The sequence below is a fragment of the Emydura macquarii genome, unplaced genomic scaffold (genome assembly GCF_026122565.2).
Source record: "Emydura macquarii macquarii isolate MOO-44397 ecotype Brisbane River unplaced genomic scaffold, CSIRO-AGI_Emac_v2 contig_3517, whole genome shotgun sequence".
Lineage (NCBI taxonomy): Eukaryota > Metazoa > Chordata > Testudines > Chelidae > Emydura > Emydura macquarii.
In genome coordinates this window covers 10,052,627-10,113,574 of record NW_027133654.1, presented here as the reverse complement: position 1 = coordinate 10,113,574, position 60,948 = coordinate 10,052,627, and the positions used below count along the sequence as shown (strand labels likewise).

Here is a 60,948-nt window from a genome sequence, read left to right as displayed (position 1 = left end):
TCATTAATGTATTATGTGCACGTGCACTGTGTACTGATTCTACAGCAATCTTTTACACGTGATATTTTGAAATTATATAAGAGTTTTGATTTAAGAAGCAATTTAATTCCCTTGTTTTCCTCTTTCGACCTGCTCAACTCCCACTGCAGTCAATGAAAGGACTGTAAATGACTCCAACCAGAGCTAGATCAGGTTCATTATCTGGGACTATATATCTCTGTACAGATTAATAGGGAGAAGTCAGGTGGTGTTCACCTGATCTCTAAAGGGCCTTCTAAAAGTAGTCTGTGCCTGTCTCTGTTTGTCTAGAGCTTTACTGCAAGAGAGAGGAGAATGGCAAACCATAGGAAGAAATTCATTGATCTGCTAGATAAGGCAATGGCTGCTGCTGACATGATGGACCGTGAAGATCTGCTTTTTTCTTACAAGGGGATTCTCTTCCCCACAACTATGTGCAGTCCTGAAACATTCAAGGCTCTTGAGTCCTTTGAAGCTAGGAGTGAGGATGTGATCCTAGCAGGGTACCCTAAATCAGGTGAATATAATTTGTTTGCTATGGAAATACAAGGTGTAATATAATTTTAAAGAATCAGGCTGTTAAAACAATGAAAAGATTACTTCAGTTTATGTTAAATAACCTTAATTAGGATGATATGACAATGTAAACTATTCATATGAATGAGAGAAGAAAAATAACTTATTCCTTGCCAAAGAAATGCCATTGCTATTGTCAATGTTATGGTTAAGGATTTAAATGCCCAGATCAGGAAAATCAAAGTAATGTTTTTTAAAATAAGCATAATTCACTCCTGTGGAGCACGTATACTATGTTGTAGTAATGTACATTCTGTTATATTTATATTTACACAATTTACAAATATGTAATTTTGCCTAACATTTAGCATTTGATTTCCTCATGCACAACATCCTTTAGTTTTTTTTCCATATCTTCCTATTTAAAAAATTGCAGTCTTCTGATACTTCTTTAAAAATTGATATGTTAGGATTGTGTAATCATGGAAAGTGAATCAGTGAATAATTTTACATGAATTCTTTTAATTTTTTCCCTCCATAGATTTCACTCACTCCTAGGTGGGTGATGAAACTGAACGTTATTCTCTATGAAACTTTAAAGACTGGAATTTATTGCCGCAGGAAGTCACTGAAGCAAAGAGATTATGAAGATTCAAAAAGGGATAGGACTTTTACATGGAAGACAAGAATTTCTAGTTATCCCTTCCAAAAGTTTTATCATAATTATGATATTAAATTTGATGATCCTGGTCTTAAGCCATTCTTTATTAGAGATCAGAATGAGACAACATGAGAGGCAGATTAACCTACATCTGCTCTACTGGCATTTCTTCAAAATTCTCCTGTGCTTGGGGGGAACTGTCATTAATGCAACAATAAAGATGGAGAAATCCAGCACTCAACTATCAGGCAATGCAAGGCTGAGGGTGAGAACTCACTCTATGCTCTCTTACACTTATGCGTCAAACTATGATCCATCACTTTCTATGATATAGTTTTAGAAACTGGAGTTCTGTGTACAACTTTACCTACCAGTACAATAAGTTATCGTACAGTATAGTCTTCAGACTTGGCTAGATTTTTTAAGTCCCACTCAGGTCTTTTAGAAAAGGAAACATCAGATTTTCACCAGAAAAAAAAGTAAGAGTAAAACTTCTCTTATAACTAATCGAAGACTACTGAAATAGGTATAAAAAGAGGCTTTATTCTCCAGTCTGTTGCTTTCCAAGCCTGATTTAAATACATATTGATGGTCTGAATAATTCCTATATACTTCCTCTACTGTATCAAATGTAACCAAGACTAGAAGTTAATGGAGAAAATTCAATCCTGATGTAACTTCACTGACTTGGAGTCACATCAGGGATGGATTTGATTTAAGAGGAATTTTGACAAAGTAGGGACAGGATCAGATAGAGGGTACAATTCACAGCAGAACCAGAATATTTCTTCTAGATTATGATTAATATTCCTCTGTTATCTAATGTAATAATTCTATTAATCTGAACCTCATGTATGGTAAGTGTTGGAGTGATGAGGCTGAGTGCATCTCTATCCCTTCTCTGGTCTCTCTGAGTGCAGCTGTTCAGGTGTTAGACTTCATGCCCTTACTTTCTCTGGGGTTGAATTTCACAATCTCCCTGCCCTTAGATGGGGATTGGGGTTTAACACCACATCTATGCCAACCACTTATTACCATGCAGGTCCAACTGGACATCTGCATTTCTTCCCTTCAGGAACCTGTGACCAGTGATTCAGTGATTGACTGCCTTCTTAAAATCAACATGTTTATTTGCAATGGAATAAGCATTAGAAAAAATTATTTCAAAACAACAGTTTATATGCGTATTTAGCCTCATGTTATTTTTCATGTCACTAGAAGCTAAGTTAGATAGACTTCTTTTCTCTTATAGGAAAAGAACAGACCTGAATTATGCTCTTTTGGGAAGCCCTGGAGCTCTTGCTATCAAATCTGGTCCCACTTTTTCTGTCAGACCCAGACAGTGTGGTCCCTCACATTGATTTCTGCCATCAGGGAAGATAGATTTTCTCAAATCCCTTCTCCCCCTACTCCATCCCTCCCCCAGGAGTGTGTCTCAGCCCATTTAACATATTGTTCAATTGTCTCTGTTACAGGGCTCTTGTGTGCATTAGGAAAAATCCACACCCTTGAGCAGTATAGTTAAACTGACCTATGTTCCCGTGTAGACAATGCTGGGATGATAGAAAAATTCTTCCATCTACCTAGCTACAGCCTCTTGGGGATATAGATTACCTGTGCCATTGGAAGAATCCCTTCTGTCGGTGTAGGTCATGTCTACACTTAAGCACTGCAGCGCTTGAAGTCTAGACAAACCCTCAGACTGATTTTTCCCTTCCTGGCCATCTTACGAGAATGCCCATCGCTCTGTAATTTGGCAGTTTCCAGTTTTGTGATACTGTAGAGAGTTACAAAGGGATCTCACAAAACTGGGTGAAAGGGCAACAAAATGGCAGATGAAATTCATTGTTGATAAATGCAAATCAATGAACATTGGAAAACATAATCCCACCTATACATAGAAAATGATGGGGTCTAAATTAGCTGTTACCACTCAAAAAAGAGATCTTGGAGTTATTGTGAATAGTTCTCTGAAAACATCTGCTCAATGTGCAGCATCAGTCAAAAAAGCTAACAGAACATTATGAACCATTAGGAAAGGCATGGATAATAAGACAGAAAATATCATAATACCTCTATATAAATCTAAGGTATGCCAACATTGTGAATACTGCGGGCAGATCTGTTCACCCTCTCTCAAAAAAGATATATTAGAATTGGAAAAGGTACAGAGAAGGGCATCAAAAACCATTAGGGGTATGGAACAGCTTCTTTGTATGAGTAGAGATTAAAAAGACTGGGACCTTTCAGTTTGGAAAACAGATGAATAAGGGACTATGATCGAGGTCTATAAACTCTTGACTGCTATGAAGAAAGTGAATAAGGAAATGTTATTTATACCTTCACATAACATGTTAAATTAATAGACAGCAGGTTTAAAACAAAAGTAAGGAAGTACTTCACACAATGCACAATCAACTTATGGAACTCATTGACAGGGATGTTGTGAAGGTCAAAACTATAACAGGATTCAGAAAAGAACTAGAAAATTTCATGGAGAATAGGTTCATAAATGGCTATTAGCCAGGATGGTCAGAGATGTAACCCCATGCTCTGAGTGTCATTATTGTCTCTATTGTCCCTTTGCCGGAAGCTTGGAGTGGACGACAGGGGATGGATCACTCGATGATTACCTGTCTGAAGCACCTGGCTCTGGCCACTATTGGAAGACAGGATACTGGGCTAGATGGACCACTGGTCTGACCGAGTATGACCATTGTTATGTAGTTACAGCCATTCAGCCTTAATGTTTTGCGATCACCGGACTTGTGACGGTGTGATCGTGTACTAACACTGTCTGTTCCCATTGGCCATTCCAACATACCATCTGAAAGCTTTCCTATACTCAAAATGATACAGTGTAGACATTACATACCCCAATGGGAGGGGATTCTCCCATTGGCATAGGTAATCCACATCCCTGAGAGGCAGTAGCTTGGTCAACAGAAGAATTCTTTAGTTGACATAGCGCTGTCTACATGGGGATGGAGGGTATGGATTTTTCACTCCCCTGCCTGACCTTATTTTCTACCATAAACCATGCCTCAGAAATCCTCTATGTAGGCCATATTTTGGGGTACAGATCACCATTCCCACTGAGCATCCATATTTATCACAGGAAGTCTTCCTTTATTACAAATGATTTTCATTTATTTAGCTAATTGAACTTCATTGATATTTGTTCTTCATTAATTAATACACTGGATACAAATCTTTCCATTTGCTATATATGCATTCAGCTATGAGAAATTTTTCCAAATATTTTTCATCCAATTCTGTGTATTTTTTAAGGTACCAATTGGGTTGGTCAGATCTTAAATAACTTGGTAACAACAGCTGCAGAAAATAATGAAGATGAAACAAATAGCCTGAATGATAAAGAACTAGAAGAATTTCCCTACCTTGAAGTTGGAGATCCTGAGAAATATCAGGTGAGAATTGAGGATTAGATCTTTAAAGGTATTTTGGCCCCTAACTCCCATTGATTTCATTGGGAGTTAGGCAGCTAAATATCTTTGAATATCTGGTCCTGAATGCTTACTGACATTGCTAAGACTTACTGTTTCACATATAATTGTTGACAGTGTGGTGTGTGAAATACCCTATTGCAGAGGAAGGCCTCTGGACAACTATGGTGAATACTATGGCTAGAATAAATCCTGTATGTGCCACCCAATTCAGAGGGACATGCGGCTAAATGGGGAGCCATAAAGAGTTGAAGAGGGTGCAAATTAATAACAATTACATGAGACACTTACAAAAACTCAATAATATATTAGTCCAAATGGTATAAGGAGGAGTTCCATGCAAAGTCAAATACAAAGACCATGGAATAGAATGGAAATGCAGGTGCTTGGGTCCAGATCCACAAAGATTCTTAGGTGCCTCCATCCCATTTTTAGGCTCCACAGCAACCCAAAAAACCCCTGCTTGGCTGCTACCTAACCCACTAGGTGCCTAAATTCACATCACATAAGTTTTTGCAGTAAAAGTTCCCTAGGCACCTATGTTTCTCCCTCTGGGCATGTGCCCGGCTGCCTCCCTCTAGGCATCCAGATGCCTATCTCCCCACTAAGCTCCAGTGCAATCCACAAACTGGGGAAGATAGGTGTTCCTCCACCTAACTGGTGTGCTGAGTCTGATCCAGTAGGCGTGCTCAGAGGCTGCCTAGATCTATTCAAAACAGGCAGTGGTGGGGAGAACCACCTCTCTTATACTCTTTAGCCAAGTCACACAGACAGGATGGGAGAGACCATTGGTTCAAGTCCACCCTCTACCTGATGAGGAGAAAAGAATCTGAAGAACAGAGATCTCCCCCTTCTCAGGTGAGTGCCTTGACAACTGGACTGTGAGATATTCTGATGTGGGCCTCCTTCAAGTCTCTCCTACTGAAGTTGTTCCACCTTAATGAAATAATTGACTAATTAAATATTAATGAGGTGAGTGATAGAGAGTTACTCTACAGTCCAGTGATTAGAGCACCCACATGAATGGTGGGAGATCCCTGTTCAAATCCATTCACCCCATCAGGCACAGCGGGGAGTTGAACCGTAGGGGGGTGAGTGAGGGTAAGTACTGTTCCGACAGGTTAATGATCCCTGAGAGTTAATAATGAGTCGGTTAGTAATTAACTGGATTTTATTATAAGACAACAGAAATAATATAGAATTTTAACTATTTATACACATTTAAACAAACAATTAACTACAATACACAAGCTAATACGATGGACTGTTAAACAGACAGTTAACTGCGAGTCACAGACTGATACGAAGGAATGTTAAACAGGCAGCTAGCTGCAGAACATGGGCTGATAATTAACTCCTTACCATCCAGACGAGGAAGACACACAGTATAGTAAATGCAACAACTCCAACTCAGCCGGCTAACAAACGATTCGTGCTCGGGGGGACGTGGGAGCGGGAGAGTCCGAACCAGGTGATCAGGCTGGTAGTTCGGGAAGGCTCTCAACCAGGGGCTTGGCCAAGACTCCTTTTATGGGCTTCGTGCCAGCACCAGATTGGCCGGGGGATAGGTTTCATTTCCTGGTTGATGTTAAGTTTCGTTTCCCATGGTCAGTTAAGTTTCGTTTCCCATTAATGATGTGGGAGCTGAAGGCACAGCCGATGACATAGGCATATCCTAATAAGGTCAGGTAGTGGGTTGACGGTTAGCACTGAATGGGTAGAGGGGGCGAGGGGTGGTCATGGCAGAATTGGTGCAGCGACAAGTACCTTCACCACTGAACGAATGATTAAAAGGGAGGTGTTCCTACCCCTCCCTGTTTTCTTCCCACCCCCCACCCAGTTGTTTTATGTACATCTAGGCAGCCTCTGAGCACACCTACCAGATCAAACCCTGTATGCTGTCAAGCTTTCTGGAGTGTCTGTCTCAAGAGCGTGTGTACCAGCTCAGGGCAGATTATTATGACACAGGGCACAAACCCCAAGCTGGCTGTGAATTCTATGCTTAGATTTCAGCAACCAGGTATCAAGTGGGAACTTCTTAAGCACTGTAACAGCCTTAACATGGAGTCACAGCACAGTCCACATGGGTACTCCAGTCTATCTAGCTTGCTTTTGTGAAACATGGCCCCTTACACCAAAAATCACAACAATATTCAGCAAAAACAACGAGAGTCCTGTAGCACTTTAAAGACTAACAAATTTCATTTCTGCTGGTATAAGCGTTTGTGTCCTGCAACCCACTTCGTCAGATGCAAAAAACAATATTCAGATTACTCCTGGTCTCAAAGTACCAGTCACTTACCCCAGGTCAGGTGCACCTTAAATCTCATATCAAAGATGCTTGTATCCAAACTTATAACAAACTATCTAAAGATTTATTAACTAAGTAAAGAACTGAGAGAGTTATTTACAAGGTTAAAGAAGGTAAACACACACACACACACAAAAGAATTACAGACTTTGCAAAGTCCAAAAGGTGGTAGAAGCTTCTGTAATAAGCAAGCTCTGTATGTCATTTAGAGCTAACCCAGACCAAGCACTGGGGATCTTTTCCTTATGTTTAGTAATCCTTATCCTTCCAAATGCAAGCAGCAACAAGATTCGATTTTTTCTTGTCAAGGTGCTTAATCCTTGATGAAACAGCTCTTGCATCAATACTAGGCTGATTCAGTCCATCACTGCTCTGCTGCTCACCATCTCCAGTCTGTCTATTTGTTAACATTTTCTTTCATGTACTTAATTTTTTTCTGAAATGAACTCAATGCTTGTGAAAGATAAAGTTAATTGATCCAGAAGAGAGACAGCCCTTGCAGAGCTAGTGAGAGGCTCCCTGCACTGTCTTGCCAAAATGCCTTAGTGCTGACATAGAGAACCTAGATCAAGAGGTGACAGAGTAGCTCCATCCCCAATGCCTATTCAATCCTCTGCCTTGTTGCTGAGACTGCGAACAAGACACCAGATTCTGATGGGCACTATTCCAAAGATACAGCCAAGAGGAGTCAGAGTTTGGATGCTTAGCTTGAACTTTCTGGGGTAGCCCTTTTTTTCTGCATTCCTCTCTTCTCTGTGTCCCATCTTCTTCACCCCCTTTCAACCAAACCAGAACCTCTTTCCTTCTTCTGGTTCCCAACTCCCTCTCTCTTAGTCCCAATGGATTCCTGCATCTTTCTAACTCCTCTTTTTGACCTCAAACAGGCTCCTTTAGCTCTCATCTTCCTTTTCCCTTATTCCCCCCAGTTAGATTCTGTTCCTTACTTTTAGACATGTTCCATCATGCAGGGGGAAGTGTAAAATCATATTTCACTTTATCTATTGACACTGGACAGCTCTCTTCCCAAATCTACTACACTCAGGGGTGCCTATAGATTAGAGACACTGGTCTCAGGAAAACCAGAGAACTCCTAAAATATGAAAACTGCTACCAGATCCACAAAGCTTTCCAGAGCTATTGATACAATAGAAATGGGGTATTTTTGGCATAGGATTGCAGAAAATGTTATGTTACAATAATTAAATTGCTTGTTTTCCAATTTTCTTTCAATTTGTATTAAAGCGGATGGAGAAATTATCTTCTAGAAGAGTTATATTCACTCATCTCCTTCCACAAAATCTGCCTGAGTCGATCTTCAAAAATAAAGCCAAGGTGAGTGTTAATTTAAATATCTTGAAGGCCTACATCCTTCAGGAGAATTTTCAGGCCCCTTTAGATTTCCATTATCATTTTTAAAGTCTGCATAATAAGTTCATAGTGCTCATTCTGGCCACTTTTAGGGCCTGGTCTTCTGGTACAGCATAGCCACTTCACTTCACATCACAACAAATTCTGGAGAGTAATAATAGTAAGCATCCGAGGGACCATGGATATGTACAGAGAAGTAAAAAATTGGTTGGTTTTATGGCACCCATGATGAAGAGACCCACTCAAGAGAGACAATTGCTGCCGCATTTTTCACATTTAAAGGTGATGTTCGAACTTTTGGACTTTGCCTTCTGCGAGCTCTTTTCTCTTCTGCTAAGCTGGACTGCTTCCTCTTGTAGCTTTGGAAACCTTTATTGAGCTCATGTTTCCAAAGGTTGCAGTGCTGAGTGTGATCTTCCCAGTTATCCATATCCATGCCCATTTCTTTCCGGTCTCACTTGCACACATTCTTGAAACGCAATTTTGGGCATCCTTTAGATCTTTTCCCAGATGCCAATTAGCTGTAGAGGACATCCTTTGGGATGCACCCATTATTCATTCGGCACACATTCCTAAACCAGTGGAGACACCTCTGTTTAACGAGTGTTTGCATGCTGGGCATGCTGGCCCACTTGCGCACCTCTGTGTTGGTGACTCTGTCCCTCCAGGAGATTCCAGGAATTCGACGAAGACAATGCGTGTGAAAGCTGTTGAGCCTCTTTTAATGATGAGAGTATAAGGTCCACATTTTGCTCCTGTACAAAAGTGTACTGATAGATAACACATGCATGATGAACACAGATCTTTGTGAGTTGTGAGGTGTATCCAGTCCCATGAAGATCACCCAGTGGAAGAGGGATCCTATAGTGATAGAGAAGAATTGCTAAACAATCTCCTGTGGGTGGCATCTCATTTTCTTGTCACTAGTGGGTGCTGCTTCAGTGTGGGTGGAGCTTGAGTACAACCATTTATTTTTTTCCAATCTGACCCCTGAATTTGCCCCTGTAACTTTTAATCCAGTTTATTTTAAGAACATTTATAGAGTCTTGTTTCAGACAAAGCACATGGAGATAGTGTATAATTAATTTGGGGAAAACAGGACAAACATACTTCTGAGAATTTAGCCATTAATCTTTGATGTCTAGTGAGAGATAATGAAAGAATTGCATCCTTTGCATATAAGATCAAATTGTTATTTCTGTGCTAATATACGATGGCCAAGGAATTACCGATATTATAATTCAATATAATTATTTTTCGGATACTGTATTTTTGTTATGTCTAGTGCCAGAAATATACATTTATATAACTTATATTAATATTCTAGATATTGGTGCTTGTTCGAAATCCCAAAGATGTAGCTACATCTTTTTACTATTTTAACAATGGCATGTCTACATATCCCTCTTATGAGACCTGGGATGAGTTCTTCACAGCTTTCATGACTGGAAAAAGTACTGTTCCTTTATCTACTTTTGCCAATTATTCAATGTGTAGAATAAATCTGAAAATATGGAATTTGTAACTTAGATTCATTATACTTTTTTTGTTTTAGTTTAACACAAAAATGACAGAATACATTCAGGCAATGTACTTTAAAAAGTGACATTGTGGGAACATGCATCATTTTTATAAACATCACTGAGAAGTAGGAGAAAACAGTCTCATGGGAGCTATCTAGAGTTTATAAGGAAGCCCACACTGCTGATGCTGGCTTTTTGGGCTCAAGGCTGTAGTTTTATGAATGGGGTGAACTAGAACTCTTCTCTCCCTTCACCGGTAGGTAAGGATTTTGAAATAGATACTTCCTAAGAGTGTCTGGGAATATATTTTGTTGCCTTGTAAGGGAGTGGGAGGGAAATGAAATATGTAAAGTTCACCCCGCCACACCTTCAGCAGGGGAACCCTTTCCTTCCAATTTGCAAAGTCCACAGACTTGGCTCTTGTTTCAGTCTGGCCTTCCACAGTTCAGTTTATTAAAAGGTGACATTCTATTGTTTGGAAACATGCAAATAGTAAATACATTTTTAAAATACCACAGTAAATAAAAAAAATATTGAAACTGAGGGAAACCAACCCAGCTGTATCTCTCCCCCTATTTCATAGGTAAGGGATGACAATTCATTTCCAAGTCAAGATGTTTGGGGAATAAAAGAAACACAGAGATTTCTAACTAAAACTGCTAAATTTCTGGTACATGGAACTGGACTAAACCCTCTTATGTCTTTGCTGAGCTAAGTAAACATCAAGTCCTAACAGTCTTCTTCAAGAGTGCCATGAGATTATGCTGCCTGGCAGAAGGGTCAATCTGAAGTAGAGTGACCAGATGTCCTGATTTTATAGGGACAATCCTAATATTCGGAGCTTTTACTTACATAGGCACCTATTACCCCCCCACTCCTGTCCCAATTTTTCACACATGCTCTATGGTAACTGTAGTCTAAAGTTTCAACAATTAGTCTAGGTTTTAAGAAATATACTCCATCTTCAGCCTTTATTCATGTTCATAATTATTAACTTTTATGATTCTTTGGTGTCTTCCAGTGCCTGGGGGTTCTTATTTTGACCATATTTGTGAATGGAGCAAGCATGATGATGATGAAAATGTTATGACACTAACATATGAAGAACTGAAAGAGGTGAGGTTAACACTTTTTAAGGAACACTTTATGCTCTAGGCAACATTTGTTTCTGACGAAGTGTACGGGTAACAGTTCTACAGTTTGTCTTTTGAGTGAACGCCAAAGTGCCAATGCTATACCATCTGAAATAGAGCTAGCCAAAACGTTCAGCTATTTGATTTCCAATAACATTTTTTTGTTGAGATTTCAATGAGAAAAAATTTTTTTCAGGAAAATTTTTGCTGTTTTCTGATCAGCTCTAGTATGAGCCAAAATCTTTTAAAAGCCTAATTCTCAAATAACGAATATGCATATTCTCATCTGAGTAGGTATTCAACTGTCTACATGTGTATAGATAGACAGCTATTCATTTATATTGTGACCTCCGCTATTTCGAGATTGAGTCTACCAGTTTTCCTCACCTGGGTGCAATTCACCTCTGTACAGAAGGCCAGCATAAGTTCTCTGCTTCACTTCAATTACACCAAAGCCTTCTAAACACATTACAGGAAAATATGGAGCCAGCTATTGTAAGTGGAAATGCCATGAAAATAAAATAATACATTTCATCTGAATAACATCCAATGTGTTATCTTCCTCTTTACAGAACAGGGCTTGGGGAGTGAAAAAGATAGCTGAATTCCTTGGGTTGCTCCTGACTGAGGAACAGCTTCAAGCGGTTGTAGAAGGGAGCAGCTTCCAGGCTATGAAAGCGAAATCCCAGAAAACCCATGGTGGAGTTGGCAATATTCTCTTCCGCAAAGGTGAATTCCTAAAAATTCCAAATATGCAACCACCTGTCTCCCAGCAGCTTTGGAAATCATCTCCTACTTCTTTTTGCAGACATAACTCTAATGTTTATTAACAGCGAGTACATTTTATTTTCATTTGATAATGGTATTAGAACACTCATGCCGCATATAAATTAATAATTCACCAGAAATTTCTCTTTCAAGGAGAATGTCAGAAAAATCCTTCAGCTAACTCTGGACACCTGTCTTTGGACATTTGCCTTCCTTACCAGCTACTCCTTTTGCCCCTGCCAAAGGTGACCCTCTTGAGTTTAGAGTGAGGAGAGACAGAGGGAATGGGAATTTAGTGATAAGTTACCTCCCCTATAGTTGAAGGAAAATAGGGTGAGCTGCAGAGCTTGGATGGTTCTGGGGACCCGATGTGGGTATTTTCTTTCTCTTCGTTTGAAAGCTAATCCACTTTGCCATAGGGTATGTCGAAACTGCAGTCAGAAATGTGATTGCAGCTCGGATAGGCATACCCACGCTCCCTTTAAGCTAGCATGGCTAAAAATGGCAGTGAAGATGCAGTGGCGTGAATCCCGACATGGGCTAGCAATAAGAATATGTACCCAGAGTTCTGGATGGGCCTGTACAGTATTGCAGCTTCCGGTGCATTGTCTTGGGAGGACACTGAGATTGCTGTTGTGAATACCAGTTTCACAGTCATCTGTTAATGGGAATTCAGACAAGTAATTCCTCTTTATGTCCTCAGTGCCGCTTCACAAAACAGTGCTGTGTAAAGTCCTACTAGTTATTTTATTTCCTTAAATAAGGTGCATTTTCCTTTTTATGTGCTCTACTGAATGTAGGTCAATGAAGGTCCCAGTGGACTAGCTGAAATTGAAGTGCTTTTGTATCTTCAAATGATTCAACACTTTGGGTCTTATTCTCCACTCTGTTATAGCAGTTTTACAAAGGTGTAATTCCACATATGTCAGTAGAATTACACTGAAGTACACTGAATCAGGCCTAAACAGCAAATAGTGTTTAAAAAAACAGAGCAACAAGAACACTGCAGTTAGTAAAATGTGATAAAATGCGTGAATGATTTTTAGGAAAAACTAGAAATGATAAATTCTTCATTTTCAAGGGGTTTCTACATGAATTATAGAAAATAAATTTTGCTTCTCTGTAGGCGGTGTTAACGACTGGAAGACCCTTTTTAATGAAGATCAGAACCAAGAAATGGACAAAACATTCGAAGAACGCCTAGCAAGAACCAAGCTGGGAGCAAAGATAAAGTATGAGGTGTACTGCAAAACCTGAGGACTAAAACAACATTGCTGAAGCAACAGTTTCCCACAATTCTATCAGATTACTTGTATTACATACACTAGCAAAATAGATCAATTGATCCAAAATTCTCTGAATGTTTGTAAATGATCACATTCCAGCTCTATTTAATGTGACTGCTAATTCTCATTTTAAAGTTAAGACCTTCAGCATGCTTAGACTGCATCCATTTAGTCGATGATATTGTAATTACTCATATCCAGATTAATACTACATCATTGCTCCAGTACATATCACCTGGAAGAATCCCCCCCCACGCAATACTCCCTTTCCACATCTAAAGCAATTCCAACAGTCTTTCTAAAATATTTAATAATATTTGGTATGTGGAGATACGATTTCTACCAAACATAGAGACTGATTGAACCCCAATCCATGTCAATGTAAATATTTCCATAAGAAGACACATAATAAGCCTTGATCAAATGGAAGGAGACAGAGTAGTTATGAAAATAAAAGGATAACAATATTTTCTTAAAGTTTCTCATGTTTCTGAAAATAGTCTTAGTCTGGGTCAGAGTGGATTTGGGAAATTTGCCTACAGATTTATGACCAAATTCCTTGCTGGTGTAAATAAGTGAAACTCAATCGGAGTCAGAGGAATTGTGCCTGTGGATACCCACAAAGAATTTGACTGTTAGTATCCCAAAATACATCCGTTTGATTCTCCTCTTATTTATATGGGTGTCAGTTGTCAGCAGCTCCACTGAAGTCAATGAAATTACACCAGTACAAAATTGGCATGAGTGAGAGCAGAATCAGGCCCTATACACATGTTCTTTGTGTGTCATTCTTAACTATTGCTTTTGTTATTGCTGTAGCTATAATACAATAAAAATTACAGTCTAGTATTGGCATATTTGCTATTTCACAGCTTCTGACTACTCTCCCACAGCAGGACAGCACTGGAGTCAAACCTTGGTTGCCTTCATCACATTGACTTCAGTGCATGAGTCAGACAAGCAAAAGCACCAGTGAATGTTTTCCAATAGTTATAGAAAACCACCCGGTATCAGACTTTTACATTCTGTATTAATAATGGATGTACCATGCAGACATAGATCCTGGCTTGAGGTTTTGGGGTAGCCTTTCCTGATTGGCAAGGTCACTAGTGGGATAGTGGCTCTCAGAAAAAGGTGTCTGAAGTATGCCTAATATATAATGCATTAAACAGATATGGTAACAATTGCAATAACTGAGTGAACAGGGAAACTAAAATGCCCTGTCCCCTAGGCTTTCCATGCAGTAGCCAGGGAAATGCTGATGGGCAGGGGAGGGGAAGGACACTGATGCGCTCTGTTGTACTTATTATATGAAAAAAGAGAAGACTTCAGTCTCCATTGCTATAAATTCAGCATCTTCGCTAAGCACTAAAATTCAACAGAAAATTTGTTAAGAAGAATAAAATTCCAGGCATGCTTTCCTGATGACAAGTTGAGGCAGCCATTGAAATACTGGAATATTGGAGCCAAGAACATCAACAAGTGCCAAGAGATGATACAGAGAGACAGACAGAAATTATAAAAATGGCCAGAGTGTAGTGGAATAGCGATCAACTTGAATAAATGCCTGTTGTTCCCTGAGGAAAATAATCTCAAACATATATATTCAGTGGGAGTAGATGGGAGGCAGCAATGCTGAAAGGGATTTAGGGGTGAAATTGGACAGCACACTGTATGTCAGTTTGTAATACCATATGGCTGCTATGAAATTGTCAGTACAAGTTTAGGATGCAAAGGGAAATTCATCACTTCATGTAACAAGGAGGTGATATTTCCCTTCTATATGGCTCTACTTGATTATGCCAGAAATATTGGGTTCAGTTCTGTGATCTTCATTGTTAGAAAGATATTGACGAACTAGGTACAGTTCAGAGAAGATCATTAAAGGTTATTAGCAGGGTAGAGGGATTGATTTATAAAACCAATTTATAGAGTGGGCCAGATTATGTTGTCAGTTACATCAGTTTAAATCAGGATTTATTTTGCCAAAATCTATGGTATTTCTTCAGATTTTCAATGGTGTAACCTCATGGAGAATTTCACCCAGTACGTACAGATGGGCTAAATGGCAGCTAAGTAGGGACACGATAGCAGTTGACATCTATTTGACAGAAGACAGAGGAATATATCAAAGCGGGAGATGAACTCTTTCTTTTAGTCCATGGGTGTATAAGAGTACAGGAGTGTCTTTGAAAAAGGGAGAATTTGAACTGAATAGGAAAAATTCTTGATAGAGAAGGTATGTGTAGTATGTGTGTAGTAGGTGTGTGTAGTATAAAGGTGTGTAATATACCAGGAAACCTCATCTTCTGGGGACACTTAAAACTTGGTAGGACAATGCACCAGAAGATATGTTGCATGGAAGCATCCTGAACTGGCAGTGAGATGGACTGGGTGAGCTGGCAGGATTTTGTCCATATATTATTCTATGAGAAGGAAATAAATACAGCCCTTTCACTACTGGTTGTGACCTCACCTGTTTCTCATAAACTAAACGGAGACAGGTGAGGTAAGAATTTGGATGGGCGACTTCTAAAGGAACACCGAACATAGGTGCTCAGGTTGTGTTACCTGGGAGGTTCAATTCCAACATCAAGTGCCTCTGCTTTCAGAACAGAAGCCAAAGGTGAAAGTCAACATCAGAAGCAGTAAAATATATGGTACTCCAGTTTTGGACCAAAATAGCCCTTTTATAGATATAGTACACAAAGGGTAAGGCAGTGAATAATCAAACCTGATGTATTTTGTTCAGTTCAGCAAAACTAACAAGCTGACATGTGCCCTTTAGCTCTGAGCAGTCATTTATTAAAATTCTGGCCTATGAACTCAGTTATTCCTGCAGCCAGAAACTCATGGTTAATGAAAAACTAGCTATTGCTTGAAATCTACTGGATAGGATATAACGTCAGAGTCAGTAGACCTGTGTCTAGTGCCAGCTCAACCACTGATCTATTTTGCGAATTTTGTCAAGTCACTTATTCATGCTGAGCCTCAGTTTTACCATCCATCCTTTGCTTGTCTTGTCTGTTTAAATTGTAAATGCTTTAGGGCAAGGAGACAACTGTCTCTTCCTGTGTTTATAGAGCACCTGGTAAAATGGGGACTTGGTTTTGATTGGGGTCTACAAGCACTAATTTAATAGAAGTAATAAATATGAATACTATTTAAGAAATGGAATTCTTCCTTTATTTTTAAACAAATGCGCTACATTTTATTCAAAGACAAGCTTTCTTTTATTATTCAAAGACAAAAACAAACCATCTTTGCTAACTTGAAGCTAGGGTTGCAATGTGGACCCGAGGTCACCAGAACTGCAGTATAACAACACTGCAGTTTAAAATATCCATACGTTTTGAAAATAGGAGCCTAAAATTAGGTTTTTAAGTCCATATTTAGGCACTTAAAATTAGGCCTGAATTCAAAATTGCTCAGTATCTAGGTGCTCTCCCCTGGACCCTAATGAGAAATTCTGGATGTTGAGTTTGACAGTTTGGGATATGGCTATATGAAATTGTGAAGGCTCTTTTGTGCCAGTGTTGAAATATTCGCACTATAGCTGCATTAGTTCAAATTTGCTCATGGGCAGCCTGTTATGGTGCATTTCAGACAGCTGCCGTGCCCAGGAAAGGTGCTTGACACCTTGCTGAAACACCATCACTGAGAGGCATCAAGGCTGTAGTCTGGGACCATGGATCTAGATGGACTCTCAGCTACTGGCCCATCCCTATGGAATAATGGTTTTTCTACACAGCAGCCGGCAAGTGGCTGAGCAAGTGTGACTGGTGGATCTGGCGCTTCCCAGGGTGAGAAGAGGACACAGAGATCGAGGTCCTGTTTAAGGCTACGGGGTCTGCCCTGTTCAGGTGCTGACCACAACCATGCATAAGGAAGATTTGCAGAAACAAGTGGGCAGAAGGAACTTTGCCCAGCCTGAAATGCTGACAAACCTGAGACTCACAAGAAGTGAGTTCAGATGAGGAGAAGGTGTATCTCAGGACTTCCATAATTTTCAAAGACCTGTAACTTTCAAGTGTTTTAAAAATAAATGCAATGCAGGGTGAAGAAATTCCTCTGCTAAGCCTGCCTTCCAAGCTTTCCTGCCACATTGACTCTGAAGGGGTTAAACAAGTACGCCCAGCATCCCCATGGTCTAGGAGGAACTTTGAGGATAGCAGCATCCCACATCCCAAGGAAGGGTGTCAAATAAGGGCTTTGAGCCTGGGAATGTATGCTGGAGTCCCATAGCTGGGAATATTCATTGAGCTGTACCCAGACCCAGCTGGCTTGAAAGCACATGGGATCCTGCGATTGGGTCCACTTCTAAGAGACTGGTATTTGTACACTGAAGCATTGGGCCAGCATGGAGTTAGTTTCTCTGTGATGGTTATAGTTCAGTGGTTTTCAACATTTTTTCTTTTGTGGATCCGTGAAAAATTTCATCTGAAGGTGCGGACCCCTTCGGAAATCTCAGATATAGTCCGTGAGGCCCCCCAGGGGTCTGCAGACCAGAAGTTGAAAACCATGTTATGCTTCATAGAAAAAGTTCCAAACCTTCTGTTCTCAGATTATTAGCTCAGTACCTGTAATTGCTCAAGTGACATGAAGACATAGGTCTCCGCAAAGGTTTCAGGTTCTGCGAACATCTACCTTGCTGGGATAATATCCAGGCAACTGCTTCTGTGGAGTCTCTTGTTGAACATCTCTACCTTGCTGGCTAATTTCTGCCATATACTTTCTGCATTGCTGAATATAATCAACTGTAGTATACATGAGGTAAGGAAAAGTGAGGTTTGAAATTAATTACCTTTAATTCCTTTCCTCTCCCTTTGAATATTTATATTTACATTACAAGCATGAAAGATATCCTTTTGTAAGGTTGCATCCCTAAGCATTAGAGGAAATGCATTATGAAATGTGCATGTGTGTCTCATTGTAGATGTGATTCAATGCAGACCAGAAAGATTTATGAATATTTTGCATTGTCATGAGGCATAAGCTGAGAAGAAGACAGCTTGACTCTCAGTTTGAAAGGCTAGTAGTTTGGAAATCAATTCGTTCACTTATTAACTGAGCAAACTTTCACATAACTGTGATCACAAGTGTTTCTGTCCTTTTCTCCCAAATTGATTTATGAAAAGCCATTATTGTCTATTTTGCTTTTGGTCAAGCTAGTACTAATGGTTTACCTTGGACTGGAAAGTACGAGTATAGTCAGTAACAAGAGTGGTGCCTATAGCTATATGTCCTGCATGTATTTGTGATGGGATGTCTTCCAGACAACATAGTTTTTAAGGTAGCGATTTATAACTAAATTGTCAGTCACAAAGAAGGATGTGCTGCAGAAACAGAGCTATTCCTGTTTGTTGAAACCCAATCAAATGATACTTCTGGTCACTCATCGTTTGTGTCATAAACAACAGGAAATTATTCCTGTAGCAAAGTAAGATTTCAATTTAGTTAGCTACTATTCTTGAGTATTAATGTTGTTTTCTTGCACAGTAATTGATACTATACACAGCTGTTTGCAGCTAAATACATTCAACACTTGTGACAATTTTCACTTCAGTAGCCCTTAAACCAGTTTATTCCTGTTGCAGGTACTAACTGGCTTGATCAAATCCTAAATGACTTGGTAATTACAGCTGCAAAATATACAGAGGAGGAAATGAATGAGAGAATTAATATTGCAAATGAATTATCAATATTTTTATGTCTAGAATTAGGGGATCCAGAGAAATTTAAGGTCAGTGTGGGATGATATTACAAATGTTAATATGCATTGTATGACATATCTAAGAATTGAATTGGCTGCTTTTTTACAGGCTACGAAGGGCTTTTACCTCTCCCAAGTTTTGATCAGGTCAGCACAATCAGGGTGCAGTGCATTTGCTTAGCTGCTTCATGATTGGAAACCACAGAGGTTCAGACAAGGGGTGGAGAATTCATGTAAATGACCTCTCCACCCCAGGCGTTCCTTAGATCCTGATCCATCTCTCTCTCCTTTGCAGGACCCTTGTACCCTACTACTGTACCCATAGAGCTGACCCTATGGAGAGGAGGGATGAGAGCAGTCATCCCAAAAGAGGCAATTGTGAATGGTATAGGGGTGGAGGGGAGTTTCTGTTGCCCCTCTCCCTTTCATTTTACTTGACAGAGGATGTCTTGGACTTAAGAGTCTCCCATTCTGGTTGCTAACAGCTCCTGTTGTGACTCTCAGTCAGTTCCAAGATTGATTTCCTGCCTCACGGTTCCCAGGGATTTTAACTTAGCTGGAGAAACCCTTCCTCTTATTTCAAAGTTACTGGGGTTGGCAAGGGGAGGGCAGGGAACTTGGACTGCTGCCCCTTTCTGTCTGTGCAGTGCTCCGCACCCCTCGCTGAGCCATAGAACCACGGGAGGGCTCCACCCTTATAGTGTGGCAAGATCAAGATTTGGCACTGCATTCATCTGTTGCAAGAGAAGGACGTTAAATAGCACTGAATGGTGTTAAGGCCATAGTACTGCATGAAATTACTCCATAACGGAGAGTGGACTGAGGTGGGAAACGCAACAGGGTGCTACCTCTGGGCCTAGCCACAGCTCTCCCCCAGAACAGAGCAGTAGTAATCTGCCCAAGAACAAGGACAGGGAGATGTGTGAAGGGAACATGGATATGTTAGGGAGAATACATGGTGAAACTGAGAGCCCTTGCATCCTGCAGTAGGGGCAACTTTTTTATTGCGTCCACTTTCTGTTGTGCTGGGATTGGACCCCTTTTTGTCAGAATCAGACTTAAGAAAGAGACATGAGTAGTCAGTCATCAACTGTGCCTTGGCAGGATTACACTTCAAGCCTGCTTCCTTTAGAGTCTGAAGGAGCTCGTCAGGTCTTTCCAGGTGCTTGATCTTGGTACGAGTTGCTAAAGAAAGGTCATCTACATACTGGAACAAAACAGTTGGTTTAGAATATCGCGACAGTACCCACCTCATTTACGCAAGAAACAGTGCTGGGGAATTTTTCTTTTCCTGGGGTAAATGATTCAAGGTATATTGGGCCCCTGGAAACTAAATGCAAATCGGTACTGGGAAATACTGGCTAATGGTAACATCCAAAAGCTGTTACTGATATCGAGAACAGCAAACCATGCTGCTTCTGGATCAAAAGACTTGAGGTGATCTGGCATTTTGGCCACTGTAGGGGCACAAGTAGTTGTCACTTGATTAAGAAGTCTGTAATCAATCGAGAGACGACAGGAACCATCTGGTTTCCTAACAGGACAAATAGGGGAATTGGCAGTGGAAGGACATCTATGAAGTACTCCCTGTGTTAGTGAAGTTTTAACAGTCTTGTCTATATATGGTTTGGCTTGGTCTGGGTAAGGATGTTGTTTCTGGGCTGGTACATCTCCTCCTTCTACAATAATAGTGACTGCCATACATCCACAGTCTTTTTTGTGTGTAGCAAATGTGTCCGTATGCTTGCACAGCACAGCTTGTAACTCAGGTTGGTCTGCCTGTTTAGCCACTAGTTTGGTCAGATTACAGCCTTCTGGTTCTGATTCCTCCACTGAAGACACCATGCCAAATTCAGGCATGATCACCGATGGGCAGTCAATTAGGGCTTGCTCTGTAAAATACAACAACTGATTAATCAAGTTAATAACACAACCCTCTTTGTATAGGAAATCAAATGCTAGTAAGCTGTTTCTTGGGTCTGCCAATTTCGTTAGAGGAAAAGTATGAATTTTTCGCAGGTTACCTATTTGTACTTCGATGGGTTTAGAGAGTGTGGTTATGACATGGTTACTTGTAAAAGTTTATAGTATTTTTGTATGCCTTGAAGACAGAGGAGAGGATTTAGGGTCTTTGACATGGATAATGCTAACTCCTGCCCCAGCATCTATAATAAAATTCATGTTGCGGACCCCTACCAAGGCAGATACTGTGGGTCTCCTGCGTGCATCCCTGCCTAAAAGGGGCTATGACTTCATCTGGGGCCTGATGGCGTCGTGCTGAGTATTCTGCAGACAAGTTATCCACAGGCTCTCCGGCCATCTCCTCGGGGGCAGCCAACCCTGTCGGAGGGGAAGCTGTCCACCGGAGAGTAAAAAATGAGTCAATGGAGGCCATGGGACAGTCCGAGGTTATGGGGCGTTGGCCTCCCAACATCAGATCAGTTAGGCATGTCCGAAGTTCCCAGATATTCTGGAGTTGAGCTTCTAGAGTCTGCTGCAATACTTTAAGCATCGACATAACCAAATTCTCATTTCAGCGGAGCAGTGGTGATCTGGATCCTTGCAGGCGTGATTGGTTCTGAGCCATATCTGAAAAGAAAGGAACACGATCCTGGGGTCCCACACAGGATCCAAACATATAACCCTGTCAAGGGGCATGCCCACTCGAAGATCCAGGTTATTATGTTGGTTAGAATTATTTTGCCAACGTTGGTTTCCAGGGAATTTAGAAACACCTCGACGTAATCCATGAGGTGATGTCCTCAAAGTTCCCTCAATTCTTAAGGTAGGATTGGTGTGTGGGTCTTGAAGCATTGCAACAGGGGGCCCACGCTGACCTAATTTAAGGCCTCCCTGGGCATGTGCCGTAGCCAATAAGGCCAATACATCCTTCAAGGATGTGTTATCGTTGACATGCATATTTACCTTTTCCTGCAGATAGGGAAGAGAATTATTGATCAAGAAGCTAACATATTGTGGCACATCTATATTCTACATATTGCTGCCCTATCTGACTGTGCCAAGCTGTACTTAACTGAAAATGAAATTGATGTGGAGACTCTTTAAGTCTTTGTTTTAAATTCAACAGGATAGCCACTCCAGCTTGCCCTGAGTGCTGATTATGTTCCAATAGGGCTACTCTTTCCTTAAAAGATTATTCACCCACTCAATATTCAGGGGTAAGGTACTCCATAATGCTCGATTTACCATGATCTGTAGGATTTTAACCAGTCTTCCCTTGATAATCCAAACACTTTTGCCATTTCCTGTAGACGTTGTGCATGTATTGCAACAGAAATATCCTCCATCATTCCTACTTGCTTAGCCACCAAATCAAGGGTCTTAATGTCTGTAACTACTGCCACAGGACAATCTGAATCTGAATTTATGATTTCCAGGGTTCGACTTCCCAAATCAGGAGATGGGGTTCTACTCCTATCCTGATTAGTACGTCCGTCATCAGAACTATCAGAACTTTCCTTTGAACACAATTCTAGGTTTGGGTCAGGGTAGCTTTCCATTAAATTTCTACATTCCCTACTTAAGGCTTCCCCACACAAGCACAGGACATTCTCTAGTTTCTGAAGAGGTGTAGTTGGGTGCTCTACAGGTACACCGGGAGATACCAGCATACACCAAGGGGGTGATATTGGTCCAGAAAATTCAAGGGATCTAGGTAGTGCTTGTAATGATTGTTTAAATGACACCGAGTGACCACCCAAAGGGGATAAATCTCTTCAACTATGTGGTGCCAGTATAACATTAGGCGGAGGCGCAGGGATAGCATCCCTGGGCTGTTGTATTGCTCTCTGGTGTAATCTAGAGACTATTATATCACAGGCACTAGCTGCTTGTGTCACTTGTGAAACTGCATCTTCCAGTCCCTGCACAATCACAAACTCCAAAGGCACATCCTCTTCTCTAACGAGGGCAGATGCTAATGGAAGAGAAGGTATCTCCTCCCATTTTGCTCCGCTCATCTTATCCTGTACATCACCGGTCACCTCCTCTGATATGACATCTGACTCCTCCTCCTGCTGTTCTCTTCTAGGACTTCCGTTTTCTGTTGGCAGACTGCTTTCAACTGCTTTCCCACTAACTTCCTCTTCTGGCTCTTCTTGCAACTCCTGAGACCTAACCTCCGACTCTGCTTCTAAAGGTACCGTGTCAGACTGAACTAACTCTCTCGCCCTACTTCTAGTAATTGGTCCTGCAAGTTGATCTGTCTCCGTTGGTTCTACCATACCAATGGGGACAGGAAACGATGCTCCATCGTCCTCTATCTCTCTCACAATTTGTGTCACCGTCTGCACCCCTATGCTTACTCTCTCTCTCAAGGAGCTCGCAGGCAAAGTCTCTGCAGCCCTGCTATTCTCTGGCGATGCTGTGTGGTGATTCATCTTCTCTCTCTCAAATATCTCACAAAGCCTTTCCAACTCACTGATTCGATCTGAAGACAGACCATGCTCTGATTTATAGTCATCTAGCGATCTTACACTGGCAGCTGCTTCTTCCTGCCAGCAATGAATTTTCTCATCTGCTTCCTGCACCTGATACTGACTTTGCTCTAACATTTTCTCCAGCTCCTGTGCTTTTTTATCAATGGCTAATCGGTGCTCTGAAGCTTCATTTAACTGATTTCTTCATTTTGGTTAGTTTTCTCTTTCTCCTCCAAAGTTTGGTGGGCTCTTCTAAGTAACTCTATTTTCGTGTTCAATTTCCACCCAAGTGCTTTACAAGCTGTCAGCAAACACTCTACAGCAATTCCTTTAACCTCTTTAGCCTTTTCTTTTCTTTTGTTCTACCTCCTGATCAAAAACCTGACTCACAAAACCCCATGAATTATTATGCTCAGAGATAATTTCACTGTCTCTTAATTATCCTAAACCTCCTCTGTGTTCTTTAATAAAAAGTTCTAGAGGGGTAGTCATGTTAGTCTGTATACAGCAAAAACAACAAGTGTCCTGTAGCTCCTTAAAAACTAACAAATTTCTGCGGGCATAAGCTTTTGTGGGCTGCAACCCACTTCGTCAGATGCATGTGCTAACTCCATGTACTCTCCAACTCCTGTTTTTTTAAGGCTAGCCTAATTTCAATCACTATAGTATATATTGTAAACTTTAAAATCTCTAACTCTCAATCTGAAGGCGTCCCTTCAATAACAGAAGAAGACGTAATAAAAGGAGGAAAAAAACCCCACCCCTGACTGGTCTCAACAATTTATTTCAGTGACTTCAGACAATTCCCCAAAACAACAGAAGGGTGGGGGCAAGTTCCCTTCTCTTCCCTCGATGGCCAAGGTGCTCTTAGCTGATCGAGAGATCTTTACCCATTCTGGACCTACCAAACAGCCAGGGTAAGCCAGTGATAGATGGATCTGGGCGCAGCCCAGGAGAGTTGTAGGGACTGAAAATACTGCAGCCTTTCTTGAGGCTTAAACAAGGCAAAAATCAACTTCCCCGCAACCTCAAAGTGTGGGTCACTGGACCCCGGTGCTGCTGCAGTTACTTCCACTTCTGGTACCTTCTGGGACCACTGCCAAGAAACATTCAAAGGACATCAAATTTCCGGTGTTTCAAAGCAGCCTACCAGACTCATACACAGATAGCTCTTTTTGCTCTCTTACTCAATTTACCTTAGGTAAATTTACCTTATTTTACCTTACCTTAATTTACCTTAGGTGAATTCTAGGAAACTCCTATAATTCCTGTCACACACTCCTCTAGTCTCCTGGTGGCTCGCCAGTCTGTAGCCTGATTTTGAGCGTTTTAGTCATTTGAATGGGGTTATAGGCTCGCCATTCTATCTGATCTGATCAGAAGATAATGAGGTTCTTGTCCCAGAATCAGGCTCCAGAAGAGTTTTATAGGGACCCTGGGGTGCACAACAGGAATGCTCACCCTGATAGCCAAATCTGGATAATTTTATCAGCTTTATTAAGAGAACATACAATGATGACAAATGACTGATGAAAAGAAAATGAATAATATAATGGATAATACAACCTTATTTTAGAGATTCATGTGATATATATATTTCTACGGTATGTTTTGGATTAATATACTCACACCCTTCCCTGATGACCTGATTGAGAGAGATGTCTGGTTCCTCAACTCTTGAACAGAGGGGTAGAAAGCTAGTCAATGATCGAGGGCTAAGAGCTATAAGGCTAAGACCAACACTACAAATAATACTAAGTATAAATGAAGACATCTTAATAAGCTAACTAAAAGAAACTTCAAGAAGGAGTAGCTGACGATCGCCCCCAAGTAACATGATTTGCCCCTTCTTATGCCCTGAGCAATATGGGTCCTTCTTCTAAATCCAAACTTGGATTCTTTACCTCCAAATTATTAGGGTACACTTATTCTATAGGCTGGCAGGTTTGTGCATATTAATGACATAGCCACATCCTTTCCAGACAGTTCCAGATGGTTCCTTTATCTCACCTTTGTTATTTCTGGCCCTTTTTGTGGGTTCTTTGGTGTATGTGTGAGGTTTACTCGTGGCATAACCTGAGACAGCCCCCCCCCTGTTTTGATGCCTCCTGACTTATCTAGAGTAAAGGTTATAACCATATATGTCTTATCCTTCAACTCATCATTACTTATGTGGTTCAAAGGTCCCGAACGTATGTATGCTAACTGCCTTAGCTTTCATTCAGGATGTGGCCTATAAAGTACCTTGTATTACAGCTATGATACTTTAATATGAATGTATGACTCTATTATAATAAAACAACAATACTTTAAGGAAAGATAAATATACATGCAAGCCAGCATGCTAGTCTTATAGGCTACAAAGGGAAAGTTCATTTACTTTGTAAACAATCATGTTCTAACTATCCTTAGAAACTGATATTTTATCAAACTTGAATTTTACAACAAGGATGTTTAATATGCAGCTTACTGTCTTCCTTTAATCAATGACATTGAATTGACCACATCCAATAAAATGGTACAAAACTGCTAACGTGTGTAATCTGCAATTAAAAAGCAAGTTTTATCATTTTGCACCTTAGGTTTCAATAATTCCACTAGTTCTTGGTATACAATAAACAGTGGGTACAATTTTTTCAAGGAAGTATCCCGTATTGCACAAATTAAAATATCTATAGAATTGTGTAAAAATCCACTGCACTCTTACCACTTTCATCCAGCTAATTCAGCAACAGAGCTCTGGGAGTAAAGAATCCCTTTCAGACAATAAAATCTTTATGGCTGTGAATATCTCTACTACCTGGCCTGTTAGAGGGCAGTGTACTGCCCTAAAAGTGTCTGTAAAACCAGTTTATAACTCAGAGTCACAATCTGGTTCCTGCTTCCGTCTGGCTCCAGAAGGCGAAGTAATCTGTATTAGCTCTTTTGCTTTCCCCCTCTATGTTAGTTCCAGTGTGTAGGCTGGCATGTTGGAAGGACAGAACCAAGGTCCACCCACACCACACAGCTACCCACCCACTTGGGCAAGAGAGACAGTAGCAGTCCCGTGGCAGCTGCTTTCTCTCCTACACAAACTCTGATAATAGAGGTGATCTGTGTAGGGACATAAGGGGGCTCCTTAGGCCTGCTTACTTCTCTATGTGGGTGTATAGCTCAGCTCACAACTGAGTCATACATGTTTGTACAGTGCCTAGCACAACAGGACTCAGAGCTGGTCATGGTGCCTAGACACTACGACAATATTAATGCTGAACAACAAGAGAAGAATTTTTTTTTTGAGAAAAAATGTATTTTCTCTACATTCCTCATACTAAAAAATAGCAGAGCCACCTGTGCTCATGTTTTCCAAAACAAGTTACCCTTGGTCACAGCTCAGGGCTGGGATATTTCAGCTTGAGAGGTGAATGTTTTGGAAAATTACAAGCAATTGAAAATATGGAGTTAGAATGGAAACACAATGGCATCCTTAGCTACAGTGAGCACTACACACTCCTGGTATAATCAGATGAAACATATTCGCAAATCCTAAGATATACACACCAAGGTGGAGAATTACATCTAATTTTACTCTAATTCCCAGCTCAGGAAAGCGAGCACTGAAAGAAAAGCAGAAAGAGCTTAACTGTAGAGCTTAAACAATCATTACATAATATAGCTACATGGATTAATTCCAGGTGTTGTTTAGTTGAAGTATTTTATTTGTCTACTGTAAAAAAGGTGTTGAAGCTGAATTTTATTTCCTGACCAAAGTTCCCTGACAGAGGTCACGGTTAAAAAAAAAGATTAAACTTTTGTCTCACGATAGGGTCACCATCCACTGATTCCTATGGCTACATTTACACCTAACATGAGAGCTCTTTGGCTAAGCATCAGAGGAGTGAAGTTCTGGAACAACCTTCCAAGGGGAGCAGTGGGGGCAAGAAACCAAGCTGGCTTCAAGACTGAGCTTGATAAGTTTATGGAGGGGATGGTATGATGGGACAGTCTAATTTGGCAATTGACTGATCTTTGATTACTAGCGGTAAATATGCCCAATGGCCTGTGATGGGTAGTTAGATGGACTTGGTTCTGAGTTACCACAGAGAATTCTTTCTTGGGTGTCTGGTTGGTGAGTCTTGCCCACATGCTCAGGGTTTAGCTGAGCACCATATTTGGGATTGGGAAGGAATTTTCCCTCAGGGCAGATTGGGATAGGCCTTTGGGGTTTTTCAACTTTCTCTGCACCATGGGGCATGGGTCACTTCCCTGTTGATTCTCTGTACCTTGAAGTTTTTAAATCATTATTTGTGAACTTCAATAACCCAGAGTCTGGCTACACTGCAGAGTGAAGTCCATTTACTTAAAATTGACTTTCACCCACCGATTTTCAGACGTCGCTGGAGAGTGTCCACACCACACTCTTTGTGCTGGGCTCATGTGTCCACACTCGCCATGCTTGTGTCGACATTCAAAGCAGTGCACTGTGGTTTCCTATCCCACAGTGTAACTAGCCATGGGGGCTGTTGGGATGAGTTTCATCGTCCCATGATGCAACGCTCCTTCCTCCTCCCTTCTTCCCCCAAACAAACAGGAAACCGTTTTTTATGCTGTGTGCAGAGACATGGAGCCAGCTCAATTCTGCACTATTATTGTACGCATCACAAATACATCATGGCTTATCCTTGAGTATTTTCAAAGGAGAGGCAGAACCCAAAGCACAGACAACATGTCACCGAGGCTGCCCTGCTACAAGACATCGAGCATAACAATTCACAATTCCTGCAGGCCGTAATGCATCATCTGCAGTCCATGGAGTGCCTGTTCTGGTCCTGGGAAACAAGCACAGACTGGTGGGACCACATCGTTATGCAGCTGTGGCATGATGAGCAGTGGCTGCAGAACCTTCATATGCGAAAGGCCACTTTCCTTGGACTTTGCTCAGAGCTATCCCACTCCCCAAAGCGCATGAATACTCGCTTGAGACAAGCTCTGACAGTGGAGAAGCGAGCGGCCATTGCTCTGTGGAAGCTGGCAACCCCCCGACCATTACCACTTGGTTGGGAATCGGTTCAGAGTCGGTAAATCTACAGTGGGAGCTGCCGTGATTCAAGAGTGAAGGGCCATCAATAGACTTGTGCTACGAAGGATAATGACTTTGGGAAACATGCAGGACATGGTGGATGGTTTGCCACGATGGGGTTCCCAAACTACGGGGGGGTCACTGATGGCACGCACATCCCTATCTTAGCGTCTGACCACCTAGCAACAGAGTACATAACAAGCAAGGGGTACTTTTCCATGGTACTGCAGGCCCTTGTCGATCACAGGGATCATTTTACTGACATCTTATATGGGGTGGTCTGGAAAGGTGCATGACACACGCATATTTAGGAACTTGGGGCTGTTCTCTAACATGTAGGCAAGCACTTTCTTCCCAAACCAGAAAATTAACGTTGGGGATGTGGAAATGACAATAGTGATCCTGGGGGATCATGCTTATCCCTTGCTCCCTTGGCTAATGAAGCCATACACCGGGCACCTTGACAGCGACAAGGAGCATTTTAATAACAGGCTAAGCACATACAGTATGGTGGTGGAATGTGCGTTTGGGCATTTAAAGGCCAGATGGAGATGTCTCCTTACTAGGCTGGACATGAGTGAAAAGAACATCCCATCAGTTATATCTGCATGCTGTGTTCTTCATAATGTGTGTGAAGCAAAGGGGGAAAGGTTCCCCCAGGGTTTGGCTGTGGAGGCAGAAAGACTGGCCACCAATTTTGAGCAGCCAGATGTCAGCAGTATGCTCAGAGCTAATTGCGGAGCGCTTCACCTGTGGGAAGCATTGAAAACCACGTTCTGCAATGAGACGCAATAATGATTTCTGTTTCTGTAGGTTTTATGCCTTTGCTTATCATCCCCCTACCATCGATAACAGTACTCTCCAAAGCCCTCCCAAAACAAGCTATGAATTAATAAAGCGAAATGATCCAAACTTTTATTTATGAACATTCAAGTCGGTGGGGGTGGAGGGCGAATGTTCATTCATAATCTCAAGGGATAGCATGGTTGCTTGCAGGACAGTTGTCAGCATGGCCACCTCTGCTTTCTGCTTATCTCCAAGGGGTGGAGTGCACCACATAGTGCAGCCAGGCCATTCTCCTCTGAGACCACTTGAGGGTGGAGGAGGGGGAGGGCAGCAAAGCCATAGGCGAAGGAGCGTTCTGGAGGGGCTGCAGCGGGACTCTGTCTGGCCGCTGCTCCTCCTGAAGATCCACAAGCCACCTGAGCATATCTGCGTGATTGTGCATGATTCGCAGCATCTCCTGCTGGGTACTGCGATCATGCTCCTGCATCGCTCTTTGATTCTCCCTGTCCATGTCCATGTTCTGGGACAAAATCAGCCGCCACATTTGGAGCTCTGTCTCAGTGGCCGCGGAGGCGTTCATGAGCTCGCCAAACATGTTGTCCCACGATTTTTTTTCCCTCTTTCTGATCTGTGATAGTCTTTCTGCAGCAATTCTAGAGGGGAGGGCCCAAGGCCAAGGTGTCTACAGAATGAAAAGAAATACACAACGTTGCCATTGTTAGCAGACCCATGAAAATGACACAACTGCAACAGTGTATAAAACACTCCCCTTAGTGTGCACAAGGCTAAGCCAGACCTGCATTCCATTCCAGACATCTCAGAAGGGTTGGCTCGCTCTGCCGTTACAGAGACGGTAAGCCAGGGGCACTTTACTCTGCTATAGAGAGGATTAATTATCTCTAAAAGGCTCAGTTCAAAAGTCCTGTATGAGAGGGGTGACCGGGCACCACGGTTTAATTAAGATGACCGTTTTGGGACGAGGTGGGCACACTTGATCTGAGGACACCGTGGGTTAATGGTATCATCAGATACTTTTGGATATTATTGAACTAATTCAGTATGACAATAGAAAGGGGACTAGAGAAGTATAGGGTATTGGTTGTATAACTCAGATACTTGAAACATGTGCCGTCTTCCCTAGGTGACCATGAGCGATATCAGTCTCTTGAGGGTTATGCAAGAGGAAAGGGAAGATTTGCTGCATGCAGCGGGGTACTGGCCTGGCCCTTATGGTGCTATGCTGTGTTCCGCCATGATTCCGGCTCACTTGATTGCAGCATGGTGCAGTAAAGTATCCTACCGTGGCGGAAGAAACAAGGCTGCCTTTCCCCAAAACCTTGTGCAAAGGGTAACAGAGTATCTACATGAAAGTTTCCTTGAGATAACAACGGATGATTCTCAGAGCATACCTCTGCACATAAATAATCTGTTCCGGGAGTAACTCCCCAGTAAAGTCCGCTAAACCCCTGAAATCCCCTTCTGCCACATTTAAAAGGACATAACTGCAAAGAAGAAAAATAAAACTCACCAGATGTGCCTTCCCCGGGATCATTATTGCTGTCCTGTGTGTTGCTGGACTGCTCTGGGGTCAGGAATAGGTCCTGACTGTCTGAGTGAATGAACACCCTGCTCTCCTCATCCTCCTCCATGGAGTCCTCATCATTATCCCTTGACTGGGATCCAGCAGAGGTATCGATGCTGCGTGGTGGCACCATGGTGGGGTCACCATCGGAAATTGGATGCAGCTCCTTGTAGAAGCAGCATGTTTTGGGGCGAGGAGCAAGAATGGCTGTTAGCTTCCCTGGCTTTTTGATATGCCTGCCGCAGCTCCTTGATTTTCATGTGGCACTGCTGCATGTCCATTTTGTGCCCCTTCCCCAACATGCCTTGCGAAATCTTCCCGTAAATGTCCACATTTCTTTTGCTGTCTCTGAGCTGAGCCATAACGGACTCCTCACCCACAGACCGATGAGATGTAAGACCTCTGGTCAACTCCATGCTAGAGAGGGTTTGGGGCTTTGCACTAGTCATGATGAGTTCAGCTACAAAGCTTTCTCCACGCTGTCTGAACAGGAAATGAAAATTCAAATTTTCCTGGAGTATGAGGGGAGAGGCCATTTCCTGTTTGCGTGGCCACGTAACAGCAGAGCGCGAATGTCCAGAGTGGTACCAATGGGACATTATGGGATACCTCTCAGAAGCCATTTACATTGAATTACGTTATGCTTTGTCTACACTGACTCAAAATCAGCCCATGAAATTCGATTTACATGCTATGCCACTTGCGGAAGTGGTTTTATTACGTCGACTTTTGCCACGCTTTAAGTCGACGGAACTATCGTGCCAGTGTAGATGCAGGCATTAGGAGATAGACGTAAGTGACATTACGTTGACTTTCATCACCAATGTAGACCAGGCCTCAGTCTTAGGTTACAGGTCTATTACAGGAATGGATGGGTGAAGTTGTGTGTCCTGAATTCTGCAGGAGGTCAGACTAGATGATTATAATGGTTCCTTCTGACCTTATAGTCTATGAGTCTAAGTCAACTCTTTGTATTACTCTATATTATTTAAATTATATCTTTTCAGGCAAAGCAAATTAACTTAAAATTCCAAATTATATTTATGAAAAATTTGTTGCACAATTTGCCCAGCCACTTTCTGACTTTCCCATCATGGTACCTGAGGTACATTCCTGACTTCCTGAGGTCCTTGCTTGAAAATTCCATTACTATCTTGTGTACATTTGTAGGATCCATGTAATGCTTGGAAGGGCCTTGTGGTCATTTCCATCGACCATGTCAATGGATATCTACAGTCATCTGAAATATGAGACAATAGGCTTTCGAATTAATTCATTCTCCCTCTGTAGACTGCAGACCAGTCTATTTTGAAGGGTGCTATTTAATACACCATTAGACTCATAGGGCCAAATTCTCTGCAGGTGTAAATTGGCAGTGTCACAGTTTTGGAATAACTGCACCCTTGACCCAATCTGTATAAAAGCATTACAGAGAAAACATACCATAAAACAATAAAAGGTCTAACTGACAATAAGAGGTCTAAGTTTGGCAGAGATACCCCATCTCTCTTATGGAAATGCTGGCAGATTCCAGTTCTTCAAACCCTTCAGTAGGGTTTGCCCTCTTAGTTTAAAGTTGTGTTGACTTGCTGGATCAAAATGAGTCCATCAATCAGCTCAGGCTGACCCCTTATACACTTTAGGTGCCTTTCTTTCCCAGGCCTCCTGAAACAAGTAAAACCAGTCAGGGACCCTTTCCCTAGGTTGCAAAGCTTCGAAGGCTGGGTATCTGCATAAGAAGAATTGGGAGTTTGCATGATTTACCCCCTAGTAATTCCAGGTTCCTCAGAAAACCCACCTAACAATCCAGGAACACATACATACACATAACATGTATTGATGCAAAGGTCTATGAAGAGTATATGGGCCCATGTCATCTGGCTTTTTTCAATACAATAGTCTTTGAAGCCTTCATGCTTCCAGTGTCTGGCTCACAAAAATGCAGCTCACATTTACAAAGTTGATATAATAGTCTCAGAGCTGTGCCAGTGTTCATCATCTCTCTCACAGGCAGCCCAACGGACATCAATGAATCTGCACCAGATTGCACCAGGAGAGAAATTGGCCGATATTTTTCATCTATTTTAGGACTGCCACAAATTCTGAAATGATTTTGACACTCCTGACTTATCAATTAATACCCCTGCCCTGCAGCATACCCCTTTCCAGGGTCCAATCTTTTTGCTGCTTTTGCTGTTGATTGTCTCAGAATCTTGACTTGCACCATGCCTTGGATCTTGACTTTCATCCATACTGATGAAATCCTGGCTCGAAAGAAGTCAATGGCAAAGCTTCCTCAATCTTCATGATTTTAGCTCATGGAAGTTAGTCCTTCCTAAATTAGACCCGTTATTATTTTATTATATTAATATAATATTTAATTCATATTTATATTATATATACATTTATCATTATGTAAATAACTATATTATTAATTATTAATATTATTATTACAATAATGCCTAGATGGGGGTCTTCGTTGTACTAGAAGCTGTACAGACACACAGTAAAAGATAATCCCTGTCCCACAGAGTTTACATTTTTAAGGTATGTCCACACAGCAAAAGTTGGGGGTGGACTAGCCTACCCAAGATAGCTTGAATCCAGCTAGTATGGGATAGAAGTGAAGACAGCACAGTGTGGGCTTCAGAGCAGGCTAATGAGCTGAATACTTACCCAGGGTCCATGCTGGGCTTTTACTACCTACACAATCTTCATTGCTTTTGTTACTTGTGCTGGCTGGATTCAAGCTAACTCCAGTAGGCTAGCCCATGAACAGCTCTCTCTGTGGAGATGTACCTTTAGTTTAAGACCAGATGTAAGAGATGGTTGAAAAAACCAGAGCAGGATTGGGATGGTAGGAGACACAACACTGTGACAATGTTAATATGAACATGTTTTTTTCTTAAACTAGCTGTGTGCACAATATGAAGGTATTGAGGATATGATTGGTTATTAATGGAGCCAAACAAGGAGATCAGAAGCAGTAGTCAGCTCACCACTAGCCTAGCTATTATCATCTGCCAGTGTTCTGAAGACATCATGACTGAAGCCCATTAAGTTACCCCACAAAGCCTCATGTTCAGTAAAGAGCAGTTCAGAGACTGCATTGTTGTCCTTTTAGGAGGTGATATGCTGGGAAGAATGATGGATTTCATTACACTGGATACTACCAAGTGCTCTAATCTTTTTAATTCTCCATTTTTTGTAAACACCTTCTTAGGAGCTTAAACAAAATTGTATTCCTTTGCCAATCTCCCCTTGTGCATTTGATGCATTCAGAAGCACTCGTGAATCTGCACATTTTACATAATCTGTATAAAGTAACATGCTCTCTCCCAATCTCCCAGCACTCCCAATCTCTTAGCACTTTTTCTAGCTGGCTTTCCAGTACTAATCTCCATTCTGGAATGATATACTATTACTGTTGTGCCTGATCATAAAAATCTATCTATAACAATTAAATAGCTGCAGGAGGGAAATGTTTTAAGATTTCCCTCACAGACCCCAAATAATTTCATTGGAGTAGGGTTTGAAATGAAATGGGCTGTGGTTCCACCATCAGAACCCCACCCTGACCATAGTATGTTCTCAGTTCTCTCTTTGAAGAATTGGGCAAATTCCTCTGCAGACAGGTGTAGAGTTTAAGAAGGGAGTCAAAGTCTTCAAATAAGTGACTGGGATTGTGGGAATAGGATTCAGTGAATGAGGAGGATGGGATTTACTGATCATGGGAATACAGTATGAGAAAGGCTGGGAACATACATGCTCCTCAGGGCAGAGATTTTAGGTGAAATCTTTGCCCCATTGAAATCAATGGGAGTTTTGCTGTCGAGTTCAGTGGGTCTAGTATTTCGCACCTTGCCACACACACTAATTGTGCAATATTAATACAAACATAATAATCATTAATAAATCATTATGTATTCATTAAAGAAAAAAACCCATTATCCAGGGAAAAATCAACCATCCGCACCCAACCACCAGATAGCAAAAGTCTCCTTGTCTCACTCCAAACCTGAGAAAATGCTTGGCTGAAAGGAAGAGCTACTCATTGCAGCCTGAAGGCCACCAGATGGAGGCTTTGGTGACCCACGAGAACAGGGGAGTTCTGCAGCCATGAGCCCTACATAGAGACCACTCTCCTTTCCATTCTCAACTATTCAGGACTCAAAGAACCACGGGATTTTGTAATGAAAAAACTCCATTGTAAAGCGTAGGTAAAAGGGCAGGTTTACCATGGGAAACCTACTTTTGTGCATGTACCATTTAAACAGTAATATGGTATAAGTGTGATTTTTGTCATGTCATTAATGTATTATGGGCACGTGCACTGTGTACTGATTCTACAGCAATCTTTTACACGTGATATTTTGAAATTATATAAGAGTTTTGATTTAAGAAGCAATTTAATTCCCTTGTTTTCCTCTTTCGGCCTGCTCAACTCCCACTGCAGTCAATGAAAGGACTGTAAATGACTCCAACCGGAGCTAGATGAGGCTCATTATCTGGGACTATATCTCTCTCTACAGATGAATAGGGAGGAGTCAGGTGTTCTTCACCTGATCTCTAAAGGGCCTTCTAAAAGGTAGTCTGTGCCTGTCTCTTTTTACCTAAAGTTTTACTTCAAGAGAGAGGACAATGGCAAACCATAGGAAGAAATTCATTGATCTGCTGGATAAGGCAATGGCTGCTGCTGACATGATGGACCGTGAAGATCTGCTTTTTTCTTACAAGGGGATTCTCTACCCCACAACTGTATGCAGTCCTGAAACATTCAAAGCTCTTGAGTCCTTTGAAGCTAGGTGTAAGGATGTGATCCTAGCAGTGTACCCTAAATCAGGTGAATATAATTTGTTTGCTATGGAAATATAAGATGTAATATAATTATAAAGGATCAGGCTGTAGTTAAAACAATGAATGGATTACTTCAGTTTATGTTAAATAACCTTAATTAGGATGATATGTCAATGGAAACTATTCATACGAACGAGAGAAGAAAAATGACATATTCCTTGTTGAAGAAATGCCACTGCTATTGCCAATGTTATGGTTAAGAATTTAAATGCCCAGATCAGGAAAATCAAACTAATGTTTTTTAAAATAAGCATAATTCACTCCTGTGGAGCATATATACTATTTTGTAGTACTGTACATGCTGTTATATTTATATTTACAGAATTTACAAATATGTATTTTTGCATGAAATTTAGCATTTGCGGAACACCCTTTGGTTCTTTTTTCAGATCTTCCTATTTAAAAAATTGTAGTCTTCTGATACTTCTTAAAAAATTGAAATGTTAGGATTGTGTAATCATGGAAAGTATATCAGTGAATAATTCTACATGAATTCCTTTAATTTTTTCCCTCCATAGATTTCACTCACTCCTAGGTGGGTGATGAAACTGAACGTTATTCTCCATGAAACTTTAAAGACTGGAATTTATTGCTGCAGGAAGTCACTGAAGCAAAGAGATTATGAAGATTCAAAAAGGGATAGGACTTTTACATGGAAGACAAGAATATCTAGTTATCCCTTCCAAAAGTTTTATCATAATTATGATATTAAATTTGATGATTCTGGTCTTAAGTCATTCTTTATTAGAGATCAGAATGAGACAACATGGGAGGCAGATTATCCCACATCTGCTCTACTGGCATTTCTTCAGAATTCTCCTGTGCTTTGGAGGGAACTGTCATTAATGCAACAATAAAGATGGAGAAATCCAGCACTCAACTGTCAGGCAATGCAAGGCTGAGGGTGAGAACTCACTCTATACTCTCTTACACTTATGCATCAAAATATTATCCATCACTTTCTATGATATAGTTTTAGAAACTGGAGTTCTGTATACAGTTTTACCTACCAGTACAATAAGTTACCATACAGTACAGGCTTCAGACTTGGCTAGATTTTTTAAGTCCCACGCAGATCTTTTAGAAAAGGAAACATCAGATTTTCACCAGAAAAAAAAGTAAGAGGAAAACATCTCTTATAACTAATCAAAGACTACTGAAATAGGTATAAAACGGGGCTCTATCCTCCATTCTGTTGCTTTCCAAGCCTGATTAAAATACATATTGATGGTCTAAATAATTCCTATATACTTCCTCTACTGTATCAAATGTAGCCAAGACTAGAAGTTAATGGAGAAAATTCAATCCTGATGTAACTTCACTGACTTGGAGTCACATCAAGGATGGATTTAACTTAAGAGGAGTTTTGACAAAGTATGGACAGGATCAGATAGAGGGTACAATTCACAGAAGAACCAGAATATTTCTTCCAGATTATGATTAATATTCCTCTGTTATCTAATGTAATAATTCTATTAATCTGAACCTCATGTATGGTAAGTGTTAGATTGATGAGGCTGAGTGCATCTCTATCCCTTCTCTGGTCTCTCTGAGTGCAGTTGTTCAGAAGTTAGACTTCATACCCTTACTTGTCTCTGGGGTTGAATTTCACAATCTCCCTGCCCTTGATGGGGATCGGGGTTTAACACCACATCTATGCCAACCACTTATTACCATGCAGGTCCAACTGACCATCTGCATTTCTTCCCTTCGGGAGCCTGTGACCAGTGATTCAGTGACCAACAGCCTTCTTAAAATCGACATGTTTATTTGCAATGGAATAAGCATGGAAAAAATTATTTCAAAACAAGAAACAGTTTATATGCATATTTAGCCTCATGTTATTTTTCATGTCACTAGAAGCTAAGTTAGATCGGCTTCTTTTCTGTTATAGGAAAAGAACAGACCTGAATTATGCTCTTTTAGGAAGCCCTGGAGCTCTTGCTATCAAGTCTGGTCCCACTTTTTCTGTCAGACCCAGACAGTGTGGTCCCTCACATTGATTTCTGCTATCAGGGAAGCTAGATTTTCTCAAATCCCTTCTCCCCCTACTCCATCCCTCCCCCATGAGTGTGTCTCAGCCCATTTAACATATTGCTGAATTGTCTCTGTTACAGGGCTCTTGTGTGCATTAGGAAAAATCCACACCCTTGAGCAGTATAGTTAAACTGACCTATGTTCCCATGTGGACAATGCTGGGATGATAGAAAAATACTTCCATCTACCTAGCTACAGCCTCTTGGGGATATAGATTACCTGTGCCATTGGAAGAATCCCTTCTGTCGGTGTAGGTCTTGTCCACACTTAAGCACTGCAGCGCTTGAAGTCTAGACAAACCCTCAGACTGATTTTTCCCTTCTTGGCCATCTTACGAGAATGCCCATCGCTCTGTAATTTGGCAGTTTCCAGTTTTGTGAGACTGCAGAGAGTTACAAAAGGATCTCACAAAACTGGGTGAAAGGGCTACAAAATGGCATATGAAATTCAATGTTGATCAATGCAAATCAATGCACATTGGAAAACATAATCCCACCTATACATAGAAAATGATGGGATCTAAATTAGATATTACCACTCAAAAAAGAGATCTTGGAGTTATTGTGATTACTTCTTTGAAAACATCTTCTCAATGTGCCACATCAGTCGAAAAAGCTAACAGAACATTATGAACCATTAGGAAAGGCATGGATAATAAGACAGAAAATATCATAATGCCTCTATATAAATCTATGGTATGACAACATTGTGAATACTGTGTGCAGATTTGGTCACCCCCTCTCAGAAAAGATATATTAGAATTGGAAAAAGTACAGAGAAGGGCATCAAAAACCATTAGGGGTATGGAACAGCTTCTTTGTATGAGCAGAGATTAAAAAGACTGGGACTTTTCAGCTTGGAAAACAGATGACTAAAGGGCTATGATCGAGGTCTATAAAATCTTGACTGGTGTGAAGAAAGTGAATAAGGAAATGTTATTTACACCTTCACATGACACAAGAACTAGGGGTCACCCAATGAAATTAATAGACAGCAGGTTTAAAACAAACATAAGCAAGTACTTCTTCACACAATGCAGAGTCAACTTGTGGAACTCATTGACAGGGGATGTTGTGAAGGTCAGAACTATAATAGATTTCAAAAAAGAACTAGAAAATTTCATGGAGAATAGGTTCATCAATGGCTGTTAGCCAGATGGTCAGATATGCACCCCCATGCTCTGAGTGTCATTACTGTCTCTTGTCCCTTTGCCAGAAGCTTGGAGTGGACGACAGGGGATGGATCACTCGATGATTACCTGTCTGAAGCACCTAGCTCTGGCCACTATTGGAAGACAGGATACTGGGCTAGATGGACCACTGGTCTGACCCAGTATGACCGTTGTTATGTAGTTACACCCATTCAGCCTTAATCTTTTGCCATCACCAGACTTGTGATGGTGTGATTGTATACTAACACTGTCTGTTCCCATTGGACATTCCAACATACCACCTGAAAGCTTGCCTATACTCAAAATGATACAGTATAGACATTACATACCCCAATGGGAGTGGATTCTCCCATTGGCTTAGGTAATCGACATCCCTGAGAGGCAGTAGCTCGGTCAACAGAAGAATTCTTCAGTTGACCTATCGCTGTCTACATGGGGATGTAGGTTGATTTAACTAAACTGCTCAAGGGTATGGATTTTTCACTCCCCTAACAGATGTATTTAAACTGATCTGATTTTTTACTGTAGACCATGCCTCAGAAATCCTTTGTGGAGGCCATATTCTGGGGTATAGATCCACATTCCCACTGAGCACCCACATTTATCACAGCAAGAAAAAAGGAAGTCTTCCTTTATTACAAGTGATTTTCATTTAGCTAAATGAACTTCATTGATTTTTCTCATTCATTAGTTAATACACTGTATACAAATCTTTCCAGTTCCTATATATACATTCAGCTATGAGAAATTGAAATTTTTTGAAAGGTTTTTCATCCAACTCTGTTTTTCATTCCAATTTTTTAAGGTACCATTTGGGTTGGTCAGATCTTAACTAACTTGGTAACAACAGCTGCAGAAAATAATGAAGATGAAACAAATAACCTGAATGATGAAGAACTAGAAGTTCCCTACTTTGAAGTTGGAGTTCCTGAGAAATATCAGGTGAGAACTGAGGACCAGGTCCTTAAAGGTATTTTGGCCCCTAACTGATTTCAATGAGAGTTAGGCAGTTAAATATCTTTGAATATCTGGTCCTGATTGCCTACTGAAATTGCTAAGACTTACAGTTTCACATATAATTGTTGACAATGTGGTGTGTGAAATACCCCATTGCTAAGAAAGGCCTCTGGACAACTATGGTGAATGCTGTGACTAGAATAAATCCTGTATGTGCCGCCCAATTCAGAGGGACATGCAGCTAAATGGGCAGCCAGAAAGAGATGAGGAGGGTGCGACTTAATAACAATTACATGAGACACTTACAAAAACTCAATAATATATTAGCCCAAAGAGGGTGTAAGGAGGAGTTCCAAGCAAAGTCAAATACAAAAACCATGGAATAGAATGGAAATGCAGGTGCTTGGGCCCAGATCCACAAAGATTCTTAGGTGCCTCCGTTCCATTTTTAGGCTCCACAGCAATCCAAAAAACTCATGCTTGACTGCTACCTAACCCAGTAGGTGCCTAAACTCACACGTCACCTAAGTTTTTGCAGGAAATGTTCCCCTATGTTTCTGCCTCTGGGCATGTGTCCAGCTGCCTCCTTCTACCTGATGAGGAGAAAAGAATCTGAAGAACAAAGGTCTCCCCACTCTCGGGTGAGTGCCTTGACAACTGGACTGTGAGATATTCTGATGTGGGCCTCCTTCAATCTCTCCTACTGAACTTGTTCCACCTTAATGAAATAATTGACTAATTAAATATTAATGAGGTGAGTGATAGAGAGTTACTCTACAGTCCAGTGATTAGAGCACTCACATGAATGGTGGGAGATCCCTCTTCAAATCCATTCACCCCATCAGGCACAGCAGGGAGTTGAACCGGAGGGGTGTGTGTGTGAGGGGGTGTCTATTACATCCTCAGTGAGTACCTTCACCACTGAACTAATGATTAAAAGGGAGGTGTTCCTGTTCCTACTCCTCCCTGTTTCCCTCCCGCCCCCGCACCCAGTTGTTTTATGTACACCTAGGCAGCCTCTGAGCACACCTACCAGATCAAGCCCTGCATGCCATCAAGCTTTCTGGAATGTCTGTCTCAAGAGCGTGTGTACCACCTCAGGGCAGATTTTTATGACACAGGGCACAAACCCAAGCTGGCTGTGAATTCTATACTTAGATTTCAGCAACCAGGTATCAAGTGGGAACTTTTCAAGCACTGTAACAGCCTTAACATGGAGTCACAGCACAGTCCCCATGGGTACTCCAGTCTATCTAGCTTGCCTTTGTGAAATATGGCCCCTTACACCAAAAATCACAACAATATTCAGCAAAAACAACAAGAGTCCTGTAGCACTTTAAAGACCAACACATTTAATTTCTGCAGGCGTAAGCTTTCATGGGCTGCAACCCACTTCGTCAGATACAAAAATAATATTCAGATGACTCCCAGTCCCAAAGCACCAGTCACTTACCCCAGGTCAGTTAAATCTCACATCAAAGATGTTTGTATCCAATCCTGTAACAAACTATCTAAAGATTTATTAACTAAGTAAAAGAAATGAGAGAGTTATTTACGAGGTTAAAGCAGGTAAACACACACACACACACACAAATGAATTACAGACTTAGGGTCCAAAAGGTGGTAGAAGCTTCTGTAATAAGAAACCTCTGTATGTTCTTTAGGGCTAACTCAGGCCAAGCACTGGGGATCTTTTGCTTATGTTTAGTAATCCTTGTCCTTCCAAGTGCAAGCAGCAAAAAGACTCCATTTTTTCTTATCAGGGATTTTATTCCCTTCCTCCAGAGTTCAAGCTGATGGGACAAGTTCACTGCACATCTGTTTATGGGTGTGGGTGGGAGCAATCAACAAAGTCTTTTGTCCTCTAATGTTTCACAGTGGTTTGTCTGGTGTTTATGGGCCTTCTCTTGTGCAGGAGCCAACACCTCCTGTGGCTAACTAATATTTCACACTTGGTAACGTCTCTCTCCTGACTGGTGCTTTACTGTTTCAGAGCAAACACTTTTACAGTTACTGAACAAACCCCTAAATTTGACCTTATAACATGGGATACAGATGTTATAAGTAAGACTAATGCATGCAGCAACTTACAAGCATGTCATAAAGTCTAAACACTTTTTTATAAACCTAATACCAATTTTAGCAATACTAACGCAGGTGAGTCAGACTGGTTTCCAGCTGTGCATTTGTGATGTGTTCAGTTGAGGCCAAGGAACTGTGGCATGAGCTGGCACTGGTCTGCTAGCACCACATGTGACTTAGGCAGAAGAGTGCCTATCTTTTCCCAGCTTGTGGATCGCTAGCAGAGATAGACACCTCCCAGCAGCCCACACCTAGATAGTGGGCACTATCTCTGAGCGAGGGGCAAGGCTTAGCATACACCTTTTCGGCAGTGTCTCCCATTGGCTTGCTTAGGTGGCTCCTGTGACCCGTCCATGTCTAGGTAGCCCACCTGAAAATGCAAAGGTCGAGGCAGGCTGCAAAAAGGAGAGCGGATTCTCCCAAACTGGTGGGTAACACTGCAGTAAATTCACCAACCAGTCACCAACAGTGCTTCTGATCCCCCACACTGGTTATCAAGAAGGTGAAAAACAAGAAGCTACACAACCCTCTTATTGCATTTCAGTCTCAGGCTCCCAGTCAGCAACTAGGTCCAGTGAAGGGATAAGTTATTAAAAGTCTATTCCCTTTACCAAAAAGGTTTTCCTGATCCCCAAAGGCTCAGCCACATTGCCAGATCAATATAAGTTTGGAATTTACCCAAAATACCCCGCTGCCAGCCAATTCTTTAGTAACTAATACTAAAGGTTTATTATAAAAGGAAAGAAACAAACAATGTGAGAGGTGTTATATGATGAAAGCAATCAGATACACAAAAATGATTTGAAAGTCCATATCTATTAGGTTTTTAGTAGAGCTCTGGAGTTTGCAGGCTTGTATTATCCCTCTGGTGCACATCCAGTACCTGGATGGGTCTCAGACCTTTGTTTCACAGCTTCAGTTGCAGATGAGTTGGCCCTGAAGTAGGTAGGAAGCAGAAATGAAGACAATATGGGCTAAATTAGTGAAGCATTTTATAGTCTCTGCTCTGCCATGTGGCTTGTTCAAAGATAAGCCTACAGCAATGGGCAGGGCAAGGCCTTGCAGCCCCCCTGACCACAGGCATGTCTTCACAATTGTCCTGATGATTCATAGGTGCAGACCAGGCTTCTCTCCCTGGGCTCATTGTGAAGACAATGGCCCTCGGTGAGTCATCATTGCAGATACTAATCTGCCTGGGGGTAGCCCAGGAAGACAGCGCGAGTCCATGTTTGGACATGGACGTATATCATACATATCCATAACCTACAGTACATAGATGTTACATGCACATAAACAATATTATCATACTTAGCAAATTATACCCTTTCCAGCAGTATCTGACATGGCATATCTCTTACAAATTATTGTAATTTTGCAATATTGATATCAATAATATCATAACTGATCATTCATATTCCATCCAGCATCACAGCTCCTCTCTCAGCAGGCCGGCTTTGCAGGTCTCAGTCCAAGGCACCTGTGTCTCCCCATTCATTGGATAGGGAGCCCCGGTGCCTAATTCTGGCTTTGTGGATCACAGTGTTGTTCCTGTGGTTGTCTAGGGACCTAAAAATTAGGTGATGCAATACTGAGTGTAGCAATGACTAAGTCCCTTAATGGATCTGGGCCTGAGTGCTTAATCCTTGATGAAACAGCTCTTGCACCAATACGAGGCTGATTCAGTCCATCACTGCTCTGCTGCTCACCATCTCTAGTCTGTCCATTTGTTAACATTTTCATTCATGTACTTAATTTTTTTCTGAAGTGAACTTAATGCTTGTGAAAGATGAAGTTAACTGATCCAGAAAAGAGAGACAGCCCCTGCAGAGCTAGTGAGAGGCTCTCTGCACTGTCTTTCCAATATGCCTTAGTGCTGACATAGAGAACCTAGATCAAGAGATGACAGAGTAGCTTCATCCCCAATGCCTATTCAATCCCTTGCCTTTTGCTGAGACTGTAAACAAGGATGCCAGGTACCGATGGGCACTATTCCGAACATACAGCCAAGAGGATTCAGAGTTTGGATGCTTAATCTGAACTTTCTGGGGTGGCCCTTTTATTTGCATTCCTCTCTTCTCCATGTCCCATCTTCCTCTCCCCCTTTCAACCAAACCAGAGCCTCTTTCCTTCTTCTGGTTCCCAACTCCCTCTCTCTTAGTCCCAATGGATTCCTGCATCTTTCTAACTCCTCTTTTTGACCCCAAACAGGTTCCTTTAGCTCTCATCTCCCGTTTCCCTCATTCTATTCCTTACTTTTAGACATGTTCCATCATGCAGGGTGAAGTGTAAAATCATATTTCACTTTATCTACTGGCTCTGGACAGCTCTCTTCCCAAATCTACTACACTCAGGGGTGCCTATAGATTAGAGACACTGGTCGCAGGAAAACCACAGAACTCCAAAAATATGAAAACTGGGAGTCTTTCCAGAGCCGTTGATACAATAGAAATGGGATATTTTTGGCATAAGATTGCAGAAAATTTTATGTTACAATAATTAAATTGCTTGCTTTCCATTTTCTTTTAATTAAAGCGGATGGAGAAATTATCTTCTAGAAGAGTTATATTCACTCATCTCCTTCCACAAAATCTGCCTGAGTCGATCTTCAAAAATAAAGCCAAGATGAGTATTCATTTAAATATCTTGAAGGCCTACGTCCTTCAGGAGAATTTTCAGGCCCCTTTAGATTTCCATTATCATTTTTAAAGTCTGCATAATAAGTTCAGAGTGCTCATTCTGGCCACTTTTAGGGCCTGGTCTAGCATAGCTACTTCACTTCACATCACAACAAATTCTGGGCAGTAAAAATAGTATGCATCCGAGGGACCATGGATATGCGCTCTGAAGAAGTAAAAAATTTGCTCTGTTGGTTTTATGGCATCCGTGACTGTGGCTGAAGAGAACCACTCAAGAGAGACAATCATGGCCGCATTTTTCACACTTAAAGGTGGTTTTTCAACCCTTTGGACTCTGTCTTCTGCGAGCTCTTTTCTCCTCTGCTAAGCTGGACTGCTTCCTCTTGTAGCTTTGGAAACCTTTATTGAGCTCATGTTTCCAAAGGCTGCAGTGCTGAGTGTGATCTTCCCAGTTATCCATATCCATGCCCATTTCTTTCCGGTCTCACTTGCACACATTCTTGAAACACAATTTTGGGCATCCTTTAGATCTTTTCTCAGATGCCAATTAGCTGTAGAGGATGTCCTTTGGAATGCCCCCATTATTCATTCGGCACACATTCCTAAATCAGTGGAGGCATCTCTGTTTAACGAGTGTTTGCATGCTGGGCATGCTGACCCACTTGCACACCTCAGTTTTGGTGACTCTGTCCCTCCAGGAGATTCCAGGAATTTGACAAAGACAATACGTGTGAAAGCTGTTGAGCCTTTTTTACTGATGAAAGTATAAGGTCCATGTTTCACTCGTGTACAAAAGGGTACTGATAGATAACACATGCATAATACACACAGATCTTTGTGTGTTCTGTGGTGTATCCAGTCCCATGAGGATCACCCAGTGGAAGAGGGATGCTACAGTGATAGAGAGGAATTGCTACACAGTCTACTGTGGGTGGCATCTCATTTTCTTGTCACTAGTGGGTGCTGCTTCAGTGTGGGTGGAGCTTGAGTACAACCATTTATTTTCTCCAAACTGACCCCTGAATTTGCCCCTGTAACTTTTAATCAGGTTTATTTTAAGAACATTCACAGAGTCTTGTTTCAGACAAAGCACATGGAGATAGTGTATAATTAGTTTGGGGAAAACAGGACAAACAGATTTCTGAGAATTCAGCCATTAATCTTTGATGTCTAGTGAGAGATAATGAAAGAATTGTACCCTTTGCATATAAGATCAAATGGTTATTTCTGTGCTAATATATGATGGCCAAGAAATTACCAATATTATAATTAAATATTATTATTTTTCTGATACTGTTTTTGGTTATGTCTAGTGCCAGAAATAGATATCTATATAACATATATTAATATTCTAGATACTGGTGCTTGATCGAAATCCCAAAGACGTAGCTACATCTTTGTACCATTTTAGCAATGGCATATCTACACTTCCATCTTATGAGACCTGGGATGAGTTCTTCACAACTTTCATGACTGGAAAAAGTACTGTTCCTTTTTCTACTTTTGCCAATTATTTCATGTATAGAATAAATCTGAAAATATGGAATTTGTAATCTCAATTCATTATACTATTTTCATTTTAGTTTATCACCAGAATGACAGAGGTTAATGGAAGTATTTTTTAAAAATTCAGGGAATGTTCTTTAAAAAGTGGCTTGTGGTGGGAACATGCATATTTTTATAAACATCACTGTGGAGAAGGAGAAAACAGTTTCATGGGAGCAATCTAGAGTTTATAAAGAAGCCCACACTGCTGATGCTGGCTTTTGGGCTCAAGGCTAAAGTTCTATGAATGGGGTGAACTAGAACTCCCCTCTCCCTTCACTGGTAGGTAAGGATTTTGAGGCAGATACCCCCTAAGAGTGTCTGGGGATTTATTTGTGTTGCCTTGTAAGAGAGTGGGAGGGAATTGAAATATGTAAAGTGCACCCCCGCCACACCTTCAGCAGAGGAACCCTTTCCTTCCAGTTTGCAAAGTTCACAGACATGGCTCTCGTTTTGGTTTGGCCTTCAACATATCAGGATATTAAAAAGTGGCATTCTATTGTTGGGAAAATGCAAAGAGTAAATACATTTTTAAAATAACACTGTAAATAATCAAAAACTTTAAAACAGAGGCAAACCAACCTACCTGTATCTCTCCCCCTATTTTATAGGTAAGGGATGACAAATTATTTCCCATTAAAAGTGTTTGGGGAATAAAAGAAACAGAGAGGTTTCTAACTAAAACTGCTAAAATTCTGGTACATGGAACTGGACTAAACCCTATTATGTCTTTGCTGTGCTAAGTAAACATGAATTTCTAACAGTCTTCTTCAAAAGTGCCAAGAGATTATGCTACCTGGCAGTGGGTCAATCTGAAATAAGTTGACCAGATGTCCTGATTTTATAGGGACAATCGTAATATTCTGAGCTTTTTCTTACATAGACACCTATTACCTCCCCACTGCCATCCCAATTTTTCACACTTGCTACCTGGTCACCCTAGTCTGAAGAATTAACAATCAATCTAGGTTTTAAGAAATATACTCCATCTTCAGCCGTTATTCATGTTCATAATTACTAATTTCTATGATTCTTTGGTGTCTTCCAGTGCCTTGGGGTTCCTATTTTGACTATATTTGTGAATGGAGCAAGCATGTTGATGATAAAAATGTTATGACAATAACCTATGAAGAACTGAAAGAGGTGAGGTTAACACTTTTTAAGAAACACTTTATGCTCTAGGCAACATTTGTTTCTGATGAAGTGTACGGGTAACAATTCTACAGTTTGTCTTTTGAGTGAACTCCAAAGTGCCAATGCTATACCATCTGAAATAGAGCTAGCCAAAATGTTCAGCTATTTGATTTCCGATAACATTGTTTTGTTGAAATTTCATTGGGAAAAAATTGGAACCATTTTTTTCCCGATTTTTTTCCTGTTTTCTGATCAGCTCTAGTATAAGCCAAAATCTTTTAAAAGCCTAATTTTCAAATAACTAATATGCATATCCCCATCTGAGTAGGTATTCAACTGTATACATGTGTATAGATAGACAGCTACTCATTTATACTGTGACTGCTGCTATTTAGAGATTGAGTCTATCAGCATTCCTCACCTGGGTGCAATTCAGTTCTATACAGAAGGCCACTGTGCTCCGCAGAGACCGAGGGTTCTTATTTTTAGATCTCAGTGGTGAAGAGACAGGCGGACAGGAAGTGCCCATTTAGCAATTTATTTAAGGCAGTACTTAAGTTACAAGAGTTACAAATGTTAAGCTATTGCAAGCTGTTAACATTTGGGAATCAGGCGCTTACCAGCACGAGGGTGGGGAGGCCCATTCTCCACCCTATAAGCGAGTTGCAACCAGGAAGCCGACCCACCCGGGGCATCCGCTAGTACCTCCACGGATCCACGGAGAGCCTCAGGACAGGGCGCACCTGGAGGTCCTAAAATACCCCCTTCCCCAATTCTAGCAATAAGCTTATTGGCTACATTTCAATTCCCTTGGGGATTGGGCCTTAACACTTGTTTCCTGTTATTTTATTGGCAGTTAGCTAGGGACCAATCCGCAATAAAGTGACGTTAGTTGTTTATTACTAGAGTTGCTGATTTTACTGCTAACGCTGCTAATTTTTTGCTGACCCTATGGTCAGCTGGGTTCTATATTCATTTTAAGGATATTTTCAGACCTGAAGACAGTTCCTCTTATTCCTTACAAGTCTGGTTCTTGAGAAGCCTAACTTTTGCTCATAAGCCTGTTGCCACTTTTAGGGCCTAGCTCTTGCCATACTAAGCTGACCTCGCGTTACAAAGTCTTGCACGCCCTGACAGCCACCATAAGTTCTCTGCACTGCTTCATTACACTGAAGCCATCTAAACACATTACATGAAAATATGGAGCCAGCTATTGTAAGTGGAAATGCCATGAAAATAAAATAATACATTTCCTCTGAATAACATCCAATGTGTTATCTTCCTCTTTACAGAACAGGGCTTTGGGAGTGAAAAAGATAGCTGAATTCTTTGGGTTGCTCCTGACTGAGGAACAGCTTCAAGCAGTTGCAGAAAAGAGCAGCTTCCAGGCTATGAAAGCGAATGCCCAGAAAACCCATGGTGCATTTGGCAATGTTCTCTTCTGCAAAGGTGAACTTCAAAGATTTCAAAATTCCAAAGATGTAACAACCTGTCTCCCAGCAGCTTTGGAAATCATCTCCTACTTCTTTTTGCAGACATAACGCTAACATTTATTAACAGCAAATGCATTTTATTTTCATTTGATAATGATATTAGAACACTCATGCTGCATATAAATTAATAATTCACCAGAAATTTCTCTTTCAAGGAGAATGTCAGAAAAATCCTTCAGCTAACTCTGGACATCCTGTCTTTGGACATTTGCCTTCCTTACCAGCTACTCCTTTTGCCCCTACCAAAGGTGGCCCTCTTGAGTTTAGGGTGAGGAGAGACAGAGGGAATGGGAATTTAGCGATAAGTTTCCTCCCCTATCGTTGAAAGAAAATAGGGTGAGCTGCAGAGTTTGGATGGTTCTGGGGACCCGATGTGGATATTTTCCTTTTCTTGGTTTTAAAGCTAATCCACTTTGCCATAGGGTATGTCGAAACTGCAGTCAGAAATGTGATTGCAGCTCGGATAGGCATACCCACGCTCCCTTTAAGCTAGCATGGCTAAAAATGGCAGTGAAGATGCAGTGGCGTGAATCCCGGCATTGGCTAGCAATAAGAATATGTACTCAGGGTTCTGGATGGGCCTGTACAGTATTGCAGCTTCCGGTGCATTGTCTTGGGAGGACACTGAGATTGCTGTTGTGAATACCAGTTTCACAGTCATCTGTTAATGGGAATTCAGACAGATAATTCCTTTTTATGTCCTCAGTGCCGCTTCACAAAACAGTGCTGTGTAAAGTCCTATTTGTTACTTGATTTCCTTAAATAAGGTGCATTTTTCTTTTTATGTGCTCTACTGAATGTAGGTCAATAAAGGCCCCAATGGCTTACTGTAATTGAAATACTTTTGTATCTTCAGATGATTCAACACTTTGGGCCTTATTCTTCACTCTGTTAGAGCAGTTTTACACAGGTGTCATTCCACTGATGTCAGTAGAATTACACTGAAGTACACTGAATCAGGCCTAAACCGTAAATAGTGTTTAAAAAACATAGGAACAGCAACACTGCAGTTAGTGAAATGTGATAAAATGCGTGAATGATTTTTAGGAAAAACTAGAAATGATAAATTCCTCATTTTCAAGGGGTTTCTACATGAATTAAAGAAAATAAATGTTGCTTCTTTGTAGGCGATGTTAACGACTGGAAGAAACTTTTTAATGAAGATCAGAACCAAGAAATGGACAAAACATTTGAAAAATGCCTAGCAAGAACCAAGTTGGGAGCAAAGATAAAGTATGAGGTGTACTGCAAAACCTGAGGACTAAAACAACATTGTTGAAGCAACAGTTTTCCACAATTCTATCAGATTACTTGTATTACATACACGAGCAAAATAGATCAAGTGATCCAAACTTCTCAGAATGTTTGTAAATGATCACACTCCAGCTCTATTTAAAGTGACCGCTAATTCTCACTTTAAACTTAAAACCTTCTGCATGCTTAGACTGCATCCATTTAGTCAATGATATTGTAATGACTCATATCCAGATAAATACTACATCACTGCTCCAGTACATATCACCTGGAAGAACACCCCCCTCCCTCCCCGCAATACTCCCTTTCCACATTTCACCCAATTCCATCAGTCTTTCTAAAATATTAATAATATTTGGTATGTGGAGATATTTTCAAAAAATATTTTCAATGAGGTTTCTTCTTCACAAAGCGATTTCTACCAAACACAGAGTCTGATTCAACCCCAGTCCATGTCAATGTAAATCTTTCCATAAGAAGACCCATAACAAGCATTGATCAAATGGAAGGAGAGAGAGAGAGTAATTATTAAAATAAAGGGAGCACAATATTTTCTTAAAGCTTTTCATCCTTCTGAAAGTAGAGTCTTAGTCTGGGTCAGAATGGATTTGGGAAATCTACCTGCAGATTTATGACCAAAATACCTGCTGGTGTAAATAAGTGAAACTCAATTGGAGTCAGAGGAATTGTGCCCATTTATACCTGCAAAGAATTTGGCTCTTAGTATCCCAAAATACATCCGTTTGATTCTCCTCTTGTTTATATGGGTGTCAGTCGTAAGCAGCTCCATTGAAGTCAATGAAATTACACCAGTACAAAATTGGCATGAGTGAGAGAAGAATCAGGCCCTATACACATGTTCTTTGTGTGTCATTCTTAACTATTGCTTTTGTTATTGCTGTAATTATAATACAATAAAAATTACAGTCTAGTAATGGCATATTTGCTATTTCACAGCTTCTGACTACTCTCCCACAGCAGGACAGCATTGGAGTCAAACCTTGGTTGCCTTCATCACATGAATAGACCCACCCATTGACTTCTGTGCATGAGTCAGGCAGGCAAGAGCACCAGTGAATGTTTTCCATTAGTTATAGAAAACCACCCGATATCAGACTTTTACATTCTGTATTAATAATGGATTCACCATGCAGACATAGATCCTGGCTTGGGGTTTTGGGGTAGCCCTCCTTGATTGTCAAGGTCACTAGTGGGATAGTGGCTCTCAGAAAAAGGTGTCTGAAGTATGCCTAATATATAATACATTAAACCGATATGGTAACAATTGCAATAAGTGAGTGAACAGGGAAACTGAAATGCCCTGTCCCCTAGGCTTTCCATGCAGTAGCCAGGGAAATGCTGATTGGTAGGGGAGGGGAAGGACACTGATGCACCCTGTTGTACTTATTACATGGATAAAGAGAAGACTTCAGTCTCCACTGCTATAAGTTCAGCATCTTTCCTAAGCACTAAAATTCAACAGAAAATTGGTTAAGCAGAATAAAATTCCAGGCATGCTTACCTGATGACAAGATGAGGCAGCCATTCAAATGCTGGCATATTGGAGCCAAGAACACCAACAAGTGCCAAGAGATGATACAGAGGGACAGACAGAAATTATAAAAATGGCCAGAGTGTAGTGGAATAGCGATCAACTTGAATAAATGCCTGTTGTTCCCTGGAGGAATATATTCTCAAACATATATATTCAGTGGGTGTAGATGGGAGGCAGCAATGCTGAAAGGGATTTCGGGGTGAAATTTGACAGCACACTGTATGTCAGTTTGTAATACCATATGGCTGCTATGAAATTGTCAGTACAAGTTTAGGGTGCAAAGGGAAATCATCACTCCATGTAACAAGGAGGTGATATTTCCCCTCTATATGGCTCTAATTGACAGTGCCAAAAATATTGGGTTCAGTTCTGTGATCTTCATTGTTAGAAAGATATTGACAAACTAGGTACAGTTCAGAGAAAATCAAGAAAGGTTATTAGCAGGGTAGAGGGATTGATTTATAAAACCAATTTATAGCGTGGGCCAGATTATGTTGTCAGTTACACCAGTTTAAATCAGGACTTACATTCCCAAAATCTATGGTATTTCTTCAGATTTTCAGTTGTGTAACCTTGTGGAGAATTTCACCCAGTATGTACAGATGGGCTAAATGGCAGCTAAGTAGGGACACAATAGCAGCTGACACCTATTTGACAGAAGCCAGAGGAATATATCAAAGAGGGAGATGAACTCTTTCTTTTAGTCCATGGGTGTATAAGAGTACAGGAGTGTCTCTGAAAAAGGGAGAATTTGAACTGAATGGGAAAAATTCTTGATAGAGAAGGTATGTGTAGTATGTGTGAAGTAGATGTGTGTAGTATAAAGGTGTGTAATATACCGGGAAACCTCATCTTCTGGGGACACTTAAATCTAGGTAGGAGACTGCACCAGAAGATATGTTGCATGGAAGCATCCTGAAATGGCAGTGAGATGGACTGGGTGAGCTAGCAAGATTTTGTTCATATATTATTCTATGAGAAGGAAATAAATACAGCCCTTTCACTAATGGTTGTGACCTCACCTGTTTCTCATAAACATAACGGAGACTGGCCAGGTAAGAATTTGGATGGGCGACTTCTGAAGGCACATCTAACGTAGTGCTCAGGATGTATTGCCTGGGTGGTTTAATTCCAACATATCAAGTGCCTTTGTCTTTCAAAACAGAAGCCAAAGATGAAAGTCAACATCAGAAGCAGTAAAATATATGGTACTCCGGCCTTCGACCAGAATAGCTCTTTTATAGATATAGTACACAAAGGGTAAGGCGGTGAATAATCAACCCTGATGGATTTTGTTCAGTTCAGCAAATCTAACAAGCGGACATGTGCCCTTTAGCTCTGAGCAGTCATTTATTAAAATTCTGGCCTATGAACTCAATTATTCCTGCAGCCAGAAACTCATTGTTAATGAAAAGCTAGCTATTGCTTGAAATCTACTGGATAGGATATAACGTAGGAATCAGTAGACCTGTGTCTAGTGCCAGCTCAACCACTGATCTATTTTGCGATCTTTGGCAAGTCACTTATTCATGCTGAGCCTCTGTTTTACCATCCATCCTTTGCTTGTCTTGTCTGTTTAAATTGTAAATGCTTTAGGGCAAGGAGACAACGTCTCTTCCGGTGTTTATACAGCACCTGGTAAAATGGGGACTTAATATTGGTTGGGGCCTACAAGCACTAATTTAATAGAAGTAATAAAATGAATACTATTTAGGAAATGGAATTCTTCCTTTATTTTTAAACTTATACGCTACATTTTATTCAAAGACAAGCTTTCTTTTATTATTCAAAGACAAAAACAAACCAACTTTGCTAACTTGAAGTTAGGGTTGCAGAGTGAACCAGAACTCACCACAACCACAGTATAATAACACTGCAGTTTAAAATTTCCAATAGTTTTGAAAATTGGAGCGTAATATTAGGTTTTTAAGTCCATATTTAGGCACTTAAAATTAGGCCTGATTTTCAAAATTTCAGAATCTAGGTGCTCTCCCCTGGACACTAATGTGAAATTCTGGGTGTTGAGTTTGAGAATTTGGGATACGGCTATATCAAATTGTGAAGGCTCTTTTGTGCCAGTGTTGAAATATTCGCACTACAGCTGCATTAGTTCAAATTTTTGCTCATGGGCAGCCTGTTATGGTGCATTTCAGACAGCTGCCGTGCCCAGGAAAGGTGCTTGACATCTTGCTAAAACACCATCACTGAGAGGCATCAAGGCTATAGTCTGGGACCATGGATTTAGATGGACTCTCAGCTACTGGCCCATCCCTATGGAATAATGGTTTTTCTACAAAGCAGTCGGCAAGTGGCTGAGCAAATGTGACCGGTGGATCTGGTGCTTCTCAGGGTGATCAGAGGACACAGAGAGTGAAGCCCTGTTTAAGGCTGGGATTCAGTCCTGTGCAGGTGGTGACCACCACCACGTGTAAGGAGGACTTGTAGAAACAAGTGGGCAGAAGGGACTTTGCCCAGCCTGAAAAGTTGACAAACCTGAGACTCACAAGAAGAAGTGAGTTCAGATGAGGAGAAGGTGTATCTCAGGACCTCCATTATTTTCAAAGATCTGTAACCTCCAAGCTTTCCTGGTATGTTGACTCTGAAGAGGTTAAACAAGTAGGCCCAGCTTCCCCACGGTCTAGGAGGAACTCTGAGGATTGCAGCATCCCACATCTAAGATCCACCTTGCTGGGATAATATCCAGGCAACAGCTTCTGTGCAGTCTCTTACTGAACATCTCTACCTTGCTGGCTAATATCAAGGGGTTAATCTTAATGAGGTCAGTAATTCAGCAACTCTGGCAAGCGGGGCTGACTCAAGACAGAGGTCCCTGTGATACAACTGCCTCAGCACCTCTATCTTTCTGGGCTTATGTTAGACTTTAGGCCTCTGTGAAGTCCTTAGGTCAGCACATCTAGTTCACTGGGTTGATCAGAAGGCATAGGTCTGGTGAGATTACTGACTCAGCACCAGAAATTAAAGTAGATGAAAACAGGAAGGGTGTTAACACCCAGTGGTGAAGGGACATTTTGTCATCTGGTGGGACATAGCATGAGGAAAAGATTCAGAAAAAGGGGAAGAAATATATCTGAAGGTATCTATATTCTCCAGCCGGCTCCAGCCAGACAAACACAAATAAGTGTATAAGTGTGTGTAGCACACGGAGGAAAATTTCCCATTGTCCCATGTCAGTCAGCACTGTCTGCGCATCTTACTAGGATAATTAAGAATATATGAAAAATGAAGATTTTTGATTGAAAACTATTTTCAACAAGTCAATGTCTTCCAAAATTATTTTTGCCACACAGTAGCCCTCAAAGTATTGTGAATATAACATTTTCTTTAAACTTTTCATCTCTGGAAAACATAATCTTAGTCACTATGACTTTAGAAAAACTAGCAGATTTAGAATACCAAAATATCTGAGGCTGATTCGCCTCTTTCCTTACCACCTCTTTCCTTACCCTGTAAATCAGCAGTAGGTCCACTGATGTCAGTGGAATTACACCAGCATAAAACTGCTGTGATATCAGACTCAAGCATTATACATATTTATGTGTCATCTTGAACTATTGATTTTGCAATTGCTAGAGCTACAATGTAGTTAAGACTCAGTCTTTGCTCTATTTTACAGATTCTCACGCAACCCCGGCAACCAAGCAAATCCTACTTGCCTTATTCCGATGAGTAGTACCAATGACCTCAGTGCATGAGTCAAGCAAGTAAGAATTGGATCTACGGCAATGATCACTTAGTTAGATCATTAATTTTATCCACTAGTTGTGTAAAACCACTAGGTGTCAGATTATATTTGTCCTAACTATTGCTGTACCAGGCCATTTCACACCAGCTGTTAGAGTCCAAGATATAGCTCCTGGTGTAAGATTTTGGGGTGGCCCTCTCCTCGTGGTTGGGATCCTTGATCACTCTGTACCTAACCCATAAAGTATGTAAGGCACTAAAAGGTCTCTCTACTGTTTAGATTTTTGGCAAGCACTCAGCAGGCCAAGGATTAAATAGGTACTGAGAGTGAATTACTTTCCATCCCTCTCCCCACACAGGCTTTCCCTGCACAGCTCAGGCTGAGGGCTGCTATGTCCTTTATGTACTTGTGCGGTGATGAAAGAGAAGGCTTCATTATCCACTGCTCTAAATTCAGTGTCTTTGCTGAGCACTACAATTCGATGAGAATGAGAGTAGCAGGAATAATAAAGAAACACTCAAGTCTTAGAACAGCCTATCCAGACAACTGCTGAACCTGTTGCTGAGATGAGCTACTCATTGAAATACTGGCATACTGGAGCGGAGACCACCACCTAGGAAAACAAAATACTAAAGCAATCAAAATGGAGATTATAAACATGGTCAGAGTATAGCAAAATAGGAACTCTACTTTAAAGAAATTCCAGAAGATCCATCTGGGAAAATATAACCTAAGAGACATACAAACAAAGGATGGGAGAAACCTGAGAAACACCACCACTGAAGACACGCTGGAGGTATGTCTGCACTGCAAGCGAAGGTGCGGTTGTAGCACAGGTAGGCACATCCATACTAGATTTAATTTACCCAGCACAGGTAACAGTAGCAGTGCAGACACGACAGCACAGGCTTCGGCATGGATTAGTAACCAGGATGCCCAGGATATCCAGGATGCCCAGTGGGCTTGTGTGCTAGTTGCTAGCCTGTGCTGAAGCTCGTGACACCACATCTACACAACTGTTACCAGCAGTAGCTAGATTAAAGCTAGAAGGAGTACGCCTACCTGTGCTACAATCACACCTTCACTTGCAGTATACACATACATGACAGTGGACAGCAAATTACACAGCAGTTTGGATTGCAAAGAGCCTCATGCAAAAAGCCAAGGCCATTTTAGACTGCTTAGAGAAAAGGCTTATGTCAAATTCCGCACCAAATGCCCATGTTCACTTCTGGGCACCTCATTGCTAGAAGGGAATTGACAAACTGGGTGCAGATCAGATAAGATCATCAGCAACTGGAAGGGCTGCTTTATGAAGAAAACGTGAACTAAATACAATGAGGCAGAACTTCACGGGCGGCTTAAGGAGTGTTCAGCTGAATGCAAAACACGGCTGAAGTCAATGGAATAACTTTGGACTTACACCAATGTAATGGAGAGCAGAATTTGGCCCAATATGTAAAGCTTGGCTAACAGTAACAAATGAGAACAAAATATTTGAGAGAGAGAGAGAGGATCTGTCAATGCCACCAACAGTAAAGTATTTGGCATTCGTGCCCTGCACCAAAGATTTTGCTGATATGTGAAAAATAATGTATGCAGCATAAGAAAACTGTAGTGTAACTACAAGAGGTTTTTTTTTTTAATGGATGCCTAAAATTAGGCTCCTAACCCCAATTATAGATACTTAAATAAATGGCTTGGTTTTTAAAATCACTGAGTATCTGAAAACTTCCCTTGACTCATGTGGGAACTACTGGATGCAAAATATTGTGCACCTTTCTCTGTGATGCTTATAGGTCCAGATATTTAGAAATTTCAGTACCACTGCCCCTTGGACTCTCAAACTTTCCAAGTTAATCAGTAACATTTACCTTGATGTCTGAGGGAGTGTCCTTTACCATTTAATTTCACTGTATATCACTACCACGGTGATTCTGCTAAAAGACAGCCTGTGTCTCAGTCTCGCTGAGTGCAGTTTCACAGAGAAACAAACGTGGCTAAGAGTAGGATGACAGTGACTGAATATCTGGATAAGGCATTGGCTGATAGTGAAAAAGCAGCCCCTGAAGACCTGGTCTTTTCCCATAAGGGAATTTTGTACCCTTTTACTTTTTGCAACCCAGAAACTTTCCAAGTTCTCGATTCCTTTGAAGTCAGAAGTGACGATGTGATCCTAGCAGGATACCCTAAAAATGGTGAATATTGCTCTCTTGTTACAAAATTCAAATGTGAAATATTATAGTTAGGAATGATAAGGCAACATTTAATGGATTCATGATACATGGCTGCAGTTTACAGTAAATGCAGTCCGTCATGAAGATCCCGTATTGGGGACTGTTCACATAAATGAGGTGAGAAGAATAATTTCTGCCATATGCTTTCTGCACTGCTGAATATAATAAACTGTAGTGTACATGAGGTAAGGAAAAGTGAGGTTTAAAATGAATGACATTGAGTTACTTTCCCCTTCCTTTGAATTTTAAAGTAACTGTATGTCCAGTGTTTTTCAGTTTAGAATATGAACACGTACTTTGAAGAAAAAGATGTGTTGATCTTTGATAGCATCTACTTCATAATGAAGATAAATTTATATTCATAAGTACATGAAAGATATAAGGTTGTAAGGTTGCATCCATAAGCATCAAAGGAAATGCATTATAAAATGTTCATGTGTGTCTCATTGTAGATGTGATTCAATGAAGACCAGAAACATTTATGAATATTTTGCATTGTCATGATGAATAAGCTGAGAAGAAGACAGCTTGACTATCAGTTTGAAAGGCTGGTAGTTTGGAAAGCAATTCCTTCAGTTATTAACTGAGCAAATTTGACTCTCAGATATGAGAGTATCCAGATTTCACATAACTGTGATCACGAGTGTTTCTGTCCTTTTCTCCCAAATTGATTTATTCTTTTGAAAAGCCATTATTGTCTATTTTGCTTTTGGTCAAGCTAGTACTAATGGTTTACCCTGGACTGGGAAGTACGAGTAGAGTCAGTAACAAGAGTGGTACCTATAGCTATATGTCCTGCATGTATTTGTGACAGGATCTCATCCAGACAACATGGTTTTTAAGGTAGTGATGTATAACTAAACTGTCAGTCACAAAGAAGGATGTGCTGCACATACAGGGCTATTCCTGTTTGTTGACAGATTATTTAACCCAATCAAATGATACTTCTGGTCACTCATCGTGTGTGTCATAAACAACAGGACATTATTCCTATAGCAAAGTAAGTTTTCAATTTAGTTAGCTACTATTCTTGAGTGGTAATGTTGTTTTCTTGCACAGTAATTGATGCTATACACAGCTGTTTGCAGCTAAATACACTCAACACTTGTGACAATTTTCACTTCAGTAGCCTTTAAACCCGTTTCTTCCTGTTGCAGGTACTAACTGGCTTGATCAAATCCTAAATGACTTAGTAATTACAGCTGCAAAATATACAGAGGAGGAAATGAATGAGAGAATTAATATTGGAAATGAATTATCAGTATTTCTACGTCTAGAATTTGGGGATCCAGAGAAATTTAAGGTCAGCGTGGGATGATATTACAAATGTTAATATGCATTGTTTGAGATATCTAAGAATTGATAACATATAATGGCTGCTTTTTACAGACTGCGGAGGGCTGTTACCTCCCCCAAGGCGTGATCAGGTCAGCACAATCAGGGTGCAGTGCATTTGCTTAGCTGCTTCATGATTGGAAACCAGGGAGGTTCAGACAAGGGGTGGAGAATTCATGTAAATGACCTCCCCACTCCAGGGTTTCCTTAGATCCCGATCCATCTCTCTCTCTCCTTTGCAGGACCCTTGAACCGTACTACTGTACCCATAGAGCTGACCCTATGGAGACGAGGGATGAGAGCAGCCATCTCAAAAGAGGCAATTGTGAATAGGACTGGGGGTGGAAGGGAGTTTCTGTTGCCCCTCTCCCTTTCATTTTCCTTGACAGGGGATGTCTTTGGCTTAGGAGTCTCCCATTCTGGTTGCTAGCAGCTGTTGTTGTGACTCTCATTGAGCTCCAAGGTTGATTTGCTGCCTCACAGTTTCCTAGGATTTTCAGTCTGCTGGAGAGACTCCACCTCTTATTTCAAAGTTACTGGGGTCCACAAGGGGAGGGCACAGCACTCGTACCGCTCCCCCTTTCAGTCTGTGCAGTGCTCCACAGCCCTAGCTGGGCCGTAGAGCCATGGGAGGTCTCCACACTTACAGCCTGGCAAGGTGGAGATTTGGCACTGCATTCGTCTATTGCAGGAGAAGGACGTTAGATAGCACTGAATGGTGTTAGGGCCATAATATTGCACGAAATTACTCCATAAATGAGAACGGACTCAGGCGGTAAATACAGCAGAGTGCCAACCCTGGGCCTAGCCACAGCTCTCCCCCAGAAGAGAGCAGTAGTAATCTCCCAAGAATGAGGACAGGGAGGTGTGTGAAGGGAACATGGATAAGTTAGGGAGCACACTTGGTGAAACAGAGAACCCTTATCAACTCTCTGGTTGGACCTGCCTCTAGAATCCCATCTGGCTCTGTGTACATGCTGCTGGCTGCAAGACCTGTCCATAAATCTGGTGGGAAGCCAGAATTGCAGCAGAGAAATTTGGACCCATTCTTCCCCTTGGTCTGTGGCTTTTCTGAGGTGGTCAATGGGAAAAAATCCCTAAACGTTAGGAATAAAACTGCAGATCAATGAGTAAATAAAGCGGGATAGTGGGAATGTGACTGAATGACAATTACTAGACAAATATCACTTCCTAGGTTATAATGAAGACTTTCCTTTACTGTCAAATACAGTGACCAAGAGGAGCAAAAATTCAGGAGATAAGTGATTAATCCTAGAGGAACAACCTCTAACACTGATATAGAGCTCACTGAATCTGCAGCTGCTCAACAGGGCTGGCCTTATGAGTGGGCGACGTGGGTGACTGCCCAGGTGTGGTCAAGGAGGTTCCGTGTCCCGGCTCAGTGCAGAGGTGGGTGGGTTGGGCTGTAAGTTGCAGGGGGTTCACTCAGGGCTCCATTTTCCCTAAGGCCTGCTCTGCTGCTCAACAGCTGTTTGATATGCCATGAACACTCCCTGTAGGGAGAATTTGTGTGTGTTCTTATTTTATCATTTCTGTAAGTAACAGATTTTATTGTTTTATTGCCTGAGAAATGTGTCGTTATCAATGACTTCATCTTATAGGGCCCTGTATTAATCCAAAAAGCTCTCATAGCACAAGTAAAGCAAACATCGTCACATTGTCCTCCATCTCAAGCCCCGACCTAGAAGGATCTGCTCCAGTAGCGGGGCCTCATCCTGTCTCCAGGTCCATTAGATGCTCATTCAAATTAATCTCAATTATTTTGAGAAATCCGCTTCTTTCTCCCTTCAACTTCCCCCGTTACCTATATTCCAGCCTTCTCCCCCTTTCCTTCTCTCATCCATCCAAACACTCCCTAAATCAGCTCACAAGTCTTCAACTAATACTCCTCCCACTACCATATTTTCTCTCCTTGATCCAAGAGTGGAAGCATGGGAAGTCTGTGACAGAGCCAGAAAGGGAAGAATCCAGGTCTCCCGACTTCCAGTACCATGCTTTAGCCACCCCTTGGATTTCACTTTATCAAACGGAAAAAATAAATGGTTTTGGTTCAAGGTTTAGGATAGCTTTCATTCTGTTTAAACTGGATTTCCCATCTCTAAGGACAATTAGTGAGAGATATTATGCTGATTTTGTGGCATGAAGACCTGTTTTTTTGGAACTGTATAAATATACTCATTAGACACATCTAATAATACCTGGCTCTTATATAGCTCTTTTCATCAGTAGATCTCAAAGCACTTTACAAAGAAGGTAAGTATCATCCCCATTTTACAGAAGGTGAAACCAAGGCACAGAGAG

At 41.1% G+C, this 60,948-nt stretch overlaps 3 protein-coding genes across 3 annotated transcripts in view; all 3 read left to right on the top strand.

The window, feature by feature from the left end:
- The first annotated feature begins 333 nt into the window (after positions 1-333).
- On the top strand, positions 334-13,089 carry LOC137145164 (sulfotransferase 6B1-like). Its single transcript, XM_067535819.1, has 7 exons — positions 334-535; positions 4,487-4,626; positions 8,216-8,305; positions 9,669-9,795; positions 10,886-10,980; positions 11,570-11,726; positions 12,892-13,089. Exons 1-7 carry the CDS (start codon positions 334-336, stop codon positions 13,020-13,022), a joined length of 942 nt encoding a protein of 313 aa, XP_067391920.1. The 3' UTR covers positions 13,023-13,089.
- A 22,182-nt stretch (positions 13,090-35,271) lies between these two features.
- On the top strand, positions 35,272-50,606 carry LOC137145148 (sulfotransferase 6B1-like). Its single transcript, XM_067535782.1, has 7 exons — positions 35,272-35,473; positions 39,501-39,637; positions 44,267-44,354; positions 45,724-45,852; positions 46,964-47,058; positions 48,342-48,498; positions 49,670-50,606. The coding sequence occupies exons 1-7, from the start codon at positions 35,272-35,274 to the stop codon at positions 49,798-49,800; spliced, it is 939 nt and encodes a 312-aa protein (XP_067391883.1). The 3' UTR covers positions 49,801-50,606.
- A 6,394-nt stretch (positions 50,607-57,000) lies between these two features.
- Positions 57,001-60,948, top strand: part of LOC137145140 (sulfotransferase 6B1-like) — a 10,848-nt gene continuing 6,900 nt past the window's right edge. Inside the window, exons 1-2 of the mRNA XM_067535775.1 lie at positions 57,001-57,252; positions 58,449-58,594. Of these exons, the coding sequence (XP_067391876.1) occupies positions 57,066-57,252; positions 58,449-58,594 (333 nt within the window). The 5' untranslated portion in view covers positions 57,001-57,065. The remainder of the gene's footprint in view (positions 57,253-58,448; positions 58,595-60,948) is intronic.

Bases quoted from the DNA above. Each gene is read 5' to 3' on its own strand.
- LOC137145164 (XM_067535819.1), top strand. From the start codon at position 334: ATGGCAAACCATAGGAAGAAATTCATTGATCTGCTAGATAAGGCAATG. The intron at 4,627-8,215 runs GTGAGAATTGAG...TTTGTATTAAAG, and splicing joins GAGATCCTGAGAAATATCAG to CGGATGGAGAAATTATCTTC. The intron at 8,306-9,668 runs GTGAGTGTTAAT...TTAATATTCTAG, and splicing joins TCTTCAAAAATAAAGCCAAG to ATATTGGTGCTTGTTCGAAA.
- LOC137145148 (XM_067535782.1), top strand. From the start codon at position 35,272: ATGGCAAACCATAGGAAGAAATTCATTGATCTGCTGGATAAGGCAATG. The intron at 45,853-46,963 runs GTACTGTTCCTT...GGTGTCTTCCAG, and splicing joins AACTTTCATGACTGGAAAAA to TGCCTTGGGGTTCCTATTTT. The intron at 47,059-48,341 runs GTGAGGTTAACA...TCCTCTTTACAG, and splicing joins CCTATGAAGAACTGAAAGAG to AACAGGGCTTTGGGAGTGAA.